The sequence below is a fragment of the Rhineura floridana genome, chromosome 7 (assembly GCF_030035675.1).
Source record: "Rhineura floridana isolate rRhiFlo1 chromosome 7, rRhiFlo1.hap2, whole genome shotgun sequence".
Taxonomy (NCBI): Eukaryota; Metazoa; Chordata; class Lepidosauria; order Squamata; family Rhineuridae; genus Rhineura; species Rhineura floridana.
In genome coordinates, this window is record NC_084486.1 from 62,509,626 (window position 1) to 62,581,714 (window position 72,089).

At 41.9% G+C, this 72,089-nt stretch overlaps 1 protein-coding gene across 1 annotated transcript; it reads left to right on the forward strand.

The window, feature by feature from the left end:
- Positions 1-316: 316 nt before the first annotated feature.
- OAT (ornithine aminotransferase) lies at positions 317-25,617 on the forward strand. Its single transcript, XM_061637697.1, has 10 exons — positions 317-377; positions 3,191-3,313; positions 14,516-14,740; positions 16,093-16,188; positions 17,920-18,047; positions 19,346-19,456; positions 20,621-20,749; positions 22,956-23,069; positions 23,798-23,942; positions 24,955-25,617. Exons 1-10 carry the CDS (start codon positions 317-319, stop codon positions 25,113-25,115), a joined length of 1,293 nt encoding a protein of 430 aa, XP_061493681.1. The 3' UTR covers positions 25,116-25,617.
- Positions 25,618-72,089: the final 46,472 nt, after the last annotated feature.

Genomic DNA, 72,089 nt, shown 5'->3' on the forward strand with positions numbered 1-72,089 from the left:
TTTGCGTAATTTAGCAACATACTGATGTGTAGTTTCATCAGGTTCTTGGGCACATTTGTTAAAGAGATATCGTTCATATATAACATTTCTAGTAGGTTCAAAATGCCTTTGAAGCGCTTCTAGCAATTTGCAAAGATCTTATCTGTCTGCTGCTGTAATATCAAGGTGCTGCTGGAGCAAATGGCATTCTTTTCCCATCACTGATAGCAGAGTTGCAACCCTCATCTTTTGATCTTTGCCATCCAATCCTGTTGCTATTTCATAATTCTCCCACTGCGCTTTGAAAAACATCCAGTTATTAAAAATATCACCTGCCATGTCCATGGACCCTGGAACTATGCTGGCTGCCATTGCCAAAGTATCTTCTTTTGCCACGAGTGTGCTTGTTGTCTTTGCAAGCAGTGGTTCTTGAGCCCTCCTTTTCTTCAGAAAAATAGATTCACTTCTGACACCATGTTTTAATAGTGCTTGAATCCCCACACAGCCATGAAGCTCACTGGGTGACCTTGGGCCAGTCACTGCCTCTCAGCCTCAGGGGAAGGCGATGGTAAACCCCCTCTGAATACTGCTTACCATGAAAACCTTATTCATAGGGTCGCCATAAGTCAGGATCAACTTGAAGGCAGTCCATTTCATTTTTTTTTCTTTGCTGAGAGGAGACAGAAACCTGCTTGCTATAACTAAAGCTTTATTAAGAGAATGCTTACAAGATCTGCCGTGCTTGCTCAGGTTCCTTCCACCTGACCTTTACTCTAGAGCTCAGTCTCCAGATCTCCATGGCAGTCTCCTTGCAGTTCCCTCTGCTGGATGGAACTGCTACCTATTATAACATTTGGGACATAGAAAAATGACAGAGAAAGCAGAGGGAGGTTATGCAAACCTGCAGAGTAGAAAGAGTTTTGATTGCAGAAAACAAATTTTGGTTCTAAGATACTATTTTATTTATTCAGTTTATATCCCACCCTTCCTCCTGAACAAGCCCAGGAAAAAAGTTTTCCACAAAGGGAGGAGGCTGGCAAATGTTTTGCCTTAAGTGGCAACATGTCCTGGCCCGGCCCTGTGCAGAAAAATTGATCTGTGTGGAGTATCTGTTTGATCCTACAAAGCCAACTATACTAATACGTTGGTGGCATGCACATTAAATACAGAGTCCCTCTGCATTGCTTTTGTGCAGAGGTCCCTCATCTGGAGAAAGGTTTGATGGGGCTAAAAGTGGGGTTTATTTGCTCCAAAGAGCAGATCTTTGCTTGGCCTGTTGCTATCCATCTGGAAGTTCATTACCTTTCTCATGTGGAAAAAGCTAGGAGCAGCCTCTTCTTGATGGGTTCACACCATTAGAAAGACATTCCTGTTTACCCACACATGGCTGAAGGAGACTATTCCTGGCAACCCAGAGATGTAATAATGTGTTTTAACCGCAAACTGCTTTTACAATGTTTTAACCGGTTTTAGAATGCTTGTTGATGATGTGCTTGCCACCCTGGACTCCTTCAGGAGGAAGGGTGCAATATTAAATAAATAAATAAGCCCCCCAGATGTTGTTGGACTCAAACCCCCATCCCTGACCATTTGACATATTGGGTAGGGGTGATGGGAGCTGGTGTCCAACAACATCTGAAAGACAACATATTTGCTACCCTTGGTCCTTCACGCAATTGCTGTAAACAGCTTCTGCCATATGGTGTAGACCATTTCTGCATCATCACTAACTATAGATCAACCCTTGCACAGAAACTCCAGTGCAATGCATCTGAACCATGTCCTGTGCGATGCTAATTATTATGGAAGCAGCATGGTGAAGCCATCATGCAAAAACCTTTTTAACTGCGTCCTCTGAGCAATGCATGCAATGCACAAGCTGGTCCTTTCTTTGCTCTTTCCCACTTTGTACTATTCCTCCAAATGCTCCTTTTTTCTTAAAAAGAAAAGCATTTCCTCAGCACATGATTTCAAGGATGGTGAAAGACTGATGGTGCTTAAATGATACCTTACTTTATAGCATTCAAGATATTGCCAATCATTCGTTGCTTTGTTAGGTTGGAGCAGTTCCAGCACAGATGAGGATATGCTGCTCTCTGTGTGTTTTCACAGATAAGATAACATACTTAACTATATAACAACAGCACAAGGGTCAGAGTTTAGATAACATCACAGGACCAATTCCTCAGTCTTAATCACAGAAGCAAGTTTCCACTGATGTCAGTCTGGACTAGTCTATGGAGAGATTTCACAAAAGCTGATTTACAGCTTTCATACACACATGCACAAATATTTTGTTTAAAATAGATAGTTTTCTTAGGCGTGGTTGCATGTTGCTAGCAGAGCTGAATTTGAAATATTTAAGTCTCTTTAATCTGCTGTATTCTGGTGAACCACGTGGCACCGAAGCAGTTTTGTTTTTTGTATTTTTACTTTATTTGCCCTTGCACACAGCACAAAAACTCTTTGACTGCTGTACACCCCACTCCACTGTATCCTGCCCATAAAATCTGCTGACATCAGGTTGTATCCAGTGTTAGTAATACTTGGAGTAGACTCATTGGAATTAATGGATGTCAGTTAGTCATGCCCATTCATTTCAATGAGTCTGCTCCAAGAATGATTAACATTGGATACTACCCATAGTATTTTCTTTATCCTGATAATATTCATAGTTTTCCTACAGGTGAAGCCTGGTTATTTCTCCCTGTTTTGTACTGCATGATGGATAATCCAGATGACAACAAACATCTTTCCTCAAACCACTGCAAGCTGAACTCCAACTCCAGATGGCTTTCCTAACATTGATGCTTCAGCTGTAAGAAACTCACATTGTTTTACCAGTCAGCACAATCTCAGCATTCAAATAGTATTGTTTTGTTGCTAGAAAAATGCAGTGTCTTCCCAGCTAGAGGGTTTGTTGCAATAACAAGTGCTATGTGGACTGTGGTTGCTTGCGCAGCAGCGTCACTAGCGGGGTGCGGGGTGTGTGGATCGCACCAGATGACACCATGAGAGGGGGGTGACACCCAGAACTGCCCCTAGGCACCGCGAAGCAGAGCAGGCGAAGAGCTGCCCACGCTAACACATGGAAGGCGTGGGGGAAGAGCAGGGAAGAGCGCCGAGCTGGATCTCCCGCGGCCTGCTGCCTCCCCTCCTGTTCAATTGCAACTCCAAGCGAGGCTTTCCTCGAGAAGCACTTTTGAATTAGGTGCCAGAGCGTCCGTTGCTAAGGTAGTTGCTAAGGACGCTCTGGGCTCTCAGAAAGACGTCGCTGCTTCCTCCTGCCTGCATTCAGCACCGCTGGGGAAGGCACTCCTTTTGAATCGCTTTGGTAAGAATTATTTTCTCTGGGTCCTTCCTTGTTACACATTTTTGCTTAAGAAAAGGAAGCTGTTTATTTCTCTCTGTGTGCTTTTCCTTCTCCAACCGGTAAAAAAGGCTGTTTATTCTCTCTCTCTGTTTTTTCTCTCCTCCAAGCCAGTAAAAAAGGTTGTTTGCTTTGTTTTACTCAGTTACTGATAAAATATTTTATTAGGGGGTTGCTTACTTCATGGTTGCCTGCCTAGTGTGTGATGTCTTGTTTTTAAGTCTGAAGATGCAGGTTTAAAATTGCTCTCTGTGTGTGTTTTAAATGTAAGTTTGGAGCTGCAGGTTTAAAATGCTCTCTCTCTCTCTCTCTTTTATTATGTAAGTTTGGAACTGCTGGTTTTAAAATGTTCTGTGTATCTGTGTGTGTTTTCCTTGCATTTACGTTTGGAGATGCAGGTTTAAAAATGTCTGCAGGGTGTTGGGGGGTATTCTATTTAAATTTGGAGCTACTGGTTTAAAAATGCTCTGTGTGCATTTTGTTTATTTGTATTTATGTTTGAAGCTGTAGGTTTAAATATTTATCTGTTTTTAATTCAACTTTATTTTGGTCCTATCCCCTTAGCTTTTGGGCCCACTCACTTGGCCCACAGAGGGTTGGATAGATAGGAATCTGGCCCTCAGGCTGAATAACGTGCCCCAACCCTGTATGAGAGCATCATATATTAGTGAAAGGGGATGGATTGGCCAGCTTGAAAGGAATAGGAGCCCTTTCACATGTCAGTGCACACTTTCAAACAATATAATGTAAGTCTTGGAATATAAGTATAATTTCCAAAATGAGAAGTGCTACTGATTGGGATTTCCCAGTCATATTTTTGTAGCGCACTGCGTGTGTAGGTGAGACGTGGTATGGATCCAAGAGCCGTTTAGAACAGGAATAAGACAGGCCAGGCAAGTTTCATGTAAGAGTCTTTACTAGGCAAAGACATTAGAGACATCTTCCTCCATTGACAATTCTTCCCCCACACCCGAGATCCTGCCAGTTCCCAGCTTATCACACACTCAGCTAGCCACACTGACCTTGATTGTCTGGAACTCTGTTCTCACAGTTTAACCCTTCTGCTTCAGGTTTCTCTCTCTCTGCTAAAAACCTTATCTGTAAGTCTCACAACCTGCGTCACTGACCAACAGCCCCCACCTGAGACTTGCAGACTTCAAAACATCAAGTTACAATTATTACATTTCTACAACATTAACTTTTCATTACAAATACATTTCAGTACATGGATTCTTACAGTTTCTATTTACAGTTTCAGTTCAGTTCAGTTTCTCTTTATTCTTTCTCTCTCCCTGAGAATCTTCACATCTAATCCCAGGGGCATAAGGATGGTTATGGTAATTTAGTGATGTAATCCAAAGCGCTGTTCATGTGCACAAGAGCTTAGGTTTGTTCTACAGCTGAGCAAGTTTTTAAAGCATGTCTGGAATGGAACAAAGTGTATTTGGTTGCTATAGGTTATAAAAATGAGACATTGGGATGATAGCAGTGAAGGGGAGGGTGGGTAGTGAAAAGTACTGGTGGTGTAATTGTGAATTAACTTTGCCCCCCAATGTGTGTTTTGGGTAGGAGCAGTGGGTCAGATCAAGTTTGTGGACACAGCTTTCTTCAGAGGATTGATATATGAAGTGTATAGTACTTTAGTTTACATTTGCTTAAGATTGATTTGATGGGTATTAGAAAAGAATAGGGAGTATTTTTTAATGGGTACTAGGATAGAGTTTTTAGGACTAGGAAAAACAAATGGCCTAATAAAATATGGATAATACTTAAATCTACTGCTTATTTAAAGGACTGCTTTGGACTGCTGAACCATTTGCACTGCATGATCAGTTGTTTCCTATATATCAAACTTCATGACCCAGCAAGGGATGGTGACAAACATTTTATGTTTTAATAAGCTGTCAATGTTGTGTTATTCTTAGTATGTCATCTGCTGTGTTGTGTGGGTTTGTATAACATGCAAACAAAAATACACACTGAAAAACATGAAAACCATTTTTAGGTCATTGCTGTGTGATTATGTGATAAATGTATATGCCTGATATGGCAATAGCTGAGAAAAGGGAATTGCTTAACAATATTAAATATGTCTCTCTCAAAGATGAAAATAATCTAATGGGTAGCGTAAAGCATTTCCTCCTTGTCAGGTTTTTTTTTATAAACCTTTTGTAATGAAGCTACTATTTTTTAGTAATTAAACATTGTTTATTAGTCTTTTCAAAATCAGTCTTAGTGTATGATCAGTTTCCTCAAGGTTTGTCATCACTTTAACTTTTGCCACTTCCAGAGCTTGGAAGTAACTAGTTACAAGTAACGGATTACTTGTAATTTATTACTTTTTGAGTAACGAGTGGGTAACTTCATTACATTTTGCTGGTAATAGAACGAGTAGTAACTTCATTACTTTTGAGGAGTAATTGTAATGTTTTCAGTATTACTTTTACGCATTACTTGGGGGGGGAGCAGGGGAAGTCTTCTGCTCCTCTGATTTGTGAATAAAAATCATGTGCTTCAAATTGGGCTTCTGTGCAGCGTTGTTCTTCCTTCATACTCTGTGGGTACTTAGGAGGCAATGAGGGAGGAGGTGGAGAGTGAGACGGGGTGGAGAAAACAATTGTTTAAAAATTGACAGGAGTGGAAGGAGAAAAGAGCTGGAGGCTATATATATATATATATATATATATATATACACACAAAAAAAATGTGTGTGTTGGGGTATCATCATTGCTGGGGGTGGGGTGAGTGGATGTGAGATTCTGTTATGCCGTTCTGTTAATCTTAGGGGGGGGATTCTACTACCCTCAGTGTGTGTGCGCTTATTTTTAATGTTGTTTTAGGCTACTTAGATGTGCAGCAGCCAAAGCCAGCACCTTGTAGGCAATTGTTTTTTTTAAAAAAGTAACTAAAATGTAATTGTAGCAATTACTTTTGAGTAAAAGTAAAGTAATCAGTTACTTTCAGAGCAATTGCAATTGTAACGGTAATTACTACTTTTTGGGGGCCATGCAACTGTAACTGTAATTTATTACTTTTTAAAAGTAATCTTCCAAGCTCTGGCCACTTCCTCCAATATATCTGCTTCTTAGCTGGAAATTTTGCGTGTCACTGATATACCGAATCTGTATTTGTTGAAGAAGATGTGCTTAGGGGCTATAATAGCACTAGGTCAGCAGTTCTTATATGTTGATTCATCTGGTGTTGGAAGTTTTACAAACAAGGAATGGAGCTCTGAAAGCAAACACACTGACTTATAGAAAACTAGCTGTATGTTCTAGTTTTACTGCAAATTAAGATGTTACTGTAACATCCTGCAATATTTCTGATGCTTACCACTTGAAGTAAATGAATTTGTTTGACAGGAGACAGGAATCAAGATTCTGATTTAGATAGGTTTAAAAAAGATATATTTCAATATATCATCATTCCTATACTAACAAATAGATTTGTATATACATCCCTTAGGATGTGACAATGCTAATCTGGTCTTATAGATCTCTTTAACTGCCATGACCCAATGCTGTTGCTATCGTAGATTTTGTAAATTTGGCCATTTGTGTGTGTGTGTGTTCTCCTTTTGGATATTGTACTCAATTGATATCAATTTGGAGTTGCTTATTGCTTGTATATGCTGCAGTAGGTTTTGTGTAGCTTTCTGTAAAAATAGGCATCTAGTCATATGGTTTAGCAAATTATTTATTTATTTATTTATTTAATTTGTATCCCGCCCTTCCTCCCAGCAGGAGCCCAGGGCAGCAAACAAAGCACTAAAACACTTTAAGACATTATAAAAACAGCTTGTAAAATACATTAAAACAAAACAGCATTAAAAACATTTTAAAAAACAACCTTAAAAAGGGTTGAAAACATTATTAAAAACATATTAAACAATTCTGACACAGATGCAGACTGGGATAGGTCTCAACTTAAAAAGCTTGTTGAAGGAGGAAAGTCTTCAAAAGTCACCGAAAAGATAGCAGAGATGGCGCCTGCCTAATATTCAAAGGGAGGGAATTCCACAGGGTAGGTGCTGCCACACTAAAGGTCCATTTCCTTTTTGTACAGAACGAACCTCCTGATAAGATGGTATCTGCAGGAGGCCCTCACCTGCAGAGTGCAGTGATCGACTGGGCATATAAGGGATAAGACAGTATTTCAGGTATCCTGGTCCCAAGCTGTATAGGGCTTTGTACGCCAAAACTAGAACCTTGAACTTGGCCCGGTAGCAAATGGGCAGCCAGTGCAATTCTTTCAGTAGCGGAGTGACATGTTGGTGATAACCTGCTCCAGTGAGCAGTCTCGCCGCCACATTTTGCACCAGCTGCAGCTTCCGGACCAACCTCAAGGGCAGCCCCACATAGAGTGCATTACAGTAATCCAGCCTAGAGGTTACCAGTGCGTGTACAACAGTGGTCAGGCTAAATTAGAGCGCTATCTTTTTTCATATGGGGGCCTCTGAGCTGCAAGATGGACAAAAACTTTAAAAGGGCTGTGTCTATCCATCACTTCATGCTCAATGGGGGTGAACAAGTTGAAACTTAATCCATATATGATGTAAGCTGTTCAGACACTTGCCTGAACACATGAAGGTTTTATCTGGATGGGGCAGAACTGAGAGCCACCCAAAGACTCAGCCAGTGGGATGGAAGGAGGGAGGGCTCTGTGTCTGCCCCTAATGATTCCTCCTCCCTTTTCAAAGGGGAGACAAAAGAGCCTGGCTTAGCAGCATCCTTCCTACAGCTGCTTCTGCTCCTTTCCTGGGGGAGGAAAAGGGAGGGGGGTCACATCCGTTATTGACGGGGAGATCCTCAACAAGGAGTGCCAAATTAGAAAACTGAGATAAATGGGCTTCTTCTTGGGATCAGAAGGGTGTGAGCTTTTAGTTCAACAGAGCTCTTCCTCACCAATGCATCCTTTCTTGATTCTAGAGAGGATTGATCTTGCATTCGACTGTTGTAAGCCCATGCTTCATTTATCTGTATTGGCAACTAAAGGGGCACCTGGAATTCCTGTGAGCCAAATTTAGCCCCCAATCTTGATCTATGTGTAAAGTTCACTGAGATAATATATATGAAGCATGTAGAAGAACTAGATATACATTTTATTTATTTATGCCAATTTTTTTATCCCCACTGTTCAGCTGAAAAGGCTTCCAGAATGGCTTACATAAGATAATAACAAACATGACAGTTCCTACCCTCAGGGTTACAACCTAAAAGACACAACACATATGGAAAAACAATGAGGAGGGAAAAGGAAAACAAGCAAGCTGATTGTTACCGTTGTTATATTGGCCAGCTTGAATTGAAACAATGCAAGGGGGGAGAAGAATCCAAATGTTATTGTAATTTTATTTATTATTATATGGTTAAAGTGTTGGACTACGACCTGGGAGACCAGGGTTCGAATCCCCACATAGCCATGAGGCTCACTGGGTGACCTTGGGCCAGTCACTGCCTCTCAGCCTCATGAAAACCCTATTCATAGGGTTGCCATAAGTCCAAATCGATTTGAGGGCAGTACATCTATTCTCTATCCCATCTTTCCTCCAAGGAACTCAAGGGTGGTGTACATGGTTTACTCCCTCTCTGTTTTATCCTCAACAGCCCTGTGAGGTAGGTTAGCCACCTATCACCAATCCAGGGTCTCATCCTTGTCACTCCAAATGCTGTATCACCTGTGTGTACCTCAGGGAGACAGCTACTTTTACAAGCACTAGGACAGGCAGGACATATTACATCAAACAGAACATCACCTGCAGGTCCTGCAATATAGTTTACATCATCAAATGCAAAAGACCAGGATGTCATATACAATACGTAGGAAAAACCACAACTGATCTATGCACGTGCTTCAGGAACCACAAGTCAGCAATCTTAACAAAAAAAGTGGCGCAACCAGTTGCAAAGCATTTGAACATTGAGGGTCACAGCCTGTTTGACTTTTCCATTGCAGCGATAAGATCCAGCAGCATTAACTAAAGGGAGAACTTTTGGATTTACTCTCTGGACACATTGGCACCACATGGCCTGAACCTGGAGGACAGTACCACCACTACTTAGCTTCTGCAAATGAAGCCCCTCTGGGCATTCCATCCTCAAAGCTCTATAACTGCCCCCTTGGTAACAGCATTTGTATGTTAGTAGCTGATGAAGGCAGAAGCTGAAACGTTTTGTTAATACAATAAAAACCTCTGTTTGGTTAATCACAATTACGTTTGTATATATATATACAAAAAAAACATATATACATAAATATAGGGAGTGGTACTGAAGGGACTACAGAGGTACAAATTAACATAGAAGGCATAAAATCAGTGTCAGGCTCTACCCTCAGTCCCTCCCAAAGGCTCTTCAGAACAAGATTGTTTTCAGAAGTCTCCGGAAAATCATCCGGGAAGAAGCAGAACAGGCTACTTGGGGTAGGGTATTGCAAAGCTTGAGGGCCACAGCTGAAAAAGCTCTCTCCCGTGTGCCTGTCAGTCTAACATCTTTCATTCCAGGCACACAGAGGACTAAAGGCAGATGATCTTAAATCCCGGGCAGGTACATACGGGCGTAAGCAGTCCCTCAGGTATATTGGTCCAAAGCCATTTAGGACTTTAAAGGTCAGAACCAGCAGTTAGAATTGAGCCCGGAAACAAACTGGGAGCCAGTGGCATCAATAAAGCACAGGGGTGATATGCTCCCTGCGCCGTGCTCTAGTTAACATTCTGACTGCTGCATTTTGAACCAACTGTAATTTCTGAACTGTTTTCAAAGGCAGCCCCACATACAGTAATCAAGCCTCAATGTCACCAATGCATGTGTCACTGTGGCCAAGTCAACTGCTTCCGGGAACGGATACAGCTGGTAGACCAGTTTGAGCTGGTCAAAAGCACTCCTGGCTACCACAGCCACCTGATATTCAAGCAGCAGGGCAGGATCCAGGAGGACTCCCAAACTGTGGACCTGTTCCTTCAAGGGGAGTGCAACCCCATCCAGAATAGGTTGCAACCCCATCCCTGGTGCAGTTTTTCCTTTGACCAGCAGTGGTTCCATCTTGTATGGATTAAGTTTCAGTTTCTTAGCCCACATCCAGCCCCTCACAGCCTCCAGGCACCAGTTTAGGATGAGCACTCCCTCCCTGTGATCGAATAGAACTTGAAACAGTCTGACATGTGTTTTTTTTACTGTAGATTTTATCAAGGGGCCAGAGAAGGTATAATCTACCCCCTTATGAGGCAGTTATAGTTTTTTCTTTGGGGGGGTCCAACAAATCCATAGCCGAACAGGTGGCAATATATTTGAATGTAGTAGTATCTTATACATTCAAAGATTAGCTCTTGAATCATCATCTCTGTTCTTTTTATTTTGTGATTATGTATTTATACAGTTTGTTTATACACTTTCCTTAATGTTTGGTAGAGCTCAATAAAATGTTGTTGTTGTTGCTTGCCTGACCATGTTAACTCAGAAGAAACTATTGGTACTATCAGCTGCTGTAGTGGTTTGTTGGCTTTTCTTCAGCTGAGTAAAACAGCAGAATCTGTCTCCCATGCCAGGAGAAAGAAAAGGTACAAGCTCACATGTGATAAGAATGTAAGAAGAGCCTGCTGGATCAGGCCAGTGGCCCACCTAGCCTAGCATCCTGTTCTCACAGTGGCCAACCAGAAGTCTATGGGAAGCCTGCAAGCAGGACCTGGGTATGAGCATGCTGTCCCCTCCTGCAGTTTCCAGCAACTGGTATAGCAGATACCAATATAGGAAGGGGGAAAGAGAGTTGAAAGAAGGGATTGGGGGAAAGCAGGTAGGTGTCTAGAGGCAGTGACCTCCCATTCTTTATATGCAAGACTGTCTTGCATCTGAGAAATCTAAAAATGGAAATTAGATGCTTCTGTCATAGGAATAATTAGGAGAGAGATAAGTTGAATGTGGGTTGGGAATAGAAAAGGCATGTTCTGTCTCCAAGTGGCCTGGTGATAAATCCAGGCACTGCTCTTGTCCCTGCAGTTTTTTCTACCTGAAAAAGCCATGAGATTAGAGGACTGCAGTGTGCCAATGAGAGAGACATTGTTCTGTTAGTGGCATGGTATAGTCTTTCTGCAGTCTCCCTGGGGAATACTGGCTGGGATGCTCTAGTCAGAATAAGATTTTTCCTCCTGTCTTACAGGATCACGTCTCTATATCTCCCATACAATTTCAAGAAGAGTCAAGGAGATGGAAGCGACTAGCATTTGGGGGGTTGGGGTGTAATGGTGCTTTTAGTGTGTGGGCAGTCAGTTATGTATTCGAGTTTCACTGTTCTACTATGGTTGTGATTTTGGTGATTAAGTTGAAGTAGCTTCCTCTTAGCCAGTATGGATGTAATATGCAGAGGATAGTTATTCTGGTAGGCTGAACGGGACAGAGGCAAGTATAATTGGGAAGATAGGAAGCAGCAGGCAAAGCCTGTGTCCATGGTTTGCCAATCTTTTCCCTCCCTGATGATGCATAGTATTTTGTGAAGAGTTGGGAGTAGCAGCCTACAGCTGTCACTGGCTGAAACAGATCTGTGTCCATTTATCTATTTCTGTCTTGCTGAGTGTTGCTTGGCATTTGAGACCAACTCAGTGGCAATGGCATCATTTCCTTTAAACTAGGCGCAGAGAATCATTTCAGACTGTTGGCCTTGGGAGCTGGTGTCCAGCGATATCTGGAGGACCACAGGTTCCCCACCCCTGCTTTAAATCCTGGAAAGATTGAGAGAGTTCTGAGCATGTAATGCTGCAAATGCCTATAAATAAATAAAATAAAGCTCAAAGTTTACACACCTAGCACTGCTTTGTCTTTTTTTACACAGCTATATTTTATTTTAACGTGTACACAAAGCTTTACATATAAAGTGCATGGAACAAATGTATATTTGATGTACACATGCTCACAAGAGCCTAGACCAAGATTGACTTTGGTTCCCTATGCCATGTATGTGGGTTAGCATTTGTTTGTTGCCATGATGAGAATGATGATGATTACAAGTATATCTTTAGTATTTTGTCCTCGTTCCTCAGCCATGATAGGTTCCCAGAGTGGCTTATGTCATTCTGTAGTAAGCCAGTCCCTGCCTACAGGCTTGCAATCTAAAATACACAGCACAAAAGGAAAAGGGATTGGGTGGGGGAGCGAAAAAGATGCAACAAACCCAGGAACTGTTTCCTAGTTATAAACTTCTTAAAAGTGTTTTTTGTTTGTTTGTTTTTGGCAGAGAGGGGAGAAACTAGCTCCCTGCAGCTATTCCTTTTTGGGCTGATCGATGGGAGCAAGGTTGGTCTCCCACCTTGCCTTGATTTTCTTTTCGAAAAGTGTGTGTGGGGAGGAACCTTCTAATAGCCCTGATCCATAGCAGAAGCCAAAGTGTGCTGTCCTTTAGCTCTGCAGTCCATAGGCAACAACTGTAAAAGTACAGGCTCAGTGCAGCTTCAGCCATGCAGTTGAAGAGGTTGATGGAAGAGTTCAAATCTGGCCAACGGGCTGTTCATAACTGTTGCTTAGTTGATTGATTGGTTGATTAAAAAGAAGTACCAACTTGTGTCTTCTTCCTAACCAAACTTTATAACCAGAATACATTGTGAAAAGCAAGTAAATTAACTAAATATGGTAGTTTTCCCAACATCATGATCAGAATTATTACTCGCATGGAGAATGGTGTCTTCTGAATAATTGTCTGAATAATAATAATTGAAAGATATGCACATGTGGTTCTCTCACCGCCCCCACCCAATTTGTTTTGTCTTGATTCAAAAATCGAGCATATATTATTAGAGTGTTCAGGCCTAGGGGCACCAGCTGTTTGCCATACTTACCACCAGATCCACAGTATCTCTTGACTTTTTTTACATTTGAAAAACTTCACTAAATCATGGGAGTGTATGTTTAGTCTAATTAGAAGCTCAAATAGTGTCAAAGTCCAACTGCTTTCTTGCTACTATGTAACCTCATAATGCTAGATTAAAGCTTGTAGTAAAACATAAGTGTCTGGAAACTATGTACAGGTCAACTTTTTTACTGGTTTCCAGTTGCAAATTAGCAGTTCTGTAGAGTAATATTATCGTACTGAACGTGTCTTTGGCTGCTAGATAAGTGTAACAAAGTAGTGTGAGGACAAGTAAACTGTTTCATTATCTTGGCATTTTGCAGCCTGCTGTAGCATATTGCTGGGGGGTGAAGAAGCGAAGGAAGGCAGCTATGTAGCCTTCTGCTCACCCTGGAAATTTAAAAATAAAAGGGCCTTTCCATGGGTTCATTCTGTCGGCCTGCAAAGGGCTATCAGACTCAAACACGTGTTGCTTGGTCTACATTAGGTAGATTTGGGCAGAAGCTGCATGTTGGACAGTGCAGGTGAAAAGTCAAGGTGCCCTTATGGGGAAATGTTTGGCTTTCTATTTGTCCTTTTTTCCACCTGAGTTGCAGACTGTTGCATCCTGGTCATGTTGGAAGCTAGCGCTTCAGCTAACTATTCCTATCTTTATGAAACTGTTGATGGAATACACATTTGATATCTATGTCAAATGGCTAAGGTCTTTTGTAGCTAAAGTTAGCATGAGAAGATTACCATAGGCTGTGCCAAAAATGTAACCTCAGGCCAGTGCTAACAGTTCCATGTCACACACTAAGGACTGGCTTGTCAAAAATGTAGCATCAGAGCCATTTTCAAGGGAAGATAATGAGGTTTCTCTCCTCAGCCCCCACTACCCTCTCACACATGTAATTTTAGTGGCATGTTGTATTTCAGATGTCAATCTTTTCTCAATACTGCTACAGTGTTTGACACAATATAGCTTAGCCAGTTATCTTACAATCACACAGAATGCATAGGTACTAGTGCCAAAACATACAGGAACTAGAGATATGTGAATTCTGTATTTTGTGTTATTCTGGCCAACTTGTCTAAAGCAGACATCTCATTTATGAAGTACATCTGTACTGATGTTCTGCTTTGCAGAAATCTATTTAGCCAAAGTTTGGTCTCAGGTGCTTTATCAGCTGAATGCCTTGATCAGTTGCGCCATTCATCCTGTGCCTCATTTCTCAAAGCAACTGCTCAAAACGATTTTTTGCATTATGTCACCAGGTGTGTGTGTCTGTGTGAGATATATCACTTGTTAGTATTCTCCTAATACTGTAATTCTCTTGTCTATTTTTTCCCTAGGTGTTTATGTGTGGGATGTAGAAGGCAAAAAATACTTCAACTTCTTAAGTGCTTACAGTGCTGTCAATCAAGGCCATTGTCATCCAAAGATTGTAGCTGCTCTGAAATCCCAGTGTGACAAACTTACCCTTACCTCAAGAGCTTTTTACAATGATGTACTTGGTGAATATGAAGAGTATATCACTAAAATGTTCAAATACAACAAGGTGCTTCCAGTGAACACAGGTAATGTTTTCTGTTCTGTTCTCTCAAAAGCATTTTAGTGAACAGCTTTTATAATTCAAGTGGAAAGCTATACAGAACAGATGTGGATCTCTGAAGATTGTTTCTGTATGTTTGGAGATTTGCTGGGCACAAAGTTCTATGTCTGCTGTGACCAGAGGCTTCCAACCTGTTGGAATTTTGAGGAATTACAATAAAAAAGGCTGCTCTAGGGGTGTGGCCAATCACAATATGCAGCAAATACCCATTTTGCAGGAGGCAGTCTGGTGAGGTTAAAATATAAGTGACTTGGCCAAGAATCTGAGTACAAGGTAGAGGTAGAAACTGAGTCCCAAAACCGACTTTTGAACCCAGTTTTCTATTGCAACAGACCACCCATTTCACAGAAGGCAAACTTTTTCTCTCTGCCAGACAACCCACCTCATCCCCCAATAGGGAAAGGCTGTTGCTCAGTGATAGAAGTTTTCAGATTCAGTCCCCAACGTCTCCAGATAGGGCTGGGAGAGATCCCCATCTGAAATCCTAGAGAGCTGCTGCCACCCAGTGTAGACAAAACAGAGCCAGTACGACTAATGGTATAAGGCAGTTTCTTGTGCTCCAAATGTTTCTTGTCCAGGATCATCACCCCAGACACAAATGTACACCTTATCTCTTCCAGTGTAACCCATCCCAAAACACTCTCTCAGGATCACCCCAGTCCTTTTTCTCTCAGCTTGCTCTCCCCATCACTCTCTCTCTCACACACATGAGACACAAGCATGCACTCCATTCATTCATTACATATATATACAGGTGCCATATCCTTCCCTTCTTCCTCATACTATCCCCTGTAGATTTCCTGGTGCCAGTGGGAAGGGATCCCCTTCCAACTCTACTATTCTATGACGCTATTTAAGAAATGTTTCTTTTAGAGAAGCTGGGCACGATTGAGAGTGCAGCATGGGGCAAAGCTCCAGCCTCCCACCATCTTAATTTCCCCAGAATGCTTCCATGTTCTTGCTGCTGCTATAAGAGGTCATTTAGTTTAAGCCAATGTTTCTTTCTCTGTGGCTTTGCAATGACACTGCACTTGCTATGCGGAGGGAAGCCAAAGTAGTTGCAGAGTTCCAAGACATGCAGAGTTCGACCAGAATCAAGCTTTTTGAGAACATGCTGCTTTTTGTGTCCCCCCCTCCCTCCCAGGGCCCTAGGCACTCCCAGTCCTATATTCTCAATAAGGGATGCACTTACCCTACCTGCTATGCATGACATACATCTGTAAATAGTTCATCCTGTGGCTTCTGATAGTAAGGAGTGTCTTCACCACCTCTCTCTACCTTTCTCCTGGTCCCATCTTCTGTGTTGTTTTGCCCTAGGTGTAGAGGCTGGAGAAACAGCATGTAAGCTAGCTCGTAAATGGGCGTATACTGTGAAAGGAATTCCCAAATACAAAGCAAAAATTATTTTTGCAGGTATGTCAGAGTTTTAAATATCACAAGAATCAGTATTGTATTTTTCTTATTCTTTTTTTCTTATTTTGTTTTTTCCTTTTTTTATATTGTCTGCATTCATTAAAAATTAATAAATGAAAAAAGAACTTGCTGCAGGTGGGTACAACAAAGGTGATGGGAATGGTAGATTACGAAAGGATGTATCTTAAACTGAACATGAACGAGGGATACCTTTGTATTAAAGAAGGGGGTTTCTGTGTCTTATACTTAAATATAAAGTAGCCTCAGCCCTGCATTCCTTCCTCAACAGCCTTCTGGGGACCACGTACCAGTGGTGGACAGGGCCAGAGGAAAAAAGTAGTAGAGCCAAAGATTTAACTTTTACCTTTGTACAGAAGGCTACATTCCAGCAATGCATAAGTCAGAGGTTTCTGCACGCACACACGCACGCACCTCCAGCCAGGCAGAAGCACTTGGAGAGAGTTGGGCTGGGTATGGTTTGGGAAGAGAAGGTGTGGCCCGGGGAGAATCCAAAGGGTTGGGTAGAGATCGGAGGAGCTACATTTGGTCCCTGGGCCTGAGGTTCCCCACCCCGTTATAAATTTGTGGCTTGAAGTGAATTCATCATATGAGTAACTTTACTAAGCTAAAAGGAGGTGTAGAATTGTGCCCTCTTGTCAATATTTTCGTATTCTGATTTATTAGTTCTGTGTTGGTGCCATAAAGAACCTACACATAAATGCCAAGAGATGAACATGGGATCGGGGTGGGGTATGGTGTGCGTCACTAAGGGCTGCAACCCTGAACAAGATTTGTTAAGGAAAAATCTTACTCAGTTTGTTTGTTTGTTTGTTGCACTTGTATACTGCCCCATAGCCGAAGCTCTCTGGGCGGTTTACAGCAATCAAAAACATTAAAACAAATATACAATTTAAAACACATATTTTAAAAATGGAGGGACTTACTGTTGAGATAGTATGCTTACCATTGTGCTGCATATTGGTCAACTGAAATCTGATGCAGTCACTGTTCTGGGTTTTGCTGGGCTGCATACTGTAACTACTCGTCCTTAAGAAGCATATTGGATCCAAAATTCTGTTTTGTTACAACTACAACTTTTTGGCACATGTATATATATGGCAGGCATATATGCTGAGCATGATTAAACAGTAGTCTATCATTAGTTGTGTATTTACAACTTAATTGATTCCCTTAACATTTAAAGTTAAGGGAATCAATTTAGTTGCAAATGCATAACTCGTGACAGTGTTTAATTGTGCTCACCATGTATTTAAACAGCATTTAAAGTCCAGAGTTAGGTAGGAGGTTTTAATACCTGTGTATGGTGTTCATGCAGTTGGATATATCCAGCAGAAAACAATAGTTTCAAGATGGTAGATAAACTACATTTACTTACATTATGACAGCTATAATCGGTTCAGACAGATTTAAACCAGGGTTGGCTAACCTGTGGCCCTCCAGATGTTGCTGGACTACAGCCTGCATCTTCTCAGACCATTGGCCATATTGGGTGGGGCTGATGAGAGTTGTAGTTGAACAACCTGTGGAAGGCCACAGGATAGTCCCCCAGTCAAAACCCAACTGTGATAAACCTCTAACTGTGATAAATCTCTACCTTCTTGAAATACATAGTGTCTTTTGTCATCTTTGGATTGTTGACTTAGCTACACTGCATAACGTAACTAAAAGTATATGCTTTTTTCAGTGTTCAAACTTTTTCTCTCTTCCCAGCTGGCAACTTCTGGGGAAGAACACTGTCTGCTATCTCAAGTTCTACAGATCCTTCCAGTTATGATGGATTTGGACCATTTATGCCAGGTTTTGAAGTAATTCCATACAATGATTTGCCAGTTCTTGAGGTACCTCACCATTTTCCATTCTGTGAAATAATCTAACATTCCCCCCCGCCCTGTGTATGTTTTCTTTTTATATTAATTACCCTGGAAAGCTGATCAGTATAAAAATAATGTCCTTAATAAATATTGATACTGCCATTGCAACTGCAGAAATGGCTTCTGGGTTGAATCCAATTTCACATTGAGGTTTGTCTATGACAGTGGCAAGGAACTTATGGCTCTCTAGATGCTGTTGGATTTCAGCTACCATAAGTGCCAGTCACCATGGCCAGATATGATAGGAGTTTAGTCCAGCAACATTTAGAGGGCCACAAGTTCCCCACCCATAGTTTGTGACCTTGTTCTCAGGTGCATGTGGCTGATTTTCATGTGTAAACTGGCCCTACATTGTTGTCATCTGTGGGCTAAACTAGAGCCTGTTTAAGTATATAAGGTCATGATTCAGGTAACAAGGGAGAGATTTTGAAAGGCAGTAAAGACAGGCACAAACCACCACTTAGATTATTTTTTCAGCGGAGAATCATTAATAAATTTCAAGGAAAAACCTGCTTCCCAACAGAAAATGCAGTCATTTTGATACTTGAGACAAATACCTGTGACATGGTGTTAATATTACTCTTTTTTCTGTTTTCAATTCATCTTAAAGTAGGAAAATGTGGCCAACAGTGCAAATCTTATGTTTACTATATTATTATACCATCCTTGCCAATATTTGATATTGCAATTAGAAACAAGTGAGACCTACAGTAAAAATATTCTGTCACTTCCCTTCTCCTACCTGTCCCTCCATTCCTCTTCCTTGTTTTCTGCTCTGCATACTATTATGTCCCTCTCTTTCCTCCGCTTTGCTCCCCTTCCTTCTTTCATCACCCTCCTCTTCACCATTCCTCTTCACCTTTCACAGGACCTGCCTCCCTTAGTCCCTTGTACATTGTTACCTTATTGGCTTGCATACATGTGCAATCTAATTATTTTTCAGGATCTTTTTCAACTCCTTTTCACATTTTTACATGCTGAAAATATTAGCAAACCTATTTATAAAAGTCCTAAGCAAACTGACCTTTTAGATAAGTGGTGCTGCATTCTTTCTGGTGTCTGAAATTAAAAATCTTACCCTGAAGTTACTCATGTTAAAAACTAACACGGTATGAAGTTATCACAAGCAAACCTATTTAGAAGTTTAGGAGAAGGAATGTTGCTAAGTTATAGATCTTGTTCCAGGGACTTAAATTGCATCTCTCAACAATTGCAATAAGTCATTGTCTTTCGTCACTGCAATATACTTGTCCTTAGCACTTCAGGATCCAAATGTAGCAGCTTTCATGGTGGAGCCGATTCAAGGCGAAGCTGGTGTGGTTGTTCCTGATAAAGGTTACCTCGCAGGGGTGCGAGAGCTTTGCACAAAACAGAATGTAAGTCACTAAAAGAAAAGTTTTAAGTTGTGGAAAGTGGCCAAGCCTTTTATTTAACTAATACCATAGGTCTTCTTTAGATAAAATATAATAATTGTAATATACTGTGATCTGTTTCAAGACACCTTTTCCTGATGTTGCTGTTTAACACAAAGGGTTTTTTCCCTGTGTCTTAGTAACCAATAATCTAACATATAGCTTCTTGAATCTTCCAAAGGCCCAGCAGTGAGTGATACAGCATTTTTGGAGAAATCAGTGTTCTCTTTTCCTCACCGGTGACATCCTCTTTGTTCTGGTAGAACACTTTTCTCAAAGGTGAGCTGTTGCTCAACCCTATTATCAAATCAATCCTGTGCATATCTTAAGTAGACGACAAAGTTATTGGAATATGCCTTGTGTACCCTCAACTATGGACTTTATCCCACTTGTGGACAACTAGTATATTGTCTTTACTTTTCAGTCTGATAGGGTTCTTTTCAGAAAAAATCTTAGTTTATCTTGAAGTACAGCTGAGGTGAATTTCACCCTGTGGAATGTTTATAATAATCTTTTTGCTTCTGTTATGTAGCACATAAGAGAAGGTCAGATAGAATTAATATAAATTATGGATGTGATCGAGAGAATCATATAGCAAGTGCATTTGTAGTGGGGCTTTGGAGTGCCTCCTCTTTTGAAAGAAGAAAACTAAATGCTCATTGAATAACAGTTCATCAAGCCCCCTGTCTGTGAAAGTCTAAAGGGGCTCTCTGCATTGCAGCCATTTTCTTTTATGCTTTCCAGTGGATAATGAAACTCTGATGATGCCATGCAAGTGATATTGAGGCCTTTTATAGAAAACTATCTGAAAGGACTACTAAGTGGAAATACTGTTAAACATTCTCAACTTCTGAAGTTCCATACCTACTGTCTCTTATGAAGAATCTAGAGATGCACAAATGTAGACTAGAATTCTTAGATATGCAGTCGAGATGTGGTTTGATACAGCAGTTTGCTTAGTAGCCATAAAACATTGGAGCTGGTTGTTAAATGATTAGAATAGTTTTCTGGTAGTTTGGAAGAGAGTTGCTTGGGATGTTGGATGAATTTGCTGTATCAAGGAAATACTACTTTTTGAATATGAGCCGCAGCTTATACATTGATTTTTTTTTAAAAAAAATAAAACAGGTTCTCTTTATCACTGATGAAATTCAGACTGGGTTGGCTAGAACTGGGCAAATGCTGGCTGTTGATCATGAAAATGTTAGACCAGATCTCATCCTGCTTGGAAAGGCCCTGTCTGGAGGAGTTTATCCTGTAAGTAATGTGTAACTGAAAACAACTGATTCTGAATTTATTTGGGGTTTTTTTGACAAGTTTAAAGTGCAAAGGTGGGCTAAGGAAAAAACGTAAGAAGAACCTGCTGAAATCAGGCCAGTGGCCCATCTAGTCCAGCATCCTGTTCTCAGAGTGGTAAACCAGATGCCTAAGGGAAGCCTGCAAGCAGGTCCTGAGTGCAAGAGCTCTCTCCCCTCTTGCGGTTTCCAGCAACTACCATTCAGAAGCATACTCCTCAGACCTTGGAAGCAGAGCATAGCCATCATGGCTAGTTGCCATTGGTAGCCTTATCCTCCATGTATTTGCCTATGTAAGGGTAACTGCTGATGTAGAGTTGGTTAAGACTGTATTCTAGTATTCAAATTTTTACAGTATGGCAATGCTGCAGCAAATAGGAACATAGGAAGCTGCCCTACACTGAGCCTTCCTTACTTTGATCTAGCTCAGTATTGTCTACACTGACTGGCAGACAGCAACTCTCCAGGGTTTCAGAAAGGAGTCTCTCCTACCCCTGTCTGGAGATGCCAAGGTCTGAAGCTGGGACCTTTTTGTATGCAAAGGATGCTCTGCTGCTCAGCCATAATCCTTCCCCACTATTCTTGCTGCGGGGAAAATAAATCTTATGGAAAGGCAGCAATCACAATATTATCTCTAAGGAGAATATATGTTGCTAGATATGCTTCTAACCTTGGCAGAGATGTTTGTTTGTTGGAAGAAGCAATGTTCTTAAACATTTCTGTGTTACTGACCTGTCACAGCTTCTTTGATAACATTTTTAACATAGGAAGCAGCTCTGGAATAAAGAGATGCTCTGTAGCTGCTGTTTTGATAATGACAGAAGGAAGTAAATGTTTCTGTCTTACAGTCTACATAAAAAAGTAGAATTAGAATGGACCCTGTGGATCAACTGTCTTTCTGTTCCAAGAGGACATAGCCTATACCTTAAAGTTCCTTGGTGAGTCCTTGGCCAAACTTAACTTAACTTGGCTTGGACCTACTTTTTGCCAGAAATAATTGTTTACGTGGAATAATTGCAGCTTCTGATTCCCTTCACCTGCACCTGTTAGTGTAACTAGATTACTTGTCAACCAGTTCAGTAGTGGCCCTGTAGCTTTGAATTTCCAGGGTCAGACCTGTTACATCCTAGAACTACTGGGCTGAGATACTGTATTGGTGTGCAACAGCTCCAGTTCAGCATGGCCAATGGTCAAGGATGATGGAAGTACTAGTCCAAAACATCTGGAGGGCATCAGGCTGGGGAAGGCCAAACTAATACTTGAAGCTGCCCCATTGTTAATATATTCAGCTGGGCAAGACCAACAAAATATGTTCATGAAGGGAAACATCTTTATCACATTGCTTCAGGTTTCTTACTGAATCTGGGGAAACCAGGTGAAAAATGAGGCTTCTGTACTGTGTTTCGGTTCTGTGTTTGGTTATGAGTGGGGTAGGAAGAACCAAAGAAACTAGGCCTACATGTGGGTGGTTTTACAGGCTTGTTTTTTTTTTAAACAAGTATTGCTTAGTATAAAAGCATAAGTATATCCACTTGGAAGCAAGATCTGTTCAAATCAATGGCTATCACCTCCATTAAAATGTATTTGGAATCAGAGCATTCAAGTTATATAGACTGTTTAAATGACTGTCTGGCTAAAACAGTATTGAAATGGGGGGGGATTTTGCTTGGTAGTCTGAATACCACAGCCAGCATTTTGGGTCTCTCTTTGAGCTGAGTCAGAGGTTTAAAGACAGTAAATAAATACAATACAGTAAATACAGTAAACTGGAAATCATATCTGCTTGCACTGCAAACTGAAAAGCATTTACTGAGGAATACATACTTCATAAAGCAATGGGATATAAATAGGAATGTTGCCTTAGGCTCTGTGTCACAACAGTAGATGTAGGTGGTAGGCAGCAAAGTGGCTGTTGGTTTATTTATTTAAAGCATTTTTACCCTACTCTTTAGCTGGAAAACACACTCCCAAGCGGCTTAGAGATCAATAAAAAAAACCCAAGACAGTCTCTTCCCTTAGACTGACAATCTAAAGCACACGACACAAAAAACATTACTCATGTAATGCAGTGGAACTTCTGCAGTGTTTTGAAGTAGAGCAAAGGGAAAATCTTCAAGCTTTTAAGTTTTTAATGTACTGCTATCTCAATACAGAATGTCTTTCCACAGGTTTCAGCAGTGCTGTGCGATGATGAAGTCATGCTCACCATTAAACCTGGAGAACATGGTTCTACGTATGGAGGGAATCCCTTGGCCTGCCGGGTGGCCATGGCAGCACTCGAGGTGTGTGAAATAATAGTTTTAAGCCCTACAATACTATGAACGACTATACTAACACTGCAGTATTTAAATAACTCTAAATTAAACCTTAACTTCTTTTGGTGGGGCACTTTTGGTGGTTCCCCACACCCTTGAGGTTCGCCTGATCTCCACCAGGGACTGAGCCTTCAGTATGGCAGGCCATGCCCTGTGGAACTCCCTATCAATTGAGGTTCAGCAGGAATCATCCCTCCTTCCTTTCAGGTGACTCTTGAAAACTGAACATTTTAGTCAGGCCTTGGTGACATGAATCTCCCCCAACCAATGCAGTATTTGTTGATGCTTTTATTATTTTTTTAATGATGTTTTATTGGTTTTTAAATTTTATAGTGTCTTTGTATGTTGTAAGCTGCCTTGATGTACTTCTATGAAAAGTGTGGCTTATAAATACTTAAATAAATAAACTTGAAAACTGCATGTTCAGAGGACTGTTATTTCCCCAAACTTGCGTAATAATAATAAAAGTACACAAATACTGCTAAGTGATCGTGGGTCTGCTGTATGTCACATGTCTTCAAAATGGAACACTTTTTGTTTTACATGTGTACAGTGTTACAACTGTAATTTTATGGTTAATTGCTTATTGTTAGTGGTGAACTAACAATGAGAGCCACACTGAACTTCATATTTTTGCATCTTTATAATTATTCCCAGGCATTCAGCTTTCTCACCTTTATTTCAAATTGCTTTAGGTAATTGAAGAAGAAGAATTAGTTAAGAATGCAGAAACCATGGGCAACTTACTGAGAAATGAGCTTATGAAGACTCCTTCAGATATTGTGACTTGTGTCAGAGGAAAAGGATTATTAAATGCTATTGTTATTCGTGAAACTAAAGGTAATACTATCCTAATACTGTATTATGAGGCTGGAATGTGCTACAAGGCTATTTGAACTCTTGTAAGAGAATTCTGCAAATCCCAGTTCAAAGGCAATAGCACAACATCTCATCCATCCAGAATCAATGAGATGGTGATATTATTGGAGTAGGGAAATCGCTATTCTGTTTTCACGCTTCTCCCTTTTTTTAATAAAAAAAAGTCAGCATTATGTGTCAGCATTAAGTCACACAAAAAGAAGAGCACTGGGCCTGGGAAGAGGGAAGTGTGACACACAAGACCTGAAACTGAGTATGCTCTGGGGAAAGTGTTTAGACAAACCTTGTAAGTTAAAGGTTTAGCAGAAAGTCTATCTCAGGTGTGGGGAACCTTTGGTCCTCCAGATGTTGCTGATTTACAACTCTCACCATCTCTGGGTATTGGCCATGCTTGCTGGGTCTAATGGGAGTTATAGTTCAGTAACATCTGGAGGGCCAAAGGTTCCCTGCACCTGGTCTAGCACATCACAAATTCTGAAGTCCTCCTGCTAGGGGTAGCATAGGTAGTATTCCAAACTTCTTGAGATGTTTTCTTCTGGGAAAGGTTCATAAGATCGATTAATTTTATGTGCTGTCTGGAAATCGGGCACATCTGGCCTCTTGTGGCCAGAGTCAAATTACTTGTCCAAGCTGCCATTTCAAAACAGCCTTTGAACAAATTTCTTTCCTATTTGGAAATGAAACTGCAGACTATCTCCTGAATGCTTCATATTATTGTAGTGTGGTTTCATGGTTAGAGTGGCAAACTAGGACCTTGAAGATCAGGGTTCAAAAACACTCACCAGATTACCATGAGCCAGTTACCATCTCTTAGCCTAACCTACCCCAGAGGGAGGTTGTGAGGAAAAATGGAGAGGAGGTGAACCATGTATGCCACCTTAGCTCCTTGGAAGAAATGTGGGTTATAAATGTAATACATCCTTTAATTGGTGGTAAAGCAAATACCTGATTTTGTGTATTGAATTTTTTAAAGGCTGTGATGCCTGGAAAGTGTGCCTGAGACTCCGCGACAATGGACTTCTGGCCAAACCAACGCATGGTGATATCATCCGGCTGGCCCTCCCACTGGTCATCAAGGAGGACGAGATCAGAGAGTGCATTGAAATTATCCACAAAACCATGCTATCCTTCTGAAGACACATTGTTCAAAGTCTGCCTTCAGCTTGATTCCAGCATGCTACTACAGAAGCAATGTTTAGACCCCCCCTTAAGTTTAATAATTTTCATCCAATCATTCATGTTGGGTGCAAAAACTCAAGCCTTCTAAAATCAAATACTTTTAAACTGTTTTACAATGTACCTAGAGAAAGCAAATGACTAATGGATTTTGTTTATTGTGACTTTGAAAAATTTGTTAGGCTGCACTCTATGAATTATGCATTTGAACATCTCCTCTTACATTTCAGCCAAAGTATAAATTATATAAATCCACTGAACTAAATGCTAACATTTTAAGCTATTTTTAAAAAATGACCCTTTTTCTTTTGCCATTTGGTGCTGTATGGAGGACTGAAATCTTACTGTTGGTGCTAACATTGTATCCTGATGGGAAATCCTTGCTTCAAAGGATCAAGAATGGTAGAACCTTTCACCTTTTTGAAATGAGTATCGGTTCATAAAGGTGGATCCAATGAAATATCTTAATGGTCAGTGTTTTGTTTCTGTAACAAGCATATACCTTGCATTTTAAGACTAATGGTGAAACAAGCATATGTGATTTTTCTCATCTTGCAGATTATAACAACAATTTGAATGTAAAGGTCAAGAATGTTCTAAAATTCATACTTTTTTGTTTAAATTGGAGTATACATAGTTTGTTAATTATAGCTAGTGTAATGTGTCTATTGAGAGAGATGTAATTTCATTATCAGAAAGCATTTCATATTGGAAACTTTAATCAGGACATTATTCCTTATGTCTCCTCCCCCCTCCTTGAGTCTTCTGAAAGCAGTGTTTTATAGTATATGTGCCTGAAGATTTTTCACTTAAACCTTTCCTTGGCAGTCATTTCTCCTGTTGGATGCATGCTAATTACAGTTACCATTCCAAACTTGGCCATTCCAGACACTTTACTCTTAACAAGCTGCTATTGATCAAAATATAGAAGGTGTAATTTGATATTGCTGTGTGACTGCTATCATACTACTATATGCAATAGTGAGAGATGCATTTACACAGTTTGGTTTCCCTTTGGATAAGAAAGTACTGGAATCTTCTGTTACACCTGTGATGTGTTTCATTTATAACTATACAAGCAGAACAACGTGGAAGCATTCAAGTGCTCCTGTACAAGGCAGTGATTCCTAAACGCTTTCTTCACCTCCAACTAGCCCATCATTTGAAAATGCCACCTCTTTCATTCTGTCCAGATTTAAATTTCAAGACTGCTGTTTCTCATGCACAGCTGCTGACAGCATGTCTCCGAGTCTGCTGTTCTTGCAGACGAATTGCCCATTCAAGGGTGTGTATGTGTGCCTACGCTGTCAAGTCCCTGAGAGTGTGAACTATGCTCCCATTTGGGATCAGAACTCTCTCCATTCTTTCTGCAACCTGAGTGAGGAGTTTTATATCACCCTATGCCTTTTTTTTGGTCTTACTTCTCCAGCTTCTTATCAGTGCCTTAAGTGCTGTCAGGCATAAGTCCTTGGTCATCTCTTGCTGGACCTTAAATGCCCATTGGCAGGAAGCTCTTTCTCCATCATCTGGGCAGTGGCTCTGTGCATCCTGGCCAACAGCTGATCCCATCCTACAGCAGTGTTGCAGAGGCACCAGGAGCAGGCTGCTCTGCTGTTCCATTAGCCAGGTTCCTCTTTTTGGTCTGGTCTCCTACTGGGGACTTATCAGCCATGTGGAACTCTGGAAGGGGGGGCATCCACACTTGTTAAGAAACACTAGTGCTTTTGGTCAGTGCCCTGACCTCTCATCCACAGGAAAAAAGTGACCTAAAATCAAACAAGTACTGATAAATTGCTAGTACTACAGAATCATCAGCTCATAAGGAAGATGGCTACCTTTACTGAACTTTAATCATCTGGTTCCCTCATAATCACTTTGGTGAGAGATAAATAGGATAAATTATTCTGCTCTTTGGGAAGGGCAGATGAGAATACTTCAAGGTAAGAAGTAGGTTAACAGAACTAAATGCATCCAAAAAGACTAATTGAAAATTGAGGAATCTACCCATTTGTCCATTTAAATGAGCTTCACTGTGTGACCAAACACATTCAAAAGTACAGCTATGGTAACTTGATTTCCTGCTATTGTGGAAATGCATCTTGAAAAAATGATATTTCTTCTTTGTTAGAGGCTTAGCTGGAGGAAGAAGTGCCAGAACTGTCTCGTATTGGCTCACGGCTTGGGAAAAAAAGGATTGTCTGACTCATTTGCTGGAATTAAATCCTCTAAACTGGCAGATTATCTAAAACTATCTTTAAAATATGGGTTGAATTGGTGGTGAGAGATAAAAGTACAGGTTCTGTTCTTGTTGAGCATGTCAGCTGCCCAAGAGAACGGTCATGGTGAAAGGTTTCAGTATTGCCAAATTGGTTGTCATGGTGGCTGATGGGTTGGCATCCTGTATCTACAACCTTTCTCCAGGAAATCTTCAGTAACTGATACGTTTCTCAGAAGCCTTTCATACTGATAATCTATACAGATTTTAGCTCTTTATTTTTAAATGCACTTCTGCATGATATAAACCAAATTGTTAGGACTTGTTTGCTATTGAACAGCAGAGTTTTTACAAATGGCCTATTTAATGAGGAGCTGCTTAAATCAAGATGTAGGCAGCAACTACTAATGGAAAGGAAGAACAATATGAAGTGCAAATGTAATGTGTCTAGTTGGAGAATCTAACTCAATATTTTCTTATTCAGAAGGGATTTTTTTTAATAGCTGGGTTCTCTAGATAGAGAGTACATTTATTTTTAAATGTAGGTTGTAGTCTAATGGTTTTCCTGGTAAGCCCATAACATGACTATCCTTTTTGTGAAACTGCCTTTGGTTGTAAGCAGCTTGACTTGAAACAATACTACAGGCTGACCAGGCCAGTGTGGGAAGTGGGGAAGTTGCTTTACCCACTGAGGTGGTCTGTAGAAGGAATCACTGGTAAGAATCCATGCTGGAGGTACATCTTGAGCTTATTGAAAAGGGTGGGTAATAAGAAATTGTTCTAAACCTACATTGTTTAAGAATGGTATGATATGGATTAGCTATGAATTGCCTACTGTTAATAGGAAGATGGCATGATGAGCCTTATTGTTCTAGTTGATTTCCCAAATAATTTGTGTAAAGACTAATCTTAGGAAATGGTGTACTCTTCTTTCCCAGCCAATCTTTTGTTTTAGACCAGCCTTTCCCAACCTGATGCCCTGCAGATGTTTTAGATTACAACTGCCATCAGCCCAAACAACTGTTGCTAATAGTCAGGAATGGTAGGAGTTGTCCAAGACATCTGGAGAGCAAGAGGCTGGGGAAGGCAGTTCTTGACTCATGAACACTACCAAAAACTAAAATTAACAGCTCGAGACAGGGCTGTGGAGTCAGTACGCCAAACCTTCGACTCTGACTCCGTCTCCTCTATTTTTCTACTCTCCGACTCCACCCAAAATTGCTTCCACCTCCACAGACGTGGAAAGGACTGTAAATGTCTTTTTAAATTGGAAGCTCTCATAGGAGCATTTTTATCGCTGCCTGAATATGCTCTGATCTTGGCGTCACAGCATTTGTCTTCATCTGGGTCCTGTGTCATACACTGACACACAAAATGTTTTCCATCTTGAGTTATGGTGAAATGCTCAACTACAGCTGACTTCATGGGAAGCTTCTTTGACATTTTGAATTTATATTTTAAAAAATTTGTCAATCAAAATTTATTTTGAAGCCGGAGTCGGTACATTTCTGCTGACTCCGACTCCCCCAAAATTGCTCCCGACTCTGACTCCACAGCCCTGGTTTGAGAAGAGATATATATAAGAGACTAAACATTACTTTGCTGGTTAGGATCAACAGCCATGTTGGAACCTTGATATCACAAGTCTTTTGGCTATTCTTTCTCAATTATTTATTGTATGTCTTCTAACAAGCAACCAAAAGGTGGTGCTACATGCTCATCTTTAATATGGAGAGGGAATAATTGAAGTAGAATTGTGCTCGTCTTCTAAGCTTCTATCTTACTAAATGGGAAGTGAGAGCTACCAATTTTCTGCCACTTTTGCAGCAAAAGCTGTCCTGCTCTCTAACTTTAGGGTTAGTAGGCTCACATACTAAAATCAACATCACATTATTTAAAAACAAATAGCAAAAGATTGTAAGAAAAAATATATGAAAGTTCAACACAACCATCTGTTTTGCTACAGGGTGGCTCTTCTTGTACAAGTGCAAGAAAGTCTCCATTTCTTCTGTACATCAGTTGAGATTTGATCTACACATGGATACTGAAAAATAAAACTATGTGATTCACTGTAGAGAGTCAGGTTTGGACCTGAGAAATAGCTGGATTAAACATGAATGAGCCTTTTGACCCTGCATGCAGCCCCCTTCCCTGTTCTGTGATTTAAACCCAGAAATCTTAAATTAATCATAATCTCCCATTAATCCAAATTGGGGAATTTATGGGTTGCTAGGTTCAGAACAAGCCATAGTTTGAAGTTAAAGATTCTGAGTTTTTCTAGTTCAGATGTAACACGAAACCATAATTAATTGAAGACTTTTGTGGTTTATTGCACTATGCAGAGGAGAAAAGAGGGGTATCAGGATAGAATATGCATAGAAAAGCCTCATGCATGTCTTGGTTTATTTAGATATGATCATCTGAATGAAGCCTTTGTGTGTTGGGGAAGTCACAGCCTTATTTTAGCATGGGTTGCAAACAACAATTATTAGAATCTGAAGTTCAAAATCAACTGTAACAGATGCAACTGTTAAGACTTAGGCACTTTTGATTCAGGAGATACTCTTCCTGTCTCTTTAAAAATTTTATTTGTATGAATTTTGTGTTTGTTATTGTATGTATTAAAAAACTTTTTAATTTTTTTTTTAAAAAATTGTTTTGCATAAATTGGAATTGTAATTGCAAACAACAATTACAGATTTATGTAACTTTAAAGTTGACAACGAGGACATTAAACTTGTAAAGGATTATAAATACCTTGGCACAGTCATTAACCAAAATGGAGGCAATAGTCAAGAAATCAGAAGAAGGCTAGGACTGGGGAGGGCAGCTGTGAGAGAACTAGAAAAGGTCCTCAAATACAAAGATGTATCACTGAACACTAAAGTCAGGATCATTCAGACCCAATCTCTATTTCTGATCTCTATATGTGGATGTGAAAGCTGGACAGTGAAAAAAGGGGATAAGAGAAAAATAAACTCATTTGAAATGTGGTGTTGGGGGAGAGCTTTGCGGATACCATGGACTGCGAAAAAGACAAATAATTGGATGTTAAAACAAATTAAACCAGAACTATCACTAGAAGCTACAATAATGAAACAGGCTATCATACTTTGGACACATAATGAGAAGACATTTCACTAGAAAAGGCGATAATGCTGGGAATAAGAGGAAGACCAAACAAGAGATGGATTGATTCCATAAAGAAAGCCACAGACCTGAACTTACAAGATCTGAACAGGGTGGTTCATGACAGATGCTCCTGGAGGTCACTGATTCATAGGGTCACCATAAGTCGAGGCACATAACAACAACTGTGTGTAAAGCTAAGATATGTAAATAAAGTGCTAGTGGTGGTAAAAGAGATTGCAGTAAAACCTGTCATGCACAGCCAGCCCTTTGTCTTCTGGCTAATGGATGGTGCCAGACCTTGCTTTCCCTTCAGGTCTGCAGTCCCAGGGCAACTGGCAGTTGGAGCTGATGTGTTGTTCATAACAGTGAAGAGGACAATGAGCTCCCTGCAGCTACTCCTTCATGGGCCGATGAACAAGGCCAGGCTGGTCTCCTTGGCATGATGTTATTCCTGGGAGGCAGCCTCCTAGTTGCCCTTGAAAGTTGTAAATATACTAAAGGGTTATGCACTCATGTTCAGATGATAACCACGGTATCGTGAGGCTTGGCGGCAGACCCTGGATGGGCGGAGGTGGCAGGCCACGCCAGGTTAGGGGAACAAGGGATAGATGTATTGTACCCATCCCTTGTTCCTTGCTTCTTCTAAACCAGAAGAGAACTGGGGGATGTAAGACTCCATCCAATCTTCGACAGCTGTTATGTAACGCCAGGTCTGTAGTTCAGAAAACATCACTCATCCATGATCTTATTCTGGATGAGCATGCAGACCTGGCGTGCATTACGGAGACCTGGCTGGACGAGGCCTCGGCTCCTATACTTGAGGCCATGTGTCCAGCGGGTTTCCGATATGCACAGCAGCCGAGGATTGGTAGGCGGGGAGGGGGTGTGGCAGTTATTTATCGAGAGTCCTTGGTTTTTGCCAGACCTCCTCTCCACGTGACCAAGTTTGTTGATTGTATGTACTGGACGTTGGGACCAAAGGGCAGTTTAGGAATTCTGCTGATGTACCGCCCACCCCGCTGCATGGCAGACTCCCTGGCCGAGGTGCTCGAGGTGGTCGCGGCTGTACGGTTTACCCCGAACTTATTGGTTTTGGGGGATTTCAACGTGCATGCCGAGGCCATTCTCACTGGAGCCCCTCGGGATTTCATTGAAACCATGACTTCATGGGAACTGCACCTAAGTAATATGGGTCCCACCCATGTAGCCGGCCATACCATTGACCTTGTATTTGTCGCGGGAGAGAAGGAAAGTGATCTGAAGATGGGGACTGTTTCTTCTAGCTCTGTGTCATGGTCAGATCACTACCTGGTGAAATTGGATCTCTCTGTGCCGCACACCCTCCGCAGGGGACAAGGACCTATTAGGATGGTCCGCCCCAGACGCATGATGGAGCCTATTGGATTCCTAAATGCGCTGGGTGATCTGGAGCTAACTGAAGGCCACCCGGTCGAAGCCCTGGTGAGGGAGTGGAATAGGGAGATCACTAGGGCAATAGACCGGGTGGCACCAAAACGTCCTCTTCTCCTGAATAGAACTCAGACTGCACCCTGGTATACACCACGGTTACGCAGTCTGAGGCAGGAAGTGAGACGACTAGAGCGCCGATGGCGGAAATCGTGCACTGAAGTTGATCGGACACTGGTTAGAGCGGCAATAGCGGCCTACCAGCGGGCAACAAAGGCAGCAAAGAGGCAATTCTTTGCTGCCTCTATTGTGTCGGCAGAGTGCTGTCCCAGGAGGTTGTTCCAAGTGGTCCGAAGCCTGGTCGGTCCAGTAGCGCAGGAACCTATGGAACAAGCAAAAGCCTCCTGTGACACATTTGTTAAACACTTTGCCGATAAAATCGAGCACCTAAAGGACAAGATTCCGTATGTCGTGGTTACAAGTAGGGGTCCAGAGGCGGCCAGTTGCAATCCGGTCTGCTGGGATCGGTTTCAGCCTCTTCTCTCTGATGAAGTGGACAAGGTGCTCTCTACTGTAAAACCAACCACTTGCTTACTTGATCCTTGCCCTTCATGGCTCGTTATGAGCTGTAAAGAGAGACTGGGCAATGGGATCAAGGCAATGGTAAATGCATCCTTGGAGGAGGGTGTAATGCCATTGCCCCTCAAGGAGGCAGTGATAAGACCTATTTTGAAAAAGCCCTCCTTGGATCCCCAAGATTTAAACAACTTTCGCCCAGTCTCCAATTTACCGTTCTTGGGCAAGGTAATTGAGCGTGTGGTGGCAAAGCAGCTACAGACACACTTGGAGGAAGCAGATTATTTAGATCCTTTCCAGTCGGGCTTCAGGACTGGACACGGAACTGAAACAGCCTTGGTCGCTCTGGTGGATGATATGAGGAGGGTGTTGGATAGGGGAGAACATACCTTCCTCGTCCTCCTGGACCTCTCAGCGGCTTTCGATACCGTCGACCACGGTATCCTGTTGAGTCGCCTGGAGGGACTGGGAATTGGAGGCACTGTTATACAGTGGTTCCGTTCCTATCTCTCCGGTAGATATCAACGGGTAGTGTTGGGGGATGAGGTTTCAGACCCTTGGCCCCTCAACTGTGGTGTGCCACAGGGTTCTATCCTCTCTCCCATGCTATTTAACATTTATATGAAACCGCTGGGAGCCATCATCAGGAGTTTTGGGCTGCAGTGTCACCAATATGCGGATGACACGCAGCTCTATCTCTCATTTAAATCTTCACCAGAGTTGGCTGTGGATACCTTGTCCAAGTGCCTGGAGTCCGTAAGTGGATGGATGGGAAAGAACAGGCTAAAGCTGAACCCCGATAAGACTGAGGTATTACTAGTGGGGGACAAGGGAAGGTTGGGTGATTTTAACCTGATACTTAATGGGGTGAGTTTGCCCCTGAAGGACCAGGTCTGCAGTCTCGGGGTCATTTTGGACTCCCAGCTGTCTATGGAGGCTCAGGTTTCTGCAGTGAGCCAGGCAGCTTGGTACCAACTTCATCTAGTACAGAGGCTGCGACCCTATCTTCCCATACATCTGCTCCCACGAGTGATACATGCCCTGATCTCCTCTCGATTAGACTACTGTAATGCGCTCTACATGGGGTTACCCTTGAAGACGGTCCGGAAACTCCAGCTGGTACAAAACGCGGCGGCACACTTAATAAAGCAGACCCGCCGCCGCGATCATATCACCCCAGTGTTGATTGAATTACACTGGTTACCAGTTGTATACCGGGCCCAATTCAAGGTGTTGGTTTTAACCTTTAAAACTCTATACGGTTCCGGCCCAGTTTATCTGAAGAAGCGCCTCCAGTATCACCAAATATGCCGCCAAACAAGATCAGCCTCACAGGACCTTCTCTCGGTCCCACCGACTAAGACAGCTAGGTTGGTGCGGACCAGGGAGAGGGCCTTTTCGATCGTGGCCCCCACCCTCTGGAACTTATTTCCCTTTGACCTTCGGCATGCCCCCTCCCTGCTGACTTTTCGCTGAGCCTTGAAGACCTGGCTCTTCAGGCAGGCCTATGGGATCTCTGGGGTGGGTTAGGTTTTACACTGTATTAATGTAAGATGGTCTTCAGATGAGATGTTATGATATTAATAATGTGATGATTATGTATATGAGTAGACTGTATTTTATATTGTATTTTATATTGTAAGTCGCCCAGAGTGTCCGTTCAGTCGGACAGATGGGCGTCTGCTAAATAAAATTTTATTATTATTATTATTATTATTAAAGGTGGTGAAGGCAAAGCACTATTGCTGTAGCAGCTGTGTGTCTGCCTGCAACTATACTAGACAGTATTGCTTTATTTTTAAAATCTGATTTTCATCTAGGAGCATTGTGGGAGATGAGCTTACATCATCCTGTTCCAAATTAGTTCAGTATGTCTCTCCTAGTTGGAGTTTGGAAAGTGTCTCATGAGGCTGAGGTGCTGCTTACAAGACTCCTTTGTGTTTGCATTTCATTGTTGTTGTTTTTAAACCTCTCTATAAACAAGTTAAAAAACAACTCTAAACAAGTTGCAAGCAAGTTGGCTTTCATATGATGTCATACTGATCCAAAATACAGGCCTTAACAAACTCTTCTGGTTTGCTCCTGGGGACCCTTTTGGTTAGAAGTTTAGGATAAAACCTGCTGCTGCTGCTGACTGGCTGAAAAATACCTGGTTCATCATGGGAATAATATCACATAATCTGATATTTCCTTCCTCTGCATGTGTTGGACAGCAAGCTTGGTTCTAATTTTAGCCAGCCGCAATGCACAGCAACGTTCTGTCACTTCTGTGACAACCTCTGGATGAAATTAAATTACTTCTTTAAGGAAGAGGAAAAAGGAGTATCAAATCTGTCAAAATGCTTTGTTAGCTTCTGCCTTAAGGGTTCATAAAATATATATCACTAGGGTCACCAGAGACTCATTACAGCTCAGTCTGAGGCAGGTTCCTTTATTGGCTCCAGTACAGCTTTCTTCCATGAACTATGCAAATACTGTGGCTTAAGAAAACTCTTATTACCCTTGGAGATAGAAAATAGGTGCCTTAGTTCCCTACAACTATGGCTTGCTTTGTAAATTTTGCAACCCATCTGACTCTTTGGGGGTGGCGGGAGAGATGATGTGGCAGAGCAGTGGCTAGATCACTGTGGCTAGGGGTAGAAGATCTCCCCTCCTATCATTCTCTCTGAATTTAGACTGATTCTCTAAGTATGAGGGGGAATGAGGGGTTTTTTGATCCAGCTGATCCATGCCCACTCCTGACACATCTGATTTCCTCTGCCCTTCCATTGCTGGTGGAACATCTACATTCGGAGAGCTTTCAACTAATGTGTCAAGGGACCTCTGGCAATCCTCCCACTCCACTTTCACTACTCCTGAGGCCCTCCAGCCACCACTAGGTAAACATGGGATTGGTCCCTTGATTGAATTTGATTAAATAATGTAATTGGCTAGATGTTTATTTTAAGACTTCCAGCCCGCATCTAATTTTCTGCATACGTAGTTTTCAGATGGCATAAATGTTTCAGCATAGCCTTTCCCTCACTTATTTGTTTGAGTTTAGACAGATTAAAGGTAAGAAATTAGAACTGTAGCTATCTTAAAATTGAGAGGATCATTTGAGTGGGAGTGATTATATTATCATTGATCTTAGTGTTCCAGACATTAATAACAAGTACCCATCTCTTTATAAATCCTTCTTGGCAGTGGTGGTTTGACATTTTTCTTTGATGTGTCAGTTTAGTCATTAGGGCAATTATCCATATCTTCTATAGACATTAGTCAGAGCTCTTTTTTCTCTCCAAAGTTGGCGATATGTAACCATGCTCCTATTATCAGGCTAGGGACCAGTTATAAGTCTGTGTTATCCACTTCCATTTTCATGATATGTAAAAGGATAGTTTTGGGATTTTTAGAGATCCTGTAATTTCTTGTACTGTTGTTAAGACCAGGTTCCAGATTTGTTTTATTTTGGGGCAACTCAAAAAAAACATGAAGGTAGTTTGCCCTTGACTTCCTACATCTCCAACAAAATGGTTCTGTTGATATATCATGCTTAGTCTATGAGGAGTGAGGTACCATTGATAGATGGATTTAAAGAGTTATCTTTTAGATTAGCACTTACTAATATTTTTGGTACTATTTTGTAAATGCACATCCATTCTGTTTGTGATATAGTGAGATTTTCTTTAATCAAAAGTGGCCTCCACTGACAGATTTGTACCTATAAAAATGGCAGGCGCCAATCACCATTTTAAGAGACATTCACTTTTGATCTACCAGGGAGAAATTATTATTATTTATTGCATTTATATACTGCTCCATAGCTGAAGCTTTCTGGACAGTTTACAACAATTAAAAACATTAAAAACAAATATGCAAATTTAAAAAACACATTTTTAAAAATCAATTTAAAAACACATGCTAAAATGCCTGGGAGAAGAGGAACAAATCACACTTTCCTAACACTTCCCTAATAAATGCCTAAAAACTAGACAATGTATACTAGTCAATATGTTGACATCAAAACATGATGCCACTGAAGTGTCCTGCTGGTACTGCATCTGGCAATCCTAATACAGGAAAAGGAGAAATGCCTCTTCTAAGGTGATGCCTACTCTTAACATGTGTTCATCATCTGAAGCAGGTGTGGGGAACTTTTGCCCCTCCAACAGTTGCTGGACTATAACTCCCATCGGCCCCAGCATGCATGGCCAATGGCCAAGGATGATGGGAGTTGTAGTTTAGCAATATCTGGAGGGCCAAAGGTTCCCCACATCTGGCCTGAAGCATGAAATATACTTTGTTTTTACCTATATGCAAAATATAATTGATTAAAACTTATATGATTGACTAGAGCAACCTTCCCCAACCTAGTGCTTCTCCACGTGTTTTGTACTATAGCTGGTCATGCTAGCTGGTATTGATGGGAGTAATAATCCAAAACATCTCAAGGGGTATCAAGCTGGGGAAGGCTGGACTAGAGAAATCTTAACCTACTGATAGTCCTACCCATACCTCAGTATCTCCTATCCCTACATCTCTCTCTACCACTCTAAGGGCACAATCCAACTGCCATTTATGCCAGGCTGAGGGGAGTTAGATATGGTGGATCGCTGGCTGGACCCTGGCTCAGCCAGGCTATGCCAGCATAAGTCCCTCATCCTGGCTCAGCTGGAGATAGTCCGTAGAAACCCAACTCACTGTAAGGGAAGCTGGCAGAAAGCCTGAAAAAGGGCATTCTAGGGTATGTGTTGGGAAGATATACTATGTCCTGGTCCTGTTCATCTCCCCCCTGTGACCTTCCATCCCTGGAAAAGGGGTGGCAGAAGGAAACATGTATTTTGTTTCCTTCCACTGTGCCTTGCTGGGACAGTCAGCATCCTTCCCTCCTAGAGTCTTCTGAAGGCATTCTGGGTGTGTCAGCTCCTTCCACCAGCTCCACCTCCAACGTCCCCATTCCCGCCAGCTTCCAATGAGATAGATTGCTCTGAAAATATTGCCCAAATAAATTTTTACAACTGGGATACTTTGCAGATCTGTCTAATCTGTATAATGCCTTTAAATAAGGAAACCTGGAGAGTTTTTTTTTATTTTTAGGAATTTAGGAATGTGTTTAGAAATGTATCTGAGTCCAATATTTTATAGGGTTCCTATAATTAAATCATGTTCATTTTTAAGCTTTCCTCAGACAATGTTCCTGCTGTGTTTGAAACACTGAAGATAAATTACTATATATTTCAAAAGTAAGCTGAGGAAATATCAGAAATTTGCCTAACAGGGGTCTTATTTTTCCACACTGATGCAAGTATAGTGTTTGAGGCAAACAGAGAAGACAGGAAGATTCAGCTCATTTCTCAAACTCTGCAGTGCTTGTATTTTGCCAAAGGATTCATGCCATATGCCTACCCAATCTGCATTTTAGTCAAATGACAACCATGCTTATGAATTTGGTCTTGGGCAATTACGATACATTTTGTTCCACAGAGGATTGCATGTAAACTGACATGAGACTTCAGAATGTGCAGTTTTCATATATAATATATGATACACAAATATACCTAATGTACTCTGGTCACTGTCAAGTAAAATTGCTGCCTAGATCAGTAATCTCCAGCTGTTTCACACCCCAGACACACTTATCCTTCAAAATTTGCACCACTCTGTATTTTATGATGCCGTTCTCCAACCAAAAAAAGTACACAAAAATTCATTATGTTAGGGGAAAGTGTGTATAAAAATGCGTAAGTGCGTGAAACTAGACAAATGCATTATGTTTCTTGTAAAAATACGTATATCAGGAGGAATGTGCCTGAGAATGCTGATGAATTTTTGTGAGGACTCATCGAAAAGACACTTGCAAACTGATGCAGAAATGTAGCAGACAGAACTTAAAAGAGCGGAAAACAGGAAGGGAGAGAAGTTGACGATTGATCCATCCATCCCTAAGAGAGTGTTCCTTTACCCAGCTTTGGCTTCAGTTCTATGCACACTTACATGAACTCAGTAGGACCTGTTTCTGAGTAGAGAGAAAATTGCTTTTAAGGGCAATTTTAAAAATTTACTTAGATATCTCCCCTTGGAAAAAACCCGAGCTTGAGTTCTGTCACTTCCACGGTAGAACCCCTAAGAAGCATCATCAACTAAATAGAGAAATAGTATGATTCATTATGTTAACCTGCTGCTTTGCTTATCTAGCTGTTGTTGGGTATTATGGAAGGATCAATGTGTTTTGGAAAGAAGGCAGGTTTCTCTTCCCAGTAAGTTATAGGACATAGCTGACCTGGTCCTGGAGCAGCAGTATTTACATTGTTATGGTTTTCCTGCTGTGACCAACGTGTTGCTATAGATAATTGTCTGCATAGAAGAAACGGATGTTTCTTGCCAAGATCAGTAGCAAATGTGCTTCCTACACTGACTGAATCAGAAACATCTGGAAACACACAAATTTGAAGAATTCTGATATGAATAAACATACTGCTTAGCCACTCACTTCCGTGTCAGCAAAGGACAGCTCCTTCCCCTTTAACCAAGGTTAAAATGCCTTTTTTACCATTGTGCAAGAGTGTCTGTATTTGCATGCAGTAGAAGCTAGGAGTAAAATAAAGGCTTGTGCTCCTTGTACTCTAAAGTTAACCTTCATGAGCACAGAAATGAAAACAAGATTAATGTCACCCCAGCTAAGCATTCCAGTAACGCTAGTCAATTTTCAGCTATTATATTTGCATTGCTGAGATCCCTAGATTTATGATAGCACCAATCTTGAGGATGTTTTCCCTTTAATGGACAAAGTTAACACAAAAAATATCATTAAGAGCATAATTTTGTATGGCTCTGTAGATTAACTTTAAAAAGGTTATTAAGGAAGACTGGCTGCAGAATTGACTTTTCCTAGAATACCCTCTTTAACAATTTATAGCCATGTGTCGTAGGGAATCATAGACATTTGTTTGATCTGCACATCATACAATTTAAATGTTCTGAAGGGAGTTTTCTTTGCACACACAAGATGTGCATTTTTGTTGGGGGATCTTTTTGTGTCCCAAAGCTTGTTTTTTTTTGGGGGGGGAGGGTGTATGTGTATGTAAGAGAGTGTGTCTGTATTCTGTGAAAGGATTCTTGTTTTGTGATTTTGAAAAAGCACAATTGTGTGAATGGGTTTAATAAAAGTAAATTACAAACACGTTCTCTCCCCACCCCACTGATCCAAATCAGGCCCCTGTATGGGAATAGAGATTTTAACCCTTACCCCCCAGCTACACTTCCAGTCCAGATTGCACACACCCTACACTTGCCATCTGCATTTCTCCTCAATGCAAATAGGCATTTGGAGGAGATTCAGATGGGATGGTAGTGGAAAACAAAACCCTCCTCCCCCCCCTCTGCACCCGGGGCCTGACTGGGAATCTGCACCTGCAATTTATTTTTAAAAAGCCATTTATACAATGTTAGTTACATGAATGGTGTCACATCTAGTTTAGCCCTAAGAAATGAGTTCAGCCCAAGAAGAGAAAGCAGAATGGTACGCAGAAAGATATAATAGATCAGAGATGGCCAATGTAACAACAAGGACCTCTGTGGAAAACAAACTTGAGCAGTACTGTTGATTTGTACATTTATTCCTGCATAATGTAATTGGCATGAAATAGCTCAAAGTTGATGACCCCCAAGCCAACAGAAAATAGATACACCTCAAAAGGGCAGTTCCTGTCTATTAATCCTGGGGGGGGAGGAGGAATATACATAGCATGAAGCAGCACTACAGTTTTCTTAGGCAACTGCTGAATGCCTATATACACAGGTGAGGTCAGTTAGGCTGTTGGGGGACATGATTTGTCCTTTCATCTTCAATTCCTTTCAGCCAGAATATCAGCAGCTTGAAATGTTTCCCTACCATTTCTCTTTTTCTTAGTCGCTTGCCTGGGCTGCTGCTTTTGGACATGGTTACTGCCAGAATTACATGTAAAATTGCCTCCATGTGATTTTTTTCTTACATACTGCCTTGCATGCAGATTGGCTCTCACCCATGGGCTTTCTCTCCTCTCCACCACCAAACTTAGGAAGCTGCCTTATACCAAGTCAGACCATTGGTCCATTTAGCTCAGTACTGATTACACTGACTGGCAGCAGCTCTCCTGTGTTTCAGACTGAGAATGTTACCAGTCCTAACTCAAGATGCCAGGGATTTAACCTGGGACCTTCTGTATGCAAATCAGATTTTCTCTTGGCCACTGAGCTATGGCCCTTCCTCAAATATTCCTAGTGGTGCTAGAGGTTGAACTGGTATAGTCATCATGAGACAGAATGATGTGTGGATCTGCTCCCCTAAGGCAATGTCAAGTGGGTTCCTTAGGAAGGCAGCTGTTAGTCTTCTATCTTTTCTCTTTTGTTTAGTAGTAGATTTTGGGGGCAGGGGGAGAGAAATCAACATTTATTGCTTTCATTTCAGCCCCATTGTTGTTGTTATGTGCTTTCATGTCGATTACGACTTATGGCGATCCTATGAATCAGCTACCTCCAAGAGCATCTGTCATGAGCCACCTCGTTCAGATCTTGCAAGTTCAGATCTGTGGCTTCCTTTATGCAATCAATCTATCTCTTGTTTGGCCTTCCTCTTTTCCTACTCCCTTCTGTTTTTCCCAGCATTATCCTCTTTTCTAGTGAATCATGTCTTCTCATGATGTGTCTAAAGTATGATAATCTCAGTTTCATAGTTTTTGCTTCTAGTGACAGTTCTGGTTTAATTTGTCGTAACACCCAATTATTTGTCTTTTTTGCAGTCCATGGTATGCACAAAGCTCTCCTCCAACATCACATTTCAAATGAGCTGATTTTTCTCTTATCCCCTTTTTTCACTGTCCAACTTTCATATCCATACATAGAGCTCGGGAATATCATGGTCTGAATGATCCTGACGTTAGTGTTCAGTGATACATCTTTGCATTTGAGGACCTTTTCTAGTTCTCTTATAGCTGCCCTCCCCAGTCCTAGCCTTCTTCTGATTTCTTGACTATTGCCTCCATTTTGGTTAATGACTGTGCCAAGGTATTGATAATCTTTGACAAGTTCAATGTCCTCATTGTCACCTTTAAAGTTACACAAATCTTCTGTTATTACTTTGGTCTTTTTGACGTTCAGCTGCAGTCCTGCTTTTGTGCTTTCCTCTTTAACTTTCATCAGCATTCAGTTCAAATCATTACTGGTTACTGCTAGTAGTATGGTATCGTCTGCATATCTTAAATTATTGATATTTCTCCCTCCAGTTTTCACACCTCCTTCATCTTGGTCCAATCCCGCTTTCCGTATGATATGTTCTGCGTATAGATTAAACAAATAGGGTGATAAAATACAGCCCTGTCTCACACCCTTTCCGATGGGGAACCAATCAGTTTCTCCATATTCTGTCCCTACAGTAGCCTCTTGTCCAGAGTATAGGTTGCGTATCAGGACAATCAGATGCTGTGGCACCCCCATTTCTTCTAAAGCATTCCATAGTTTTTCATGATCTACACAGTCAAAGGCTTTGCTGTAATCTATAAAGCACAGGGTGATTTTCTTCTGAAATTCCTTGCTCCGTTGCATTATCCAACGTAATATGATATCTGGTGCCTCTTCCCTTTCTAAAGCCAGCTTGGACGTCTGGCACTTCTCGCTCCATATATGGTAAGAGCCTTTGTTGTAGAATCTTGTATATTACTATACTTGCATGGGTTATTAAGGCAATAGTGCGATAATTACTGCATTCCCTGGGATCCCCTTTCTTTTGAATTGGGATATATATGGAAATCTTCCAGTCTGTGGGCCACTGTTTAGTTTTCCATATTTCTTGACACATTTTTGTCAAAATGTGGACAGATTCAGTCTCAGTAGCTTGTAGCAACTCTATTGGTATGCCATCTATTCCTGGTGATTTGTTTCTTCCAAGTATTTTAAGAGCAGCTTTCACCTCACATTCTAAAATTTCTGGTTCTTCATCATACGGTTCCTCCATGAATGAATCTGTCATCCTGGCCTCTCTTTTATAGACTTCTTCAGTGTATTGCTTCCATCTTCATTTTATTTCATCTCAGTCATTCAGTGTGTTCCCCTGTTGATTATTCAACATCCCTACTCTTGGTTTAAATTTCCTTTTCATTTCTCTGATCTTTTGGAATAAGGCTCTTGTTCTTCCCTTTTTGTTGTCCTCTTCTATTTCTATACAATAACTATTGTAATAGTTCTCTTTGTCCCTACATACTCGTCTCTGTATTGTTGCATTTAGGATTCTGACTGTGTTTCTATCTCCTTTTGCTTTTGCTTTCCTTTTTAACCATTTTATCTTCAGTCATCCATTGAGGTCTTTCTCTCTTTTTAACTTTTTTGTCTTTTTGCATTCTTCCCTGATAATCTCTCTGACTTCAGTCCATAGTTCTTCTGGTTCTCTCTCAAGTAAGTTTAAAGCCTCAAATCTGTTCCTTATTTGATCTTTATATTCTTCTGGGATGTTATTTAAATTGATTTTGGCATAATGATTGCTTTGTTCTTCTTTAGCTTTACTCTGATTTTCGATACGACCATTTCATGATCTGTACTGCAGTCTGCTCCTGGTCTTGTTTTCACAGAAAGTATAGAACTTCTCCATGTTCTGCTACCAATTACATAATCAATTTGATTCCTATATTGACCGTTTGGTGATGTCCAAGTGTACAGTCATCTTTTCACTTGCTCAGCTCCGTATAAAGACATTAATTCTGTAAGGAACATTACCATGAAGAAAGATGGCCTGCTCACTTGGACAAACATTATTAAGCGTCTGGCCTGTCTGGAAAAATTCCCATAGTCTGGTCCAACTACCCAGGCTGCCAGGATCATCAGCCATCCCTAGAGACAGTGATTTCCACCAAGCTGCAATAGGTCAGCTGGCTCTTAAATGAGCGTCCTTTGGACCTACCCCCAAATGTGTAGGATTCTAGCATTGAAAATGCTCCATCGTTAAGTAATATTTATTTTTCTACATGAGCCACTTTTTGCTTTGCCTTGGGATACATTTCATTTCCTGGCTTGCTTTTGAAAATGTGAAATGTCTTCTGTTGCTGGCTGAGCTTTCCAGCTGGTCAAGCTGATCAAGAAGAGCCTAAAATGGCTAACTCACAGTGTTTGAAATAGTGATCCAGCCTCCTTGAAATTCTAAGAAAGGTTTACAAACACAATGCTTGTTAAATTCCTACACTTCTTCCAAACCAGGGCAGAGTCCAGCCCTGCTTGTAGTAGATACCATATGTTTTCTCTCCTACCACCACTGTTTTGGCAGCAGCAGCGCTGCCATTCACTGCCCTCCATTAGGCCACCATACATGTTTCAGCAGTGGATGAGCAGCAGCATTTTTGAATGGGATCTAAGCTCACTTCCCATCTGTGGTGGCTGCCCTCTATCTTAAGTTACCCAAAAGGCAATGTCCTGGCCTATAGATCATTAGCAACCCACATTTGATTTATAAAAGTGCTCTGAAACCAACTCCCAGGTTGCCCCAAATGCTGCCCTCCACATAAAGTTTATAGTCTGCCTGTCCTCCCTGCTCCACTCCCTCCACTGCAAAAACACAGGCTTCATATTTGCAACCTTAACTGAATTCTCATGGGGAGTGGCGGCTGGTAACATTTTGACTTGGTAGGGCTGCAATTTTTAAACTGGCTATTTTCATCACAATAGGACTTGTGCAGCCCTTATTTAGGAAAGTGTGCCATTACACATGTGCAGAGTGCTGCTGTCGCACTAAAAATATATCAATTCTCTGCACATCTATGGACACTGGAAGAGCTTCCACGTAAGAGGGCCAAGTATGATTTGTGAGGTAGGGTTGCAGTCTGGAAACCAAGGCACCTCAAAATAAGAACTAAATCCCTTAAAATCCAATAACCATAAAAACAAGTATAAACAGTTGCAAAACAGCTTAAAGTGGCATGATTCTGAATTTTGGGTTGTGTGAATGACGTTGCTTATCACTTGAAGTTGCAGTTCTGTCCCTGTTTGGGTAAGCCCCACTGAATACATTGGGACTTGCTTCTGAATAAATAAACGTAGGATTGCACTATAAATATCTTTACAGGTTGTGTAAAATAGTAAACATATTTGATAGTCATGCTTATACAAATATTTCTTTATACTATTTCCCAATAAGTATCTGATTTCACACTATGGTTTTCAATTCTTCCCCTACATTTTAAGTGTGCCCTTCTTCCTTGGGGTGTTCATAGAATCATAGAATAATAGAGTTGGAAGGGGCCTATAAGGCCATCAGGTCCAACCCCCTGCTCAATGCAGGAATCCAAATCAAAGTATTCCCGACATATGGCTGTCCAGCTGCCTCTTGAATGCCTCCAGTGTCAGAGAGCCCACTACCTCTCTAGGTAATTGGTTTCATTGTTGTATGGCTCTAACAGTTAGGAAGTTTTTCCTGATTTTCAGTTGAAATCTGGCTTCCTGCAACTTAAGGCCATTATTCCGTGTCCTGCACTCTTGGACGATCGAGATCCCATCCCTCCTCTGTGTGACAACCTTTCATGTACTTGAAGAGTGCTATCATATCTCCCCTCAGTCTTCTCTTCTCAAGGCTAAACATGCCCAGTTCTTTCAGTCTTTTCTCCTAGGGCTTGGTTTCCAGACCCCTGATCATCCTTGTTGCCCTCCTCTGAATCTCTTCCAGTTTGTCTGCGTCTTTCTTGAAGTGCAGAACTGGACGAAGTACTCAAGATGAGGCCTAACCAGTGCTGAATAGAGGGGAACTAATACTTCATGTGATTTGGAAACTATGCTTCTGTGAATGCAGCCTAATATAGCATTTGCCTTTTTTGCAGCCACATTGCACTGTTGGCTCCTATTCAGCTTGTGATCAATGATAATTCCAAGATCCTTCTCACATGTCATATTGCTGAGCCAAGTATCCCCCATCTTATAACTGTGCATTTGGTTTCTTTTTCCTAGGTGTAGAACTTTGCATTTATCCCTGCTGAATTTCATTCTGTTGTTTTTAGCTTCTAATGCTCCAGCCTATCAAGGTCCCTTTGAATTTTCTTTCTTTCTTCCATGGTATTAGCTGTGCCCCCTGATTTTCTGTCATCTGCATGGTTCCCCTCTGAAACCACAGTTCATGGTTCCCCTCTGTTGTTTTCATCCTGAGGGGCAGATTAAGCTGAGAGATGGTGAGTAGCCCATGGTCACCCAGTAAACTTTATAGCCCATTTCTATTTTTAAAAAATAATTAAAACAATTTACATGCAGGCAAAGTTGATTAAGTAGATCCACACAATATGTTTAAAGCACATTCAACTTGTATTTAAAGCACATGGACCCAGCCCATGACATCACTCAGGCCCACCCCAGAGTTTGGGAAGCTTCTGACCTGGCAACCCTACTCCTCCCCAATCTGCTATACTGGCCATGTTGGATAAATCTCCTAACAACAGATAGAGTAGGAGGCTTTCTGGTAGGGCTGACAAGTAAGCAGTCCAGGGAGGGACCTTTTTGCCACAGCTACAGTTTTGGATTAGGATTAGCTGAATGGTGCACAGAGCTGATTGGCCAGAGAACAGGACAGAAATGTCTTCACAAGCCTCTGTAAATTTAAGAAATTAAAAAGTGTGTGTGGAACAGGAAAGTGTGTGTAGTTTTGAGGGTTTTTTTTGGGGGGGGGAAGGGTTAAAAAACTGATGACATTCTCATTGGACGGCTGTGCCCCAGTAGCCCTGGTGGACCAACCTCTGCTGCTCACAGTGATACTATGGTTGCAGTCCTAAATTATGTTTAAATTAGTTATGTCAGGAATAGCCAATGTGGTACCCTGCAGATGTTTTGGACTACAACTCCCACAGATCCCTGCTAGCATGGCTGATGGTTAGGGATAATGGGAATTGTAATCACAACAGCTGGATGGAAGCACATTGGCTATCACTGCACTAGTCTACTATTGCCTTTGTTAGCCTTTTATGGGGGAAGGGCCTGCTCTTTTTTAAATTGCCTTAATCACATTCAAACGTAACTCCTCCCATGTCTGATTGTGTGCTGAACAGTGTAGCAGCAGTACATTGCATGATCAAGAGTTGACATGAATACTATTTTGTATTTTTTTCAGTTTCATTTTTAATGTGTGCCACTTCTCTCCTTCTCAACAGTGTCTAGGACCTAGACAATGTGTGCCTCTCAGAAGGCCCTTGATCACATTTCCTGGAAAATATATATGGGTTATACCCCCAGCTAATAACTGCTAAACTACCTTTGTGATTCACTATAAAAAGTACGGGGAGTGCAGCAACTCTTCTTCCAGTTGTTTCCACGCTGAGGCCCTCAGTGCTGGTGGGGAGCTTTAGCGCTACTCATATTGCATTTCCAAAATCAGCTGGAAGCAGAATTAAAAGTGGTTGTTCCCAACATCATTTAATATAGTGCTATTTTACCAAGCAATGCCAAGATCTTACTTAAGTAGCACTATTGCACAACAAAAACCTTAACAAAACGAATGAGAGGAAATCAATAATTACAGTGTTCCCCCTTTTGTGGGAACTGGAACTGACATAAAGAAGCAATTAAAAGGGTATTCAAGGAGCAGTTTAAGAGGGTAATCATCAATAATGGTGCCACACTCAGAAGGAAGCAATAATGGTTCCAGAAGCTGCAAGAGGAAACTGAAAAATCTCATTATTGCTTTGCCAACTCATACTGGACAGAATGGCACTGCAATTGTTTTCAATTAAAAATTGTTACAGAGGTCCCCAGGCCAGGAATTGGGACAGGTGAGTCACCTGCACCCACACTTACACATGCACCTACACCTATGCAATCAATTGGGTGGCCGGGATGGAGCTGGCTGCCTTGGGGGCCGTGGGCCTCAGTACAGGGCGGACAGTCCTCCACTCCAGTACGTGCTACATCACAAGTCAGACAGGGAGTTGCTGCTACCCAAGGAGACAGGCCACCTCCTCTACAAATGGCTTGCCAACAAGTTTGGCAGCATGCTGGAGGATTCAGTCTCTCAGGCTGCCCCCCCCAGCATGGCGGTGACGCATCCTGATAATTCAACAGTGGAGCCACAGACCACTGCGGTGGAGGCTGCAGCGGCTTCAGACCCCTTTAGTTCAATTGCTGCAGAGGCCATTCCTTTTGGGGAGGCATCTGTCTCCTTGGGATTTCACCTCCTTCCTGTGACTAAGGAGAGGATTTGGAGTGGGGAGTATGTGGACTTGTTCACACTTCTTTACAGGGAACAGCCCAAGAGAGATAAGGATAGGGATGGAGATATGGAGCCAGAGAGGCCTAAACGTAAAAGGGTTGAACGGACTTGGCATAATTGGTTGCTGGCCTACATGATTTATGCAGGGGTAGTCATGGAAAAACAGCCATTGCGGGGGCCCCTGTTGATGAAATATCTAGATATTATTTATAGGGCCTATATTGAGTTTTCTGGCCTTGCTTGGTTATCCTACGACGAGGCCTTCCGTATGCGAGTGGCTTTTGATAAGACACTCCCCTGGGACAAGAAGGAGCCCGAGCTGTGGCTGCAATTCATGGCAGCAGCGCGTGCCATGACTGGGGACAGAGCAGATAGCGGGCATTTACTTGGCAAAGAGTCGGCTCCCCTGCCCCGCGGTAATGCAGGGCAAGGGGTTCAACAACGGCTGTTATGCTGGGAATTTAATTCCCATGGATCCTGCACCTGGAACCCATGCCGTTTTCATCACAAATGCTCCATATGTGGGGCGACACACTCGAGTACAACTTGCCCCAGGAGCAGACCCTTTCGGGGCGGGGGAGGCCGGAAACAGCCCCCTGCAGGAGGTAATCAAGGAAAAGGGCCCCTCCCCAGTTAATTTAAATATTTTAAGACACCTCCTGGACAGTTACCTGAACCAAGGGGTCGCACGTTTTTTGTTAGATGGTTTTTCATTAGGCTTCCGAATTCCCTACACCGGCCCACATTTGGCTTTTAGATCTCGCAACCTCCGCTCCACTGTGGGAAAGGAGGACTTGGTGCAGCAAAAAATTGATAAGGAAGTGCAGGCTGGGCAAGTTCTCGGCCCATTCCAGTCTCCCCCTATTTCTAACCTTAGGGTGTCACCCTTGGGCATTGTGCCCAAAAAGGCAGCCGGGGAATTTAGGCTCATTCACCATTTGTCCTACCCGCAAGGGATGTCAGTTAATGATTTCATTCCAGATAATTTGTGTTCTGTCCACTACACGTCCCTGGACACTGCAGTGCGCATGGTGCGCTCCTGTGGTAAAGGGGCTTTTATGGGGAAGTGTGATATCAAGTCCGCCTTCCGTCTCCTGCCAGTTCACCCAGCGGATTTTGAGCTACTGGGCTTCATCTTTTCGGGCCATTTCTATATAGATAAGGCCCTGCCCATGGGATGCTCAATTTCTTGCGCCGTTTTCAAGCGCTTTAGCTCTTTCCTGGAATGGGCTGTCAGGAGACGGGGAGGCTTACACACGGTGGTGCATTATCTGGATGACTTCCTATTTGCTGGCAGGGCAAACACGGGTGGATGTCAGCACTTAATGTCCCAATTTAGTGAGTTGGCCGGGGAACTTGGTGTGCCTTTGGCCTTAGAGAAGACGGAGGGACCTGCCCAGGTCTTGACATTTTTAGGTATTGAAATTGATGCAGTAGCCATCAGCTGCCGGCTTCCCATGGCTAAAATTAATCTTTTGCGCGTCAAGGTCTGGGAGGTAGTTGGGGCTAAGAAAGTTTTCCTTTCTACACTCCAGGAACTAGCAGGACACCTGAACTTTGCTTGCAGGGTCGTCGCACCCGGACGGGCCTTCTTGAGGCGCGTCTATGATGCTATGATGGGGCTTTCAAAACCCCACCATAGATTCAGGGTTACGGCAGCCTTGCGCGCCGACCTAGCAGTTTGGTCCTCCTTTTCGCAGGACTACAATGGGGTCTCTTTTTGGAGACACGAACGGCTCCTGGAAGCAGAGATGCAAGTTTGTTCGGATGCATCGGGGTCTTATGGTTTCGGAGTAATATTTGGGTCTTCCTGGTGTAATGGACAATGGCCTCAGGGCTGGGTTCAGGAAGGACTGGACAAGGACCTGACCTTTCTTGAATTCTTTCCCATTGTACTGGCAGTGCATTTATGGGCAGAGAGGCTTCAGAACTCTACTGTCCATTTTTGGTGCGACAATGTGGCCACAGTACAAGTTATCAACTCTCTTACATCCAGGAACACCAGGGTTATGGGCCTAGTCCGGGGTTTTGTTCTCCAGTGCCTGCGTTTTAATGTTCTTTTTCGGGCACGGCATGTTCCTAGCATTGACAATAGTGTTGCTGATGCTCTGTCACGGAACCAGATGGACCGTTTCCATCAGCTGGCACCGTTGGCCAGCGCTCAGCCGGATGCCGTGCCCCCTACAATTTGGGAGATTGGAGAGCAGAGTCGGAGAGGGCCATAAGCCTATCCAAGAGCAGGTAGGGCAATGGAAGACTTTTGGGCCACCAAGGGATATACGCCCCAGTGGCCCATTCCGGTGAGTCAGCTGCTGGAATTTCTGGTGGATGGCAAGAGGCAGGACTTGTCTGTCCTAGCCTTACAAGGTAAGCTAGCCGGACTTTCCTTTCTAGCTAAGGCGCAGGGTTTCCCGGATCATTCCATGGATTTCAGGGTCCGGCGCATGTTGGCTGGGTGGGCTAGGGAGCATCCAGCTGCCCCTGATCACCGTCGCCCTATGTCCCCAGCACTTTTGGAGAAACTCATGAGCCAATGGTCGGCAGTATGTTCTTCCACCTATGAAATCCAGCTATTTCAGCAGTGTCCCTTACATTATTTTTTGGGGCATTTCGGATTGGAGAAGTAGTGGCTGGGTCTAAGATGGACCAGTCATAGCGCGCCCTCTTAATTTCAGATATCAACATGAAAGCAGGCAGTGCTTACCTTATGTTACGTAGGTCTAAGACTGACCAGAGGGGTAGGGGACGGACTGTTATATTAGCTCCCTCCCCCTTGGCACACATTTGCCCAGTGCTGGCCCTACAAACATTTATGACAGCTAGAGGAGCAGTGAGTGGATATTTATTTGTTCACAGGAATGGTGATCCTCTCACTAAATATCAATTTTGGGCACTTACTAAGAAGGCCCAACACAGATTAGGAATAGACCATCAGGTTTTGGGACCCACTCTTTTAGAATCAGAGCGGCTTCCACAGCAGCGGGGCTGGGTTTCCCACGGGCCAGGCTGCAAGCTGTTGGAAGGTGGGCTTCTGGGGCCTATAGGAGTTATGTCCGCCCCATGAGTGGGCATGGTGATACGGAAGCCTCATGGCGTTGCCTTGTTTTGGCAGGTTGCCGGAGGGGGACGGAGTGGATGCACATCCTAATCTGCGGCCACAGCATGATTTTCTGGGCAGGCCGCAGGGCCGTGTCGTCTCGAATGGGCTCGCAGCTGTGGCTCAGTCAACGAGCTACTGTACAATGGCTTGGCCGGCGAGGGATGCGCTGGGATGAGCTCCTACCCGCCCTGTTCCAGCAAGGGTTAGTGCGTGACGGTCCGCCCATTTTGGTCATTCACCTGGGGGGTAATGACCTGGGTTTACTGAAGGGCAGGGCCCTTACTGTTCAAGCATGTAGCGACATGCGCGTTATAAGGCAGCGTTGGCCTTCAGTTTGTCTGCTTTGGTCAGACATACTGCCACGCAGGGAATGGCATGGAGTTTGGGACCCTAGGAGGATAGACTGGGCACGTAAGAGGGTCAACCGACAGATTTGGTTGGCTCTTCTTGGGGATGGTGGGTTGCCCATTCTGCATCCACTCATACAGCATTCTAGGGTTGAACTCTATAGGGCCAATGGCGTCCACCTGTCGGACACAGGGAACGACATATTTTTGCAAGACCTGCAAAGGAGTCTGCTGGAAGTTCTTCTACACAGTGGGGAAAAGGGGACTAAATAGAGATTTGTCCCCTTTTTGTGGCGGTAAAGTGCGGGAGGGGAAATAGGTAACGACAGCTAGGTGGCCCCCTTAGGCACCTTTCAAGGTGATTGGTGGTTCCGGAGGCCTGTCTCTCAGGGTTTTACGGCCCGAGGGCAGGATATGGGCTGCTTTTGGGGCCAACTTACCTCATCCACCTGAGGGTTCTACGGCCCCAGGGGGTGGTGACGTGGGAAGGCCTCCCTACTCACCTACAAGGTGTGGCCGGGGCAAGGGGTAAGCAAAAGGGGGCTTGCCCTTTGCCCCAGCAGGGGCTGGTCGCCCGAGAGCTGTAGGGCAAGCTGCTTGCCTATAGTTAGTTCCCGCACTTAGGTTTCACCTCTGCAGGTCGCTTTAAACGTTCTTGTTTATAATTTAATAAAGTGGCCCTTTATTCAACCATAGCTGCTGTTGTCTGCGTATTATTTCACCCATCGACCGCAATTGCTTTGCCAACTCATACTGGACAGAATGGCACTGCAATTGTTTTCAATTAAAAATTGTTACAAACCAGGTCTGAAAAATGATTGGAGGACAACACAGAAAACAGTGGAATGCCACAGGATGGCAATGACTCCATAAAAAGTGGGTGGAGAGCAGGTGACAGTTCCAGAGTAAAGTGTTTGTGTGGAGCTTGTTCAAGACATTTATATCATCATCATGGTTTATTTGTATGCTGCCTTTCCATAGTAATCGATGCTCAAGGCAGCTCACAACATGAAAAAGTTACATAATTCATTCAGTTACAAAACAAAATTCAAATAGTCAAACAAAAAGTTAAAGAAAACATCTCATTAAGAATTATACAATTAGGGTTGCCAGGCTCAGGACCTGAGACTGATCCTGTATCTTTAGGAGAAGAGAGCCAAGTGCAGGTCAGGTGTTCTTGCAACACTGTAATGGGAAAAACCACAAGGCGGAATTCTCCCTTCTCTCTGCACAACTTTTCAAGACACAGAAGACCTGTTGGAGGCTTGGCAACCAAGAGGTCTTCTGTATCTTTAAAAGTTGTGCAGGGGGAAGGGAGAATTCCACCTTGAGGTTTTTCCCATTACAGTGTTGCAAGAACACCTGCACTTAGCTGACTTTCTCTTCTTCTAAAGATACAGGATCAGTCTCAGGCCCTGAACCTGGCAACCCTAGTCAACATAACAAAAAGTGTGAAAAATGGAGGTGTGAACAACTGTTTTCTTGACAGCTGGTAAAAAGAGTGTAAGAGCTGAAGGGGGCAAGATGGGAGACCAGACCTCTGCATCCGCCCTGTACTCCATGATACATCTGATAATAATAATCTTTATTGTTATGGTCAATGACCAGCATGGATACATCTGATATCACAGCCCCCCTCCTTGTCACTCTGAACTTCTAGACTGGCCATCTAGCACACAGAGAACCTATCCTTGATTCCTCTGCAGAGTATATGTTAATATGTTAGTGTGTGTAAAGGCGTGTGTTGGAGAGTTCTCAAATGCTTTCTGAACCACATTCAATAAATGCAAAATTTTGTGCCCCCCACCCCCATATAAGACACAAGCTAAATTGTTTCAGGCTAGGCATAGATTGACTTTATGCCCAGCAAAGCATTTGAGACTGTTATTGCAGAATATTAACAGACTATGGTTTACTTATTTGCAAATGACCAAGCTCTAAACAGACAATTAACATTAAAAGCACATCCTGACAACATTATCCATATTGCTCTGTTCCTCAACCACCATGTTGCAATTATTACTGCAGGATGGCAATTCAAACAGCTGTTCCCAAAATATACATCAGAATATTAAAACATTTTTCCTTGCTTGCACATAAGCTAAGGGATTTGTATGGATATGGGGGTGGAAAAAGCAATTTTGCTTTTTAACTGTGGACTTGATGAGCATGTAAATTAAAATCCAAGCTAGAGGAAGGTCATAGGCCGTAGCAGCACCAGGTGAGAAAATAAACTTCTCTTGAACTTTTATTTTCTTTTGCTGTATCTTCCCCAAATGCAGCCACAAATAATTTTTCTATACCAAGGCCTGCAATTAATCAATAGTTATATTTACTTTCTGTTGTATTCCTCCCAAACTGGGGAAACAAAAGTAGAAAATAACTTGTTCAGCTCAACTGTTTCATTTTCAGTCTTTGAATATCATTGTGCTTATCAGCTCTTGATAATCATATTTATTCTCTCAAATGTTTACATTAGTTGACTGACATTAACTGTACAAGTAACTGAAGAATATTTTCTAAACTGATCTTTTACATATGTTTGTTAGGTTGGCAGAAATATTAAATACAACATTAAAAAAACAGTTCCATAATCAACAACACAGATTTTCTGCAAGTGTAACACTGCTACAAAATAAAAATAAAAATGTAGTAGCAGCCCTTAATCTTCCAAGAAATGGAGGGGGGGTATATTGCAGCTACATGCGCCCAATAGGTTCCCATCTTCTGAGGCAAACTGGGGGAGTTTTTCAGAGGCAAGCTGCTCACAGGCAAAAATAGATTTCTGGGTGACTTGAAAGGCCCACAACAATTTGACACAGGTAAGTGGGAAGTAAAAGGTGGGTTATTAGGATTTTATATGTCAGACAGTGCTATTGTTGAGAAGAAAATTGTATGAGCTCAGGGCTGCATTTTGTAGTAGCCTTAAAATGGAAGGGGGATTATTATGCAGACATTAGGTTAGGTTGCAGCAAGGTATGCTGGGATGAAGAAGCAATGGCTGCTCTCCCTTTGAAAATATAAAATCCAGTTGTTCAGAATTTTCTCACTCGGGCAGCACTGATGTGCATCAGGGTGGAAAAAAAACTGATTCAGGTGGCACTATTGTGATGAAATCAGGCATATATAGTTTGGGAATTGTAGTATGTGGTGTTAATTTGATACAGCACAGAATGTGTTAACTTGAGATAACATAGAACCAGGAAAACAAAATTCCTAAGGGGCCTGTAGATGCTAAATGTTCATTTCAGGCTTGATACTAAAACGCTAGCTCACCCATCCCATGTAACAAGATACCATTCAAGAAGATAGTGACTGGAATGTATTGCGTTGTGGGAGGTAGGCACAGCACGGTTGAATGCTCAAGGCCAGGACGTTAGCTCAATGCAAGACAATGAAAAGACTTGGGAAAGTTACTAACAAGAGGGAGGGGCTGTTTTAGGAGGGCTTGAAAGCATATATCACTTGCATCTATGTAATCACGCTTTAGACCGGTTTTCTGGCACAAGCCGAATATACCTAGTCTCTCTTTTGCAAAAGATATTGGGTAATCAATAAAGATTTTGACTTATACTGGCCTCCCATCTGGTGTGTTATTGGAGTTTCCTCCAGATGCAAAGAACCCGTTTTGGTGTAACACTATGAGGGTGGGATAGATGAAGGCAGGAAGGACGCAACAGGACTCTTTAATCTGTTGGTCCCAGCGAGGCAAGGGGAGAGGCACCATTGGGCATCTACTTTAGGTAGCACTGTTCTCACAGATTGGAATTCAGCAGAGATCACAAGTAGCTAAAAATATGGCAGTGAGGGCAAAAAACGTGATGCAGGAGATCTGTAATCAGATCTCTTAAAAGTTTTTTTTTTAAGTTTTATTTTAAAGCAGCTTCAGGAGGCTCTGATAAGAGGTCCTTAACTTTACCTGTGTAATTTCTAGGGTGGCCAAATGCAAAAGTGACCAGGGCTCCTACACCTTCAATAGTTGCACAGAAGAGGGAATGTCAGCTGGTGTAGCTTCTCATGTCAGCAAATCCCTTTCCCTTTCTGGACCTTGTGGGAAAATAAAATGGTGACTTGGGGTTCTATCAGACTCTGGTTGCTAGATTTTTTCTTTCTTTTTTTTTAAAAAAGGACAGGGGGTGGGTCTAGATCAGGATCCCAGCAGCAGCCTGAGGTTGCAGGCCTTGACACCTAAGGATTTTGAGTAGCCAATTATAGATTTGCCATTAGTAGCCTCACTAAATTACAGTCCCCAGGTTTCTTTGGGAGAAGTTATAACTGTCAGCCAAAGTGCATCCATTAGTGTACACTGATGAACATTAAGTCCCACCCTTATGCCTGTGCTATTTTATGGACTTTTAATTTTTACTTCAATTTGGTGGCTCTGCACTTGTCTGGTTGTGTTACTGCTGGAGAACACATCCAGTGCTATTTTTCTTAAAAGAACAAAAAGCAACAAAGCTACACCATTCCCACAAAGTTGGCTGAACCCTTTGGGGAAAATCTGGGCTTATATCCAACATAGCAGTATGTGAACGTTCAGCGCAAGGATTTCTGCTTGCGCCATAGAATGTTCTCTCCCACTCCTCCCCCTGCGCGCCTCCTAAATATGAACTAGGGGATCCCACAACCCTCTGGAGCAGATCTGGAGAGGGCACAGGGTATGCATTCATGGGGAGAGAAGAAAGTCCTACTGTGCAAGTGTTAATCCTTGCACTGATGAGACACATTAGTTGAATATTGCTCAATGTTTGAAATGCTTGGAGTGGGGAAATGAATGTTAGCTGGGTCCTTCTGTGTTGAATGAAGCCTGTACTGGAGCACTCATCTAAACCTTTTTTTTTTTAAAGCAAAATTTAAGTTCTTAATTAGAACAGCAGAATGGCGAACATCTGAAGAGGTTATTCAAAACGCTACCCTTTCTCTATGGGAACGTGATGGTATTAATTGTTCCTATTTATATAGTGCCATCAATGAACTTGGTGATTTACAGATCAAAATCTCCAAGAAATTGGCAATCTAACTCTTCACCAAGGATGAGATAAAGGGACAGGACAGAAGGCTGGATATCATATTACTTGCACAAGAGTGGGGGCAGTCAAGATAAAACCTGTTTTAAATAAAATAAAATACTTTAGAAAGGTTGAAGAATGGAAATGGACTGCCTTCAAGTCGATTCCAACTTATGGCAACCCTATGAATAGGGTTTTCATGATAAGCGGTATTCAGAAGGGGTTTGCCATTGCCTTCCTCTGAGGCTGAGAGGCAGTGACTGGCCCAAGGTCACCCAGTGAGCTTCATGGCTGTGTGGGGATTCAAATCCTGGTCTCCCAGGTTGTAGTCCAACACCTTGACCACTACACCACACTGGTTCTCTAGAAAAGCTGAGAGATGGGTTAACTGTGGTAAAACAGGGTGATTTGGACAACTCTAGCTAGAAAAACCTAACTGTACTAAATACACCACAGTGGGTTCTTTTTCTAGTTACCTGTCTGAGTTCTTCCCATTAAAGCTCAGTCCTGACATTTGTAGAATGCCCTGGTGGAAAAGATAAGCTGTAGAGGATTTTACAAATTCAAAGGATGCTGTTCATTTGGAAAGAGAAACTGTCCACAAACACCATCTTGCCTAAACTGGCTGGCAGCGAGGCTATTGTTTGCAAAGAAGCTGGAGTCCACAATGCACCTCTCTTCCTTGCCTCAGTTGTTAACATACTATGGCTAGCAATCTGTGTTGTGGCTGTACTCAACTTGGTTTGGATATGAGTTCATCATGACACACTTCTTAGATTTCTCCCCAACAATGGAAAGAAGTGGGTTATGTCCTGAAATTGGTGTACTCCAAATTGAGGCTGAATTCAGTGGTGCTTACTCCCAGGAAATTGTTCATACATATGCTATCAGCTGATGAAATAAATGGCTGTGCTGGCCTCAGCCAGTGCTAAAGTTGCCAGATGTAAAAGAGGACAGGATTCCTGCATCTTTAATTGTTGGGTAGAAGAGAGAATCTCAGCAATTGTAGCTTGTCATACAACTATTAAAATTGTAAGACAACTGTGGGAGCCCTGCCCTCTTTTGCATCCGGCCACCCTTGCCAATGATGCGGATTGGCAGGAAGCAAGTAGTCCTGTCCCCCCCCCAAACAGGAAGAAACCAAAGCAAAACATAAAATAAAACCCCTATTTTATTATTCATTCTTGTCTTTCTACAAGGAATCTGTTTCTTATGGGTATGTGTGTGCATGTGTGACAAAAACTAAAGTTTGCTTTCCCCCTTCCTCTCCCTGTCCCATTATCAAGTAGATGCTTACAATTAAAACAGGATGCTAAAGTTTATGTTCATGTTGTGCAAACATCTCTAACAGCGTTCACAGATGGGCTTCTTTATATCCAAACTGCTATTCATGACCATGGATATCCAGAGCATCAAGATTTATATTATATCAGATGAAGATTATCTCAATACCATAGCAATGCTTCAGAGGGTGCTTTCATGTGGCAGGTTATTGTGGACTTGGTGCTGCTCATGCATGCAAGTTTTGCACAGCACGGACATAACATTATCCTTATCAAAAATTGGTTTTCTATATTTCCATGTGTATGGCTTTTTGTCATATTTGAAGATGATGTTGTTAAGTGTTGGGTGATGATATGATGTGTGTGGGTGATGAATTTAGGTAACTATTCATGTTTGATGGATTTATTTGGGTTATTGAACTTTCCCTTTTATTTTATTTTTTATTATTTTTCAAATTTTGGTTGCTTGTGTTTATTTTATTTAAATTTTTATTTCCTTTCTTTGTGCATTAATTATTAAATGATGGTTGTAGATATGGAGTTTACACTGAGAGATTTGGATATTACAATAAAATGTATGACAAAAAAATCCCATCCCATACTTTCCCATCTAATCTAGACTGCCCTTTCCATTGAAAATATGATAAACAGAATTGGGAGGAAGAGTGGGATATAAATTAAATAAATAATAGGACATCCTGAGAAAATGGCAAATCCAGATTAATTGGGGGTGGGATGAATGGAATGGCATTTTGATAAGGACAGCATCCTGTGGACACTCCACATGGAAACACTCAATAATGACAAGAAAGTACATTGCTGACTGTGGACAACTGAGTGAATTGGAAGGACTACTAACAAAAGGCAATTGTAGTGTTGTACCACAATCTATGAGGAAAGAAGTCCTAGAGCTTATCCATCAATACATCAAGGTCTAACCAAATCCCATGAGCAAGCCAAGCAGACAATATAGTGGCCTATTGGAAATAACACAAAACAAAACTGTATCCTATGTCTACTAGAGAAAAAGTAGTTAAACACTATGGAAAAAAACTTTAATAATAACACCGTTTGCACTTAGACCTCAGAATAGGCTAGATTACATGAGTGGATTCAGAGTTCGTGATACTATTTAGTTGTGGACTATTTTTGATATATTGAGATACTTCCCTTGCCTGATATTACCTTCAGCAATGCTGTTGTGCTACTGAAGAATACCTTTATTTGTTTTGGAATTCCAAATTCTAATGCAATCCAGTTTATGGCAATAGAATTCCAGGCATTCCAGACATACTATACTATATAAATGTTTCACAGAAATACATCTATCCATTTATGATATCTTATCTGTATAGCCTACATATCAAGTATTTAGGACACATTTACTGAACAATTAAATTCATTTGTGGAAAATATGCATCTCCCGGCTAGAAATGTCTTCTGGAGCATTATAAACTCATTTCTAATAGCATCTTATTCCAGTTTCTCCACCAGAAATCTAACTCCAGTTTATGAGCCTTTGACTGTACTTTTGTGGATTTCCTGTCAGGACTGTTAACTTTACTAATGCCAGCTGTTCCTAATTTTTCCTTAACAATTAGTTCTTACTCTGTGTTTGATTGCTTTCCTATGTCTTAGCTTACAAAATCCTATATATCATTCATACATACAGCACCTGTTCTTGTTTCCCCATAAGGAACACATTCTTTTTTATGACTTTTTGGCTGCAGGGATGAGACTGTGCTGGGACCATCAAGGGGCAAGCATTTCCACCTGCCTTGCCCCACCCCTCTGCCTGGGCCTTATCAGGAGGAGCTGCAGGCTGAGTGGTGCTGCTGCAGGGATGAGACTGTGCTGGGGCCATCAAGGGGCAAGCATTTCCACCTGTCTTGCCCCACCCCTCTGCCTGGGCCTTATCAGGAGGAGCTGCAGGCTGAGTCGTGTTGCTGCAGGGATGAGACTGGGCTGGGACCATCAAGGGGCAAGCATTTCCACCTGTCTTGCCCCTCACCCCTGCTCTTAGTGACATTTTTCTGGGGACTGCCTTTTACCAGGAAGATGAATGCTTTTGGTTTGCTGTTCCTGTTTTTTTAGAGATGTTAAGATTTCATTAGTTTGATTTTTTTTTTTGTAAATTGTATTGTTTTTATTTGTATTTTGTATTTGTATTTTTTGTGTGTGTAAGCTGCCTTGGGTTGTTAGTCTCTTAATGTTTTGATGTTTACATGTTCTGCTTTGTACATCGCTTAGAGTGGCTGACAATTCAGCCAGATAAGCGACTAATAAGTTGAATATTAAAATGACTCAACAAACATACTATTGGTTCAAGTGGCACATTAACCTGGAACATTTCCGCAAAGTCTTTACCAATTTTCAGAATTTTACTGCTGTTATACACACCACCACATGTGTACAAAATCAATTTCCTTTTGACCATGCATTCAACTACTTTCCTCCACTTTATATATATTTGAATGTATTTCATGCTGTGCTGTGCTGGCTGGGGCTCATGGGAGCTGTAGTCCAAAACATCTGGAACGCACCAGGTTGGGGAAGGTTGTTCTAGTCCTCCCCCCCTTTTTTTTAATGTGAGAGGTATATATAAAACATGATTCTTGCTTCAGTTGGGTTTGGAATGTGACTGTAAAACCTATATTGCCCACAATTCTCTCTTGCCTTTCCTCCTCATTCTGTGTTACATGAACCATGATCTGAAGGCACATAAGGCCATCACCCTGCTGAAGCTAAGCAGGGTCAGGTCTGGTTAGTGCCTGGATGGGAGACTACCTGGGAACCATATGTAAGCCGCCTTGGGTTTCAAACATGAAAAGAAAGGTAGGGTATATAATAAATAAATAAAGAAATGATCAGCCCTCAATATAAGTAGCAGGAAAGATGCTCAAGGGCAATTTTGCAGGATTGCTTTGCTCCACATGTGCCTACTTGACTGCTTCTTTCTGTGGAACTGGCATTGTTATAGGTATGACAGAATACTTGTTCTGCACTTGTAAGAAATTGGTCTTTTAGTGTGGCAGCTCCTACTCTTGGAACTCCCTGTTTTTTATATCAAGCAGGCACCTTCGCTGTACTATTTTCAGGGCCTGCTTAAAACATTTTTGTTTAGGGAAGCCTTTTGAGACACATAGCTGCTGATGTGTTTTAATATCTTTTCAGTCTACTGTTAATTTTAATTATCTTGTAAATGTTTTTAATTACTTGTTTTTAACTTTTTTGATGATAATTTTATATTTCCGGTATACTGCTTAGTGGTTTTATTACAACCAAGCAGTACATACATTTTGTTGAATAAATAAATGTAAGGTTCACACCTGGAAACACCTTGACTTACAATTCTATGCATATTTAGTCAGAAGTAAATCCCATTGAGTTCAATCGGGCTTACTTCTAGGTAAATATGTATAGGATAGGATTGCAGCCTAAGCAGCCAAAGCCTTCATCAAGCACAATCTGCCAAGGATAGGGTTGCCAGGTCTCCTGTTTTCACCTGGGGACTCTGGATTTTTGGGGTCATCTCTGGGTGAGTCACCCCAATCTACGGACTCTCAGCTTTCATTTTTTAAATAAAAAAATAAGTTTCTAGGTGGTCTATTTCAAGAGATATACATCAAAACTTCAACCGCCCCACCCCCACAACTTCTGCTAAATGAGCTGCTCTAACCCCGCCCTTTCAGGTCTGTAGCCAATAAGTGAAGTCAGGGTTGTGATTGACCAAGGATTTGTTGACCTTCAGGCAATAGCTAGAATCCATCTGCAAGTTCAGAAAACTGTTGTCTTTCCTGATTGCCTGAAAACTTCATAAATTGAATAAATATATTGGTTTCAGCAGCAGCAAAAATCCCTTTCTGTGTGAAGGAGATGTAGAACAAAAAATCACAGCAGGATCTTGGTAGGCAATTGTTTACTGTAAGCAATTTCAGTTATGATTATAATAGAAGTGTGTGTGCAGGGTTTTTTAAATTACTTGCAAAAATAGTATATTATACATTTTATCTTTTTAATAATATTTTAACAAATTTAAAAGGCATGTACATGCAATTTATAATTACAATGTGTTATACTTTTCTAATTATGAGGAAACAAACAAGTTTAAATTTTGCTGGGCTATGGAAGAGGGCAGTTTATTTGTCTAATTCTTAGCCTGTATTGAAAACCTTCCCAATATGAAGCTTTAATCCTATAGTCGCTTTTCTGGGAGTATATTGCAATGCTAATCCCCCATACTGGGAGTAAACCCCATTGAATTAAATAGGACTTACTTTTGAATAGACATGGTTTGGAATGTGCTATAAATCAATGGGACTTTTGAGTGAACATAGCAAACAATTGTGTTTGTGTTGTAAATCTTTATCTCCCCCTCCGACCTATTTTTAAAGCAATTAGGCACAGCTTACCTAGGCATCACTGCTTTTATTTTGTAGGAAACTAATACTGATTTTTAAAAAAATGTTCTGCAATGACCAACTGATTTTCCAAAAAAACACTATTATATGGGTGTATGTAGTTTTACATCTCCAATTTGTGTGTGTGTATATGGAGTCTTTCAAACAACCCTGTGAGGTAGGGTTGCCAACTGGAAACCAAGGCAGTTCACAACAAGATATAAATCCATTTAAAATCCAGTAACCATTAAAACAAGTATAGAACAGTTTGCAAAACAGCTTGAAGTGGTATGATTCTGAATTTTGGGTTGGGTGAGTGAAGTTCCTTATCACTTGAGGTTATAATCCTGTGCACGCTCCCTATTTGAGTAAGCCCCATTGAATATATTGAGACTTGCTTCTGAGGAAACATGCATAGGATTGCACTATAAATATCTTTAAGGTTGTGTAAATAATAAACATCTTTGACTGTCATGCTTATATAAATATTTCTTCATACTATGTCCTGATAAGTATACGATTTCACACTATTGTTGTACATTGTTATTTCCTCTACATCAGTGTTTCCCAACCTTTATGAGCATGGCACCACCTTTTTAAGCTCAAAAAATTTCATGACCCCCCCCCGCTAATTGTAATTTTAGTCTCTGTTAATTGAAAAAATGGTGCATGGCAAAATCATATCTCCAAATATCCCTTTCCAATAAAAAGCTCCCTCCAGAGAGGGACGTGTTGCTTTCTTTTCTCAATGCAAAGGTTCATCAAACTGGTATCCCCCCCCCACAGTCTGAAGATGTACAGTCCTATCTCCCAACACCAGTGTGTTACAGTGTAGGACTAAGATCCAGGTTCAAATCCCCACCCCAGCCATGAAGCCCACTGGGCCAGAGACAGTCTCTCAACCTGACCTATCTCACACGGTTGGTGTAAGGATAAAACGGAAAGGGCTGGGGACTGTGTGCACCACCTTGAGCAACTTGGAGGAAATGTGGGATATAAATGCAATAATAATTAAATAAATACATTTCAGCTGCAGTATGTGGAACTGCAGCCTCACTGAACCTGCTGGCCTTTAAAATAATAATAATAATAATAATCATCAGCAGCAATGTAGTTGTGGTGGGGATGCTAGATTGTGAAGATCAAAGGGTAGATAGATGATGATGATGATTTGATTTATATCCCGCTCTTCCTCCCAGAAAGAGCCCAGGGCAGCAAACAAAAGCACTAAAAATATTAAAACATCATAACAACAAACTTTAAAACACATTAAAACAAAACATCTTCAAAAATACTACTTTAAAAAAGCTATGAAAACATCTTCTAAGATTAAAACCATTTTAAAAAAGAAAATTTAAGAACATATTAAAAAGCAGTTCCAACACAGATGTAGACTGTGTTGAGACTTAGGAGGGTGTTAGTGCTTTTAGATATAAATTTGGCCTGGTAGCAAATCAGCAGCCAGTGCAGATTTCAGAGCAGTGGTATTATGTGCTGATAGGGTATCACTCATGTCAGCAATCATGCCACAGCATTGTGCACTAATTACAGCCCCCAGGCCAGGTTATGCTGCATGGGGATTTTTGTGGCCTTGGCTGACTGGCTGCCAGGATGTTTTTAGTTTGGGTTAGAAACCCTGACTGGTTGTGGGATGCTAGGTTTTCTGTCTTACTCATAGAAATCTTATTGTAGTTTGTATGATACTGCATTCAGGAAATCATCACTGTCCGTTGTTTTCTTTTTCTATTTACATTTCATTTACCTTTGACCTCGCTGATCATGCACCTTGTTGTTTGCATGTTGGTTTGTTTCTTGCCCAATAGTGGTAAAAGAGAATTCACATACTGGGAAATGTGGCTTCAATTGTTGTTGTTCCCAAGCAACTGCCTGTGAAGGTAGACCAAACCATGTGTGTTTTTTCTCTGTCACTTATTACTCACTGGAATTGGGTTGGCTGTCAAAGTGAGTTTATAGCAGCCCACAGGGTAGGCAGCAAAGGGTAGAGAATCTTCTTAATTCTTGCTCATTTCTCAAGCCTCTCAGTCTCCAGTGAAGGGTCAAATCTGTAAAGAAGTTTGGAGCAGCCACGTTAAAAGGCAGGCAGGGCATTGCAGGCAGAGTGTTGTCAACCTTGCTTTGCTATTGATATCTTTGTAGAGGATACCTAGTCAAGCCTTACCAACAGCAGAATCCTAACCATATCTACTTAGAAGTTCTATGGGGTTTAGGCCCTTAGTAAATGTGCTTAGAATTGCGGCCTTCAAGGGCATCCATCTTTACTCCTGAGTGCTCCCATCTAATATCTCCACAACACTAGGCCCCTTCTTTCTGCAGTGGCCTTCTGGTGACTGGCCTGGCTTGCAGGCACTTAAACTCTTCTTGCCAGAAGCAAGTAGGCTACATTAAATGTTCCCTACCGAGGCTCCCTAAGCAGGTGAGAAGGAATGATCCAGCCACTTCAGCTGGACCGGGGAACACCCTCATTTAGCTAAGATTTCTATCTTAATTTCCATGGAGAGAATTTTTTTTTTGTTTCAGTTGTATGCTCCAAGCACCTATGGTTGATGCTTAATGACATTACTAGGCCTGTCCTGTGACATCACTAGGGCTCGCCCCTGAAATCTCAGAGATGCTTCTGACCTGGCAACCCTAGCTAACTACCACCCCACAAATTTCCAGAGGCCTGTAAGAGAGATGCTGGCTGTGGAAGGATTAGGGCTAAAGTCCCCTTTCTTTCTTCATAGAAGCGGTGTGCTAGAATACAGATCATTTTTTTTAATCCCTCTGTCCATCAAGTAGGGTAGGTGTGGGGAGCCTTTGGCCCTCCAGATGTTGCAGAACTATAAAGGTTATCCCATCAACCCTAGCAAGCATGGCCAATGGCAAGGGATGATGGAAGTTGTAGTTTAGTAACATCTGGAAGGCCACATGTTCCCCATACCTGCAGTGAGAGCAGAGGGAATGTGACAGGAGGAAAACTAGGGGAAACTACAGTGTTTTTTTCCAGGGTCTGTGAATATTGGCACAAGAGTAGGGATTGATGTCATAAAAATGGGGGAAGGCAATTATCCACACCCAGTATCCCTCCTAGCCTCTGCCCCCACCATCCCTCCCCCACCAGCTCTTTGAGTGCTCTTAAATGTGTGCACCCAGAAAAGCTTTTACTCATGGGAACACAAATTATATGAGACGTATGTGGCAATGGCAAATAATCAAAGGTGTTGGCATTTGGAGGAGAGTGATGTCTGAGAAACATTCTTGAATACAAAAAATGGATCAAATATTTTGCCTGGTATTCAATACCTTAGTGGAAGTTGTGCTAAGACCAGTACAGACCTTCACACTTAGCATTTATTCAGTGTTTAGCGTGTCCAAAATACTTACATAACTGTCTCAGGAGTCTTTACAGTGACCTTCCAAGGTAGGTCAATATTTTGATTTCCTTGGTACAGATCTGGATGTGTGTGAGAGAACAAAAGAACATATGTGGGGTTAAAGTGGGGAGGGAAGGGGGCACATATCCAAGCCCCCAGTGTCCCTACACACACTGACTCCTATCCTGACCTTTGTGGATTAAGTGGGAAGGTCTGAAGAGGAAATTATAACTGCGTTCAGTTGAACACAGTTAGAATCTTTCCTGTGACCAGGAGCCCCATGCAGTCAAGTTTCCCAGTCAAAGAGAGGATTCTGTGTTCAGTTGAATGCAGGTTCAATCTTCCTGTAGTCAATTATTCTGAGGCACATGTTACCAAATTCTTCCAAGCTACACAGCAAGTGGATTGGACTGTGAAAGACCAACCCAAATTGTGTTTGCATTTTTACAAATTTGTAGGGCAGTACAATATCTCAGAGAGGAGGTCAGGTCTCCTGCTCCCCTGGTGCATTCACTATAGCTGCCCAATTTCCCTGCTTTTTAAAGTTTGATAGAAATAGTTGTGGGCTATAGGGAGGTTCTTAAACTGCAAGTTTTTTTGCCTATTAGTGAATTTCCCTGCTTTTTAATCTGGGAGGTAAGAAATTGGATCCTGTGCAAGTATGCTGAGAATGGATTGATCATTTGCATGCTTATTGAGTTCAATGGGATTTACTCCTCTGCAATCATGCTTAGAATAGGTGAAACTGACCACAGGGGATGGGGAGGGGAGGAGGAGGGAGGGGAGGGGAGGGGAGGAGGAGGGAGGGGAGGAAATGCAGAGGAGAGGACTGGGATGGGAGAAGGCAGGATGGGGAGGGGAGGAGAAGGACATGTTTGATCATTTGCATGTTTATTGAATTCAGTGCGATTTACTCCCGTGCAATCATGCTTAGGATAGGTAAAACTGACCGGGGGGAGGGAGGGAGGGCTGGAGTGGGCAGGGGAGGAGGAAAAAGGAAGAGGGGAGGGGAGGAGGAAGGGAGAGGAGAGGGGAAGGATGGGAACAGCAGGTCTGATCATTTGCATGCTTATTGAGTTCAATGGGATTTACTCCTATGCAATCTTGGTTAGGATAGGAAAAACTGACCATGGGGAGGAGGAGTGGGAGTGGGAAGGGGAAGGAACGTATTGGAGGGGGGCAAATGAAGGGGGAAGGGAAGGCAGGTTTGATCATTTACATGCTTATAGAGTTCAATGGTATTTATTTCTGTGCAATCATGCTTAAGATAGGTAAAACTGACCATGGGGAGGAGGAACAGAAGGGGGAAGGGGAAGGGGAAGGAGGGGATTGGAAAGGGATGGGGAGGGAGGGGCAAAGGAAGGGGGAGGGAAGGGGCAAGAGGGAGGGGATAGGAGGGAGGAGAAAGAAGGGAGGGTTTGATCATTTGCATACTTTTTGAGTTCAGTGGGATTTATTTCTATGCAATCATGTTTGAAAATGGAAATGAACTGCCTTCAAGTCGCTCCGTACCTATGTCAACCCTTTGAATAGGGTTTTCATGGTAAATGGTATTCAGAGGTGGTTTCACCATTGCCTTCTTCTGAGGCTGAGAGGCAGTGACTGGCCCAAGGTCACCCACTCAGCTTCATGGCTGTGTGGGCATTTGAACCCTGCTCTCCCAGGTCATAGTCCAACACTGACCATGGGAAGGGGCAGGGAGGGGAGGGGGAGGAGATTGGGTGGGTGAGCACTGGACAGAAGGGAAGCCCCTTTCCTTTCCAAAAGGAAAACATTGTAAACAGTATCATTCTTTTTCAGGCTTTCCCCCACCTTTTTATTCTACAGCAGGCACATGTAGCCTCCTACCCAAATTTAAACCAAAGCTTTCCTTAGCCACATCCACGCCAGGCCTTTATTTCACTTTGGACAGTCATGGCTTCTCTCAATGCCCTGTTCCCCTCACAGACCTTCAATCAGAGTGACTGACTGTTAAACCAGTCTGGCCACTGGAGCTCTCTCAGTGGAACAAGAGTCTCCTCTCAGCACTCTTCACAAACTACACTTCCCAGGATTCTCTGAGGGAAGCCATGACTGTCTCAAGTGAAATCAAAGTCTGGTGTGGGTGTGGCCCCCTGATTAGCCAAGCCCAGCAGCTATGAGTCTGGCTTTTAGAATTCTGACAGTTGGTTCTTACTGAGCATGCTCCGTGTTATCATAGGCTGCAAGCCAAAATTTCAGCCAGGCATTTTTTTAACTTTTAAACTGCAGAAGATGAAGGTCACCGTATGGGGCAAGGTCAATATTTGGATTACAGGTACTCTGTGAATATGGTGGATTTTTAATGAATTTCAACAGATTATGAGAACTCTCAGAGAAAAAAGTCCAAAAGGGCTCTGGGGTTTTTTCCTCTCTTTTTAGACTTTGAACTCTCTATTCTGTCTGACTGTTTTGTGTATTGCCATGAAAATTGAGAGGGTTGTTAAACCAGCGTTTCTGAGTTCAGGACTATAAGTTTTGTAAGGTTTTGTTTTGAAATGAGCTTATGGGAAGCATCAGAATGGCATGGGGGTATTTTCAATTTAGCATTGCAGAATGTGAAAAATCCACGCTGTCTATAGTATACAGCCACTCTCGTGGCTGTATAATAACATAAAGCCAGGCTTCTTGCCACATGGTGCAACTGCAGCCCTTCTAGATGCTTTGTCCAGGACCGGCCTGTAATGTTTTGGTAGGTGAGGCAAAGGACAAGATGATACTTCCTCTCTATTCCATGTGCAGGAGCTGAAAGGACTGGCAGTTGAATCTTACTTCAACACTGACAGCAGGATAGTGTCCTCCACTGCACAACACAGCAGGCTAATGTAGGCCCCCACACCAAACTTTGTGGCAAAAGTAACCCTGTTTGCCAATAGAGGTCAATGCTGGGTGGTTCAGGAACATCAGACAGGGATCTACAACTTTTCTGTTGTGCCTGTCCCCCAACATCTGCCACCTGAGGCAATTGCCTCACCTATCTAATGGTAGGGCAGCCCCTGGTCTTGTCCTTGGTAAATTTGACAAGACAAGGTAAAAATGATATACATTTTAAAAAACTTCTTAAGCTCTGTTCTGCTTATGCTATCGATGTAGATATGTGAATTGAAAAAAACGCCTCTCTCTAGTTTTACTAGAAGCCATACTATTTTACTTCTGTTTTATCTAAGCCATGCTTTAGGATAGAATAAATGTTGAAAGCTGTGAAACAAGCAGCCACCAGTTGTTGCCAGTCATGATTCCTTTATTAGATTGAAGACATTATTTTACCGCCTCTTCATTAAATTGAGACTCTGTCCAATGCATCGCAATATACCTTGAAGCCTCTATCCTGGTGACCTGCTGAATGTTTTCTTAAACATATGTATACGCACCATCCCTCCAGTGTTGCTTCCACCTCTCATATGTGTGGGATAATAGCTGGTTGCATATTGGAGATGAGACTGCAGTTCACTTTAGGGATATGGGCACTGTCATAAACTGCAGGAGTTAGACCCAAGTGATTTATGAATGGTGGCAGAACACTGAAAGCAAATTCAGTTATGTGTTTACTGTGGACTTTTCAGAGCTATATACTGTTATTTATATGGTATTCTCTCATCTCACCAACTGTGTTAGGATAACACCAGGGCTGTACCACTAAATAACATTTAAAGTTTAAGGTTTCAAATGCTATTATTGATTGTCTTGGTATAGTATAGAACTTTGATTTACCTTATTTTTGCTTGTTGTGCTCAAATGATGACAAGACTATCCACAAAGAACACAATTTGCTTGCACAGAGCATTTTCTGTATAAAGTTAAACACTAGAACAGCAGAGACCACAGAAGAGGTAAAATGGTAATAAGGTACAGAAGAACTTGCCTAACAGTTTTCAGTCCTGCAGTTTTCTTTTCATTACAGATACATTTCTTTGCATATAGCACCCCCCTCCACCCACCAATTCTTCTGTTTCAGCTATGTCTTTGTTATCTTTTGAGCCCAAACCAAAAAGGAGCATGAGCTTTGCCACTTGTTGATACTTGGTATTGTGCATTCTGCTGTCCGGCGGGGTGGGGTGGGGTGCACACAGGAAGACCAAAGAAATGGGCAGAAATGTGGTCTCCTAGAATTGATTGGAACTGCAGCCCTGTCCCTTCTCAAGCCAAGTGCCTCTTTTCAGGAGAGGCAAGAAAGGAAAATAATACAGTTGCTGGACAAGAACAAGGGAGAAATTGTTTTCTGCACTGGCTAGTGCTTGAAGATTGAGAAGTCCTAAAGGCAATATTGCACATATTACCTATAAACATGGGTCTGAAACGAGTGACTGCCAGTTAATCTGCAACAATGAAGGGGTGGAGTGGGATTTTCAAGAGAGAACTGGCAAGTCAAACAGTAGCAAGTTTACTTCTTGCTTGAATAACTGAGCAGAATACTGCTTGCACACTTTATCTTATATATCTGTAAGTAAAAGGACAACAGACTTGCATTGGAAAGAAAGAAAGAAAGACATTGAGGGAAGAGGCCTGGAAAGGATCTTCTTGAGAAGGTTAGGCCTTCCCAGGTTTCCTGTGGCTGTGGCCCTAGCGGCAGCCACGTATCAGCGGTAACATCACCAATCCCTGTTGTGGCTAACCTGCAATGTGAGATGCTCTGCCCCAGGCAGCCTGTGGTGTCAGGATAATTCCTCTCTTCAGCTCCCCTGCTTGGTGGGATTTGAGGAGTCAAGAAGAGTAGGAAATACCTATGTGTTCCTACAGTGATAGGATATGGTTACCGTATGTGTTTCAAAGACAGAGTCCCGGATTTTAGTTTTATTTTAAAAAGTTAGTTAACTATTATTTTCTTTGTTGTGGGTGTGCAGTGAATAGAAGGCTGAGTTTGGCAGAGAGACTAGGGTTCAAAGCTCAGCTCAGTTTTGAAGGTCACCCAGTGAACACAAAGGATTTCACAAACTTGGTGTCAAATAAATTCTATATAAATTGCACCGTCTACTCTAAATGTGTAAAATAAGATAACAGAAAAATCTACCTAGCAGTAATAATTACTAACACAATTTCTTCATGCAAAGGTAATTGTTAGCCCCTCTGATAGATCTAATAGTATTTCTTTGTGAGTTTGTATGTACAAATGTACACAGGTTTCATGCTTTTAAAAACGTTTCCCCAAATTTCCATGGGGATACTAGCTGAATATGCTGTGTAGGAGATCCACATGCAAGTATGTCCCTTTTCAGATGATACTGCATTTCCAAAGTGAAAACACATGGAGTGTAGGTGTGTGTATGGAAGTGAGATCATGGTGGCAGGCCCTGCCACTGGCCAATGCGTGTTCAGACATTCAACTAACACAAACCTTTTAGGGCAGTGATCCTGCTCCCCTGCCCCACACGTGTTCACGCTGGAAAGGGCTTTTAATTTGGAGGTTTCATTAGAAGTCATGACAAAGACTTGCTTATGTTTGTTCAGGTGAATCCAGACCCTACCTATACTGCATCTTGTCCCAAGTCTACTTCACAAGCCTTAAGATTAATTTCTGCTGCTTTTGTTGTTTCACTCCTCTTTTTCTCTATTATTTTAAGTTGAGTAAAAGAACATGCACAGATGGTCAAAAATTGAATGATAAATGTGACTCTTGAAAGCTAAGGGCGAAGAAACCTGCGTGTTGAGCAGGCTTTCTCCTTAATGTAAATCTTGGTTAAGCTATGAGTCTTAGGAAGAATTTAAGTAAAATAAAAGCAGGAAACAAGGTGGGGAAAGAGAAATCGGTGAGCAAGATAAAAACAGGGAGATGGAAAGGAGATAAGATGAAAAGAGGGTGAGAGGAACTAAATGCATTTTTCAAAATTGTGCTTTCAATTCTAATCCCTGCTCACCCTGATTAAAACAATAGGCAGGCACCAGGTCTTGCAGATGGATTATCAGCTGGTAAAAGGTTCTACTTCTGAATTTTATTTATTTGTGAACTTTAGTTGAAACTGGATTCTCCCCTTAACCATTTTTCCTCTTCCTAAAGGACTCTGAGGTATAGTTGAAGGCCTCAGGTCAAAGTATGCTTCAAGCTCTGTTTTTTTACTTATTTTCCTGATGGCCTAAAAAGGGGGTGGGAGAGTTGTAGCTACTGTGCTGATATTTAAGCACAGTTCAAAATAGGGAAGTGTATGCGTGTCAATTTCCTGAAGCTGAGGTGGGTGACACAGCAAATTTCTAAAAGCAGAGGCACATATTACCAAATTCTTCCAAGCTACACAGCAAGTGGATTGGACTATGAAAGTCCAACCCAAATCGTGTTTGCATTTTTACAAATTTGTAGGGCAGTACAATATCTCAGAGAGGAGGTCAGGTCTCCTGCTCCCCTGGTGCATTCATTATAGCTGCCCAATTTCCCTACTTTTTAAAGTTTGATAGAAATGTTTGTTGGCTATAGGTACATTCTTAAACTGCAAGGTTTTTTGCCTATTAGTGAATATTTACTGAATTCCTGATGTGAGACAAGCAGGAAAAGAAAACTGTGGGTTTAGCTATTGCCTGGGGGTCAACATATCTTGTCAATCACAACCCTGACTTCTTATTGGCTAAAAACCTGAAAGGGCAGGGATTAGAGGAGCCGGTGCTAACAGAAGTTGCGGGGGGCACTGTCATTTTGGTTTATATCTTTTGAACCAGACCACCTAGAAACTTAACTTTTTTAAAAATGAAAACTAAGAGTCCGGAGATTATGGTGACTCACCCGGGGACCTGGAGAGGACCCCCAAAAGCCAGAGTCTCTGGGTGAAAAACAGAGACTTGGCAACCCTAAGTGGCAAGGATCTCTGCACAGCACTATTCCTTCCTTGCTGTGTTTCCTGGGTGCTGAGAAAGCCTTGTCACAACCGTTTGTAGCGAGTGACTAGACTCTCCATGCAGAGCCATTT

What these genes read in the sequence shown, in the direction of transcription:
- OAT (XM_061637697.1), top strand. Translation starts at nt 317, where the DNA reads ATGTCCATGGACCCTGGAACTATGCTGGCTGCCATTGCCAAAGTATCT. An exon ending in AGCTTTGCACAAAACAGAAT is followed by an intron (nt 19,457 to 20,620) that starts GTAAGTCACTAA and finishes AAAATAAAACAG; the next exon opens with GTTCTCTTTATCACTGATGA. An exon ending in TGTCTGGAGGAGTTTATCCT is followed by an intron (nt 20,750 to 22,955) that starts GTAAGTAATGTG and finishes GTCTTTCCACAG; the next exon opens with GTTTCAGCAGTGCTGTGCGA.